General features: G+C 41.6%; 1 protein-coding gene across 1 annotated transcript; it reads left to right on the forward strand.

The window, feature by feature from the left end:
- Positions 1-5,993: 5,993 nt before the first annotated feature.
- tnpo3 (transportin 3) lies at positions 5,994-56,607 on the forward strand. The gene is made up of 23 exons (XM_078420124.1): positions 5,994-6,321; positions 11,858-12,058; positions 12,904-12,977; positions 13,491-13,647; positions 14,339-14,482; positions 15,079-15,254; positions 16,514-16,652; positions 18,096-18,242; positions 20,028-20,135; positions 21,381-21,472; positions 22,448-22,587; positions 25,270-25,461; positions 28,307-28,398; positions 28,664-28,740; positions 35,895-35,955; positions 41,195-41,335; positions 43,378-43,494; positions 45,843-45,937; positions 47,807-47,963; positions 49,384-49,551; positions 51,090-51,202; positions 54,134-54,232; positions 56,239-56,607. Exons 1-22 carry the CDS (start codon positions 6,202-6,204, stop codon positions 54,192-54,194), a joined length of 2,772 nt encoding a protein of 923 aa, XP_078276250.1. The 5' UTR covers positions 5,994-6,201; the 3' UTR covers positions 54,195-54,232; positions 56,239-56,607.
- Positions 56,608-56,914: the final 307 nt, after the last annotated feature.

A 56,914-nucleotide genomic window follows, 5' to 3' on the forward strand; every position in this document is an offset into this window, starting at 1 on the left:
TGGCAGGACTGTCTTATGTTGAAAGACTGGAGTGACTAGGCTTGTATATGCTGGAATTTAGAAGGATGAGAGGGGATCTTATTGAAACATATAGGATTATTAAGGGATTGGACATATTAGAGGCAGGAAACTCCCGATGTTGGGGGAGTCCAGAACCAGGGGCCACAGTTTAAGAATAAGGGGTAGGCCATTTAGAACTCAGGATTTGAACTCAGGACCTCCTAAACATTAGAATTACATTTCCCCCCAAGTGAAAATCATACCCCTAAGCCAATAAGTTAACTTCAATTAAAAAAAAGAGGATTTGTAATATCTCTTTCAAGACTGCCACGTCTCTGCTACTTCGCAGTGGAGAAAGGAGGTGGAGGCTTAGATTACACTGGCAATCCTCCAGAAGCAGACATGTTTCTCCTCATCTGGATTAGATATACCAGAGACTTTCAAATGAGGAAATAATATACTTTAATTGGAATGAATTGACTGATCAAAACCAGCTGATAGGTTCCTAAAATCCATATAAAGCAATTGGGTAAATTAACAAAGATTCTTGTTCCTGACGCCATCAGTCATCCCTGAGGAACAGTGTTCATATGTAGACCAGGTGAGAAGGCATCATGGGTAAGAGTGGAGCACTCCAGAGTCATGAAACATAAAGCTTTGATATTGATTTGATATTGATTGTCAGCTGTGATACTGTGGGTAATTGCTTGTAAGATAGAAACACCAGAAATCTTGCAATGTAAATAAACAGAAACACAAAGCTAATCTCTGGAGGAAGAATAGATAGAAACATTATTAACTAACACTGTCTCAAAGCATCGGAACAGTTAACTCAGGGAGTATAAATACAACTATAACTGGAAAAGGGTGGACCAGTTGGGTCCAAACCTCTCCTGAGGGAGCCACTCGCCCCGGCCCGCCATGGGACAAACCTCTCCTTCAAAGGTTCTTTTGTAGCTGAGCAGCAGGTAGGTCCCGCCTCTTCTGCTATCCTTCCCCCCCCCCTCATTGGCCGCCACTCCCGACACTCGGTCGGGTCCCGCCCCTGGCTGCCATCTTGGGCCCCCCCCACCCCTCATTGGCAGCCACTCCCATCACTCGGGCGGGTCCTGCCCCTGGTGGCCATCTTGGGCAGGGCAAGTGGAAAAGGGATTTTAAAACGTTTTTTTTAAGTGATTTTTAAAGTTTAAAAGGTAAATAACTTTTAAAATATCCCAACCATTTGAAGCGCAAGCAAATGGTGAGTAAGGTGGACCTAAAATTGTTGGGCTATCGTGTACCCTTTCGGCTGTATTTCGGGTACATACAAACTAACAAAGCGAAGGACATACAAACAAAATGAGAGTTTTAGTAATATACTAGACCAAGTGGACCCATTGGGCCCAAACCACTCCTGCATTGATGCAGCACCCTCTCCTCCCCCACTCCTCTCTCCTCCCTACTCCCCCATCCACTCCCCCATCCCCTCTCCACTGCTCCCTCCCCCTCCCTCTCCCCCCCCCCCCCCCCAGGGTTGCCTCTCCTGCATTGGTGCAGCACCCTCTCCCCCTCCCCTCTATCAAGTCTTAAAATACACGAGGTCCCGGGTTCAAATCCCAGACAAGCCCTGTTTTTTTTCTCTCTAACTGAATAGATAAAAAATTATAATTCTTGAAAGTTTGTGTCATGATGTTTTTGGAAGGAAATCAGAAGGATAAAAATGGGGCATGACGTAGATCTGGCAGGAGAATTCATAGAGATTTTATAAGTACGTTAAGGGGAAATGGGTACACAGCTCTTCAGTTTTGATATTTTTTGATCTTCAATGACCTCATCTTCAATGAACTTTTTCTATTGTAGGATGGGGATTGTGAACTTTCAGCCTCCACTATACTTTTGAAAAGTGGTGCTTCTTCTAAGGACCAGATCTCGGGCATTCAAGTCAGGTGATATGGAGCTATACAAGAAGTCCAGGGACTTCCACTCCAAACTGGAGGATGAGGCAGATGTTTGGCAGCTGTGGCAGGCCTTGCATGCTATCACTATCTACAAATCAGGGGACGGTTCAAGAATACCTGTTCAAATTCTTGAAACCTGTGCAGACAACTGGCTGGAGTTTTTGTGGACATCTTCAAACTCTCATTACTGAGGGTATAAGAAAATAACTGCAGATGCTGGTACAAATCGATTTATTCACAAAATGCTGGAGTAACTCAGCAGGTCAGGCAGCATCTCGGGAGAGAAGGAATGGGTGACGTTTCGGGTCGAGACCCTTCAGATCTCATTACTGAGGTCTGAGGTTCCCACCAGCTTTCAAAGGGCATCAATAATATTGGTGTCCAAGAAGTATATGGTGATGTGCCTCAATGACTACTGACTGGTGGTACTAAAATATGTGATGATGAAGTGCTTTGAGAGTTGGTTATGGCACCTATCAACTCGTTCCTCAACGATAACCAGGACTTGCTCCAAGTTCCCTGCCGCCACAACAGGTTAATAGAGGATGTGATCTCACTGGCTCTCCACTCTGCAATGGACCATTTGGACAATAAAAACACTTACGTCAAGCTGTTGTTTGTAGAGTAAAGTCTGGTGTTTACACCATCATCCCCTGCAAGCTGGTTACCAAGCTAACGGAACTGATTCTCTGTGCATCCCATTGCAACTGGAACCTCATCAACAAACGACAATCTGTATGTATTGGCAGCAACACTTCTTTCCTGATAACCATCTGCACAGGGGCACCTCGAGGCTGCGTGCTCAGCCCCCTGCTCTACTCTCTATACATAACTATGTAGCCAGACACAGTTCGAACTCCATCTTCAAGTTTGCCGACGACACCACCATTAGGACGAATTATAGATAACAATGAGTTGGCATATAGGAGGGAGATTGATCGACTGGTCAAATGGTGCCTTGCTCACAATGTTAGTAAGTCCAAGGAACTGATTGTGGAGTTTGGAAGAGGAAGAACGAGGTATACAAATCTGTCTTTATCGGTGGGATGGTGGTGGAGAGAGACAAAGGCTTCAAATTCCTGGGTGTGCATATCTCTTAAGATCAGTCCCAGCACATTGATGCAATGATAAAGAAAGCCCATCAACGTCTCTCTATTTCCTTAGAAGATTGAGGAGATTTGATATGTCAATGAATACTCTCTTGAACCTCTACAGGTGTCGAGTAGAGAGCATTTTGACTGGTTGCATCATGGCCTGGTTTGGCAACCTGAACACCCAGGAACAAAGAAGATTGCAAAATGTTTTGAACACTGCCCAGTCCATCACGGGTTTGTATCACGGGTTCACTGTCACTGCACTGAGTAGCTCCTTCAGTGACAGACTCTTTCACCCCAAGTGCGTGAAGGAGAGATATAGGAGGTCCTTCCTTCCCGCTGCTGTGAGACTGCACAACCAGCACTGCTCCCAGCAGACGAGTCAACAATAACAGCTAAGAACACACAGAAAACTCATGAGAATTTATGTATTTTTTATTTATAATGAATGATCTCTTGCTATCCACTTTGCTGCTGTAACACTGTAAATTTCCCCGGTGTGGGACGAATAAAGGAATATATAATTATTATTATTATGATTATTGTGATTATTATTATTATCCCCTAACATCGAAGGGATCTGCAAAATCAAAAAGACAACCAGCATCATCAAAGACTCACACCACCCTGGCCACTCTCATTTCACCCCTGCCATTGGGAAGAAGGTATAGGAGTCTGAAAACTGGAATGTCCAGGTTCAGGGACAGCTCTTCCCTACAACCATCAGGTTATTAAACAAATAGGCTCCGTACTATATAGCGTTGGGGACATTATTTTTGACTTTGCACTATTATTGTCTATTTATTTGTTGTTTTTCTTTATAGTCATACAGCGTGGAAACAGGCCCTTCATCCCAACTTGCCTACACCGACCAACTTCGACCCAACTTGCCTACACTCATCCAACCTGCCTGTATTTGGCCCATATCCATCTAAACCTGTCCTATACCTGTTTATACATGTCTAAATGTTTGTTAATGCGATAGTACCTGCCTCAACTATCTCCTCTGGCAGCTTGTTCCGTACACCTTTTGTATGAAAAAGTTATCCCTCAGGTTCCTATTAAAATATTCCCCTCTCAGCTTAAACCTATGTCCTCTGGTTCTCGATTTCCCCAATTCTGGGCAGGACACTGTGCGTCTACCCGATCTATTCCTCTCATGATTTTGTACACCTGTATAAGATCAACTCTGATCGTCCTGCACTCCAAGGAATAAAGTCCTAGCCTGCCCAACCTCTCCCTATTGCTCAGGCCTCAAGTCAAGGCAACATCCTTATAAATCTTCTCTACATCTTTTCCAGCTTGACAACATCTTTCCTATAACATAGTGCCCAGGACTGAACACAATATTCTATATGCGGCCTCACGAATGTCTTATATAACTGCAACATGATCTTCCAGCTTCTATGCTCATTTTCTATACTACTATACTATTACTATTAGTTTAGTTTAGAGATAGTGTGGAAACAGGCCCTTCGGCCCACCGAGTCCGCACCGACCAGCGATCCCCGCACACTTACACTATCCTACCCACACTAGGGACAATTTTAAATGTACACCAAGCCAATCAACCAACAAACCCGTACGTCCTTGGTGTATGGGAGGAAACCGAAGTTCTCGGAGAAAACCCATGCAGGTTACAAGGAGAACGTACAAACTCTGTTCAGACAGCACCCATAATCGGGATCGAACCCGAGTCTCCGGCGCTGCAAGCGCTGTAAAGCAGCAACTCTACTGCTGAGCCACCGTTACTCTTCTACTTCTATACTATTACATACTTTTATATATACATGTACTGAACAGTTTTCTGTTGTTCATTGTGGGTTTTACAGAGTACCCTGTTTACCTATCTGTTGTACTGCTGCATGTAAGAATTTCATTGTTCTGTTTCAGGTTCAGTTTAGGAGCAAGGAGGTCCTACTGCAGCTGTACAGGGCCCTGGCGAGACTGCACCTGGAGTATTGTGTGCCATTTTGGACTCCTAATTTGAGGAAGGACATTATTGCTATTGAGGGAGTGCAGTGTAATTCCCAGGACGGCGGGACTAAGATACGATGAAAGAGTGGGTTGTATTCACTGGCATTTAGGAGAGGGGATCTTATAGAAACATATTAAATTCTTTAAAGGATTGGACAGACCAAATGCTGGAAAAATGTTCCCGATGTTGGAAGAGTCCAGAACCAGGGGTCACAGTTTAAGAATAAGGGGTAGGCCATTTAGGACTGAGATGAGGAAAAACTTCTCCTCTGCCACAGAAGGCAGTGGAGGCCAATTCACTGTATTTTTTCAAGAGAGTTAGATGTAACTCTTAGGGCTAAAGGAATCAAGGGATATGGGGAAAAAGCAGGAACGGGGTACTGATTTTAGATGATCAGCCATGATCATATTGAATGGCGTTGCTGGCTTGAAGGGCCGAATGGCCTACTCCTGCACCTATTTTTCTGTTTCATGACTATAAAATGCTCGTGACTTGAAATCCTACAATATCGTGTTACATGAATGCGCTACACGAATGCAAGCTTTGCAGTTAAAATGGGGACCCATTCCTTCTCTCCAGAGATGCTGCCTGTCCCGCTGAGTTACTCCAGCATTTTGTGTCTATCTTCAGTGTAAACCAGCATATGTACTGCAGTTCCTTCCTACACCTTGCAGTTTAACAATGTTTTCTCTGCTTTTAGAGTTTATTATGTTGCTTTGTCATGCTTAGTATCTCCCATTGCATTATTTTCCATCAGATATTAAACATTTAATGTTAGTACCAAAATGAAATATCATCGTCAAATGGGAGGCCAATGACAAGTGTAGCCAGCGCCCACTCCCGGCCTGCATCCATGCCACGCCAACGTGGTCGGGGACAGGCTATTCCGGGAGCAGAGACTCCGGGTCCGTCATGCTCTTCCTTCCCCGGCCACTTCCTGTCTGCATGAAGTGACGGTCCGGTGTTCCAATCGGAGCGCTTGTTGTGTGAGGCCAAGTTCCGGTGTGGGCTCAATGGTGGCTCCGAGACTCTGTGAGGCGATTTAAAATTAAAGAACTGAATTTTTAGAAATAGCCGCAACTCCCGGAACGAACCAAGCGGCTCGCTGCGGGAGATCGAGCGTTTCCGGATCGAGAGTCTCACTTACTTCGCACCATTAGCCGCACGCAGCGGGGCGGCAGGCCCAGGCGCCATGGCCGTGGACAGGCCCTCGCTCACTGTCGTCTACCAGGCCGTCAAAGCGCTTTACCACGACCCCGACCCTGCCGGCAAGGAGCGCGCTTCCGTGTGGCTTGGCGAGTTCCAGAGATCGGTAAGGGAACGTCGTGGAAGGAAGGAAGGGAGTGAGTGAGCGCGGTGAAGGAGGCCCGCCCGATTTTAACTCGGGCCCGGCCTCCCAAAGAGGGAGGCAGAGCAGAGGCGGAAATAAACGTCGAGCTGGAGCTAGTTACTAAACTTTATTGTGTTCCAACAACTTCATTTTAACGTCAAAGAGTTGAGACCATTGAAAGGTGTCACCAATGGAAGGTACAAACTGATGATGAAGCCAGAGAGCTCCTCCATCATCTCAGTAACTTAACAATTATTATTACATTAGCCCTCAAATCAACTGAAAACTCTAATTTCATAGTTTAAAAGGGTAGGAAACTTAAAAAATAAAAAAATCACATTCAATTACTTTGAATTTAATGTCAATAGTTTAGTTTTATATTTCAGATATCCATCTGAAAATGTAATATTGCTGATTTGTTAAAATTAAAGAGGCAATATTCTTATTTTGGCTCCAACTGAATGAAGGCCACTAGATAAAGCTTTTAATGGCAGTAATTATATATCTGATAATAATTAGTCTAAAAGTCTCGAGTAAATGAAATAGAAAAATATTATTAGTATTAGTGAAAGAAAAAAATCTGTAACGTCTGTTTGAACATTTAATGAATGTTAGTTTAAGAGATTGAAAATAATCAAATAAAAATTGAGACAAGGTTTACCAATAGTGGAGCCAGAGGAAAATAAATCATATTTTAAGAACTGAACACATGAGAATGAGATGGGATCATTTTAAGCAGCATTGGTAGTTGGAAAGAAGATTAACCTTTCAGATTCTGATGATAGATTGACCTGATATATTAATGCTGTTTCTTATCTCACAGTTGCTGTAGGACCTGCTAAGTTCCTTTCCCCACAGATGCTGCTCAGCCCACAGTGTTCCTCCAGCAGATTTTGTTGCTTCAGATTGCAGCATCTGCAGTCAGCATTATTTTCTGTTAGGTTTTGTATGTCTTCATGTTTTTTATGGCTTGGGGATATTCTGAGGGGAGAAAATCAAAAATATCCAACTATTTTAAGAATGATTTTCGCAGCTACACTGTAAAATGCACACAAAATCACCTAGAAATATCTCAAGATGTTGGGATGAGTTAAATAAGTAGAAACCATAGAAATTGAAACCGTTTACAAATTTACTAAGGTACACTATCGATTGTTATCGAAGGTGCTTACAATTGTAACAAAATGTCGCTGGGGAGGAGCTGAGACTTTTCAGATAAGGGACATTTGTGAATTTGAAGTCAAAAACACAGTTCCATATGTTAGTCTGGCGTAATGATAAACTGTGTAGAAGGAAGGGAAAACGAATGGGAACAAATCAAAGAAATATGGCTTAAAAATCCACATGGTAGTAGGCAGAACATGCAAACTCCATATAGACAATAGCAGAGGTCAGATTTGAATTTGAACTGTGCCAGTATGCTATCACAAATGATCGATAAATAAGAATGAATATAAAATATAATTAATTGTTCTCAACAAGTATATCTCACACCAATAAATAAAGCTCCCATATAATGACCAATTTGAGGATGAATTTTTAAAAAACAATTGAAAGAGAGGCTTATAATGTTGAAGAATAATTGGCATAATTTTAGAAATCAGAAAGGGATGACTGACGAATTGAAAATGGGTGAAAGTAAAGCCAGTACAGATTAGCATGAAATACAATTGATTGGAAGAACTTTTGCAGGTACCGAGAAGGGAGAATAAATGTGGATCGCTCAGATTCTGAGGCAAGATAAATTATAATGGGGAATAAGGAAATTAATGACAACTTGAACTGCTACTCCACGTAGTAGCAGACTTAAATAGTGATCCAGAATTACAGGAAAACAGTCTATCAGTAAGTTAAACATAATCACTATTTGGAATTAGAAGAATACTGCAAAAGGTGTTGGCAGTTTCCCTGGACCCAATGGCCTATGATCTTGGAATAGAGATCATAGTTGAGAGATGATGGGGGCATTGATAAGTATCTTTTGCACTCTTCAAATTCTAGAAAGATGTAAATAGGTTAGTCAATAGATGTAACTGTTATTTAAGGAGGGAGGGAGAAAATGCAAGCCGTTTCACCAAATGATAATTAATAAAGAAAATACTTGGAACAATTTTAAAAACTGATAAAACAGCACTTTGAAAAATTGCTTCATATCATATCATATCATATATATACAGCCGGAAACAGGCCTTTTTCGGCCCTCCAAGTCCGTGCCGCCCAGTGATCCCCGTACATTAACACTATCCTACACCCACTAGGGACAATTTTTACATTTACCCAGCCAATTAACCTACATACCTGTACGTCTTTGGAGTGTGGGAGGAAACTGAAGATCTCGGAGAAAACCCACGCAGGTCACAGGGAGAACGTACAAACTCCTTACAGTGCAGCACCCGTAGTCAGGATCGAACCTGAGTCTCCGGCGCTGCATTCGCTGTAAAGCAGCAACTCTACCGCTGCGCTACCGTGCCGCCTCTGGGAGAACCATCACTGCTTTATGAATTGAAAAATGTTTTGGACTGTTTTTTTTTTGTGGATAATTTGTTAGGGAATAATGCTCTATAAAAGATGGCAAATGTTTACAAAGAGACGTTTATCCAAAAGAAGGTGGCGATAAAATAGAAGGTTACTTATTTTACTTGCAGGAGAAGAACCATTTTTGGTGAACCGTTAAATGTTTCAGGGAATTAGATGACCTTGTATTTAATAGACTAAAGTTAATATGTAACTACAACAATTAAGAAGCCAAATGAGCTGCTTGTCTTTATTACAGGAGAGTGAGTGGGTAAGTCTTACTGCATTCGTGCCGGGCTTTGGTAAGGCAAGTACAAGAGTACTGTGTTGAATTTTAATCCTTGTTCCAAGGGCAAGAATATTGTTCATTTTGAAGCAGAAAGGCTGTTGCTCCTAACTGGAAAATCTAAAATGAATGGATTACAGACTGGGGTGAGGGTGGTGGGGGGAGGGGGGGGGGGGGGGAGAGGAGAGCAAAAGGAACAACAATCACAGAATAATTACAGCCGAGAGGGGCCATTCAGCCTATCAAGCCTGTCATGGCTCAATGTAAAACCAATACCCGATGACCCACTCCCCTGGCTTGACCCTGTTTATTTCCTACCAGGGTACTTTTGAATGCTAGCATTAAATTTGCTGCTCCTGATACTACACTGTGCTGTGTGATGATCCTGAAAGGCATTGCAGGTAGCCTTGGGTTTGAGCCAGCGAGATAGAAATCAACTGGTTACACAAGACGGGTCTCGACCGAAACGGCACCCATTCCTTCCCTCCAGAGATGCTGTCTGTCCTGCTGAGTTACTCCAGCATTTTGTGTCTAACTGGTTACGCATGTTTGTAATCTGAAATAAAAGTGAAAGAGTTCAAGAAATGCTGAGCATGTTGGGCAGTAGCTCTAGAAAGAGAAATAGAGTTAATGTTTCTGGTCAAAGACCTTTCATCAGAACTAGAAGGAGAGAATACAAGTTGGAATCAAGCTGCTGGGAGGGAGGGCTAAGGCAAAGAAATATCTCCCAGCGGATAAAGGTTTTTAAAGGAGAGAAAAAAACGAAGGCAATATCAGAAGATGGATAACCGGGTCGATTCAGATGCAGACAGAGGAACTGAGTTAGCCAAAGTTGTGGAATACAAAATTGAGCAATGATGGCTGCAACTTTCACATTCAGAAGATAAGGTTGTTTCCTCAAATTTATATTGGACCTCATTAGAGGATTGCAAATATATCAGAATGGGAGCGGTTAGGTGACGTTATGTGGAAGATAACTGGGACCTCAGAGTCGCCCCTGTGGATTAATTGTAGTAGCTCCCCATAGCGGTCAATCAATCTGGGGAATAGGGGACCTTTGGTTACCTAGTCCAACTCCAGTACACCTTATTAACCATCTTTTCTGAATCTTCTGTGTAGAAAGCATCCCAGATGCTTTTTAAGCAGGAATTTAAAATAATGTTATTGGGATATGAATAATCTTCACAAGATGGTGACCAAGTTGCTTTGTAGATATTAAACTTCACACAGGATTAGTGTCACCTTGATTTCAGAATGCCTATTTGTTTCCTGACAGTAAAGGAAAAGAAATAAAACTGGAGATTGAAACCAAAAAAAAGAAATGAAACTGGATTTGAAACCAAATCTAAATGCTGGAAGAAGTCAGCTAGACAAGCAGCATCTGTGGAAAGAGAAACTAGTTAATAGCTCAATTGAAGGATCCTTCCTCGGAAAATAATGGATAGGGCATCATTTTTCAAGAGCTGGGGTAAGGCTCCTCCTCCCCCTTAATACTGCCTTGTTCACTATTGCGTTTGCTCTTGACCTGAAGCCAAAATGTTAACTAGTTTTGCTTTCTACAGATGCTGCTTGTCTTGCTGATTTCTTCCTGTTTCCTTAAAGTCACTTTACAAATAGTATTGTTTTCATAACCAGGCACTTAAGGATCTGAGGAGAGAAGGAATGGGTGACGTTTTGGGTCGAGACCCTTCTTCAGTCTGAAGAAGGGTCTTGACCCGAAACGTCACCCATTCCTTCTCTCCTGAGATGCTGCCTGACCTGCTGAGTTACTCCAGCATTTTGTGAAATAAATAGGGACCATATGATCTGTTTTCAGTTATTTTAATTGAAGGATACATTTCAGCCTGGAGAATAGAAAAAATCCCTTCCACATCCTCTTTGAAATAAAGTTGTGGGACATTTCATTCCACCTTGGAGGTTAGGAAACGACGAGTTTACGGTCTTATCTGCAACGGCTATTCAGCAGTGCAGTACTCTTTCACTGCTACACTGTAAACCTAGATTTTATGCTTCAATTTCTGGATTTTAGAAAGTTTGTGATATTTAATGGAAGAAACTGAGGTGTGTAATGAAGGTCAAAGGCTTGGTATTGTTTGAAAATCGTGAATACTCAGAAGAAATTAATTGGATCTTTACACAAACTATGTAATAATGATAGGGAACGCCAAGGTGACTGGGTGAGCCAATTTTTCCATGATTTGGAATTTAATCATTGTGCGTATTTGTAAAAGCTTGATTGTAAAGGTAGATTGGAAGAGTCTATTACAACATTTGTGATGGAATTAAATGTTCAGGTCAAGGGGCATGCCGGTGTAGTAACCAGCTGCCTTGTGCTCAAACCTTGAGTATGATAGGGAAAATGTGATGTACAGATAGTTATTCTTGTAATGCCTGCACAGTCGTGGGCATTGTACTCTTAAAATTGAATCCATACCAATGCAGCATTTGATATGTGCCATGATACCTATTAGTACAAAGCATGTTTATCTGGAGATAATTTCTGTAATATTTAGATATGGGAAAACAATCCATTTTTGTGATTACTTATCATACAATAAACAAAGTTTGTTATTTCCCCAAAACCCAATGTCTGAGATTTTTTCGAGTGAATTGTGCCTTAATGCTTGCATGGATTAACTGACTTGACATTTCTTCTGTTTTTATTTCCCTCTCCTCCTCTTCCCCCCCTCCCTCCTTTCCTCAACCCTCCCACTGCAGGTGTTTGCTTGGGAGATTGCAGATCAGCTGCTTCAGTTACAGCAAGAGGTGGAGCTCTGCTACTTTGCAGCTCAGACAATGAAGATGAAAATTCAGACCTCATTTAATGAACTTCCTCCTGAAACACATGTGTCTCTACGAGACTCACTACTCACCCATATTCAGAATTTGAAGGACGTGTCCCCTGTGATTGTTACACAGGTCAGTTTTAGATTGGAAGGATTACCTAACAATCTCTTCTCTGAGTGTTATTGTATGTTATTTGAGGGCTCTACTCAACTAATTCCTTTCAGTATTTATTTAAAAATAGCTATTTTGTTCTGTTTACTCAATGGTCTGAAGTCCCTACCTGTAGCAAGATGACACATTTCTCAATGAAGCATGTTTTTTCCTTGTATGTTGACTGGTAAGTAGTTACTCAACAAGGTTATTCAACTTGACTTTATTAACCAATTGTTTCCTTGCCCAGCAAGGCAGTTTTACAAAGCACTAAAATGTACCATGGGAAACTGCAATTGAACTACAATTGCATTTATATTCCCCTAAATTGAGTAAAGAGCCAGACATAGGGAGAAATAGATTGAACCAGATTTTGGAAGAAGATCATGGACAACAGGGAACATTACCATGCACTGTTGGAAATGGTTCTATGATTGCCAACTATGAATTGTTTCTTTCAAATTTTCCTTCCCCAGATTTGGCAACTACTGTCTTCTTCAGTATGCAAAGTGATATAAACATTAAAGAACTGTTGACCCTTATTAACCAAGCCTTTATTTCCCGTGGTTACCAAGAGAAGCATTTGCAGATTCCCTCAACTTCTCCCCATCCCTTTGGGGATGCATGTGGCCCAGATAAAACTGTTCCCTGCAGGCTTAATTGAGGCCTGTTGTCCGGACTCGATTGAAGAATTGCTGCTTTTTGAATTGTGGAATAGAAATTGAATTAGAGTAGTGACTTGAAGTTGGTTCAACCTTGGCATCTGAGTTTTGTTTGTAGAATGAGTAAGTTTTTAATGCAGGTACTGAGAATTTTTCTCTCTTCAGCTGGCTCTGGCGATTGCAGATCTTGCCCTGCAAATGGCTTCATGGAAAGGATGCGTGCAAATGCTAACTGAAAAGTAAGTGACTGGATTCGTTTGGTGCAATTTCATGGGAAAGCAGAAGGAGCTACTTCCTGGTCAGGGTGGGACAACAGTAACAAAGGATATTCCCTCCAGTTACTTCCCCTCTCCTTACATCATCCCACTTGGGGAAGGTGGTGGGTATGCAGTAGCCTGTTCATCCACCACATCGAATGAGTGAGGAAAAAAAATAGATACTTCACTTTGCATGTGCTTTTCCAAGTGTGAAGCAAACTTTGTGATTCTCTGAACGTGTGCTAATAACTAGGAAGGCCTCACTCTACAAAGAGATCTCTCCTAAACAAACTGCACAATTTTCATTGCATTAAATGCATAAGATATGCGTTTAAATCCTTTTATTTAGTTCTTGAAATGCACAGATGAAAACAAACAACAGACAAATTTGATGAAGGTGTCATGACATGTAATTGTCAATATACAAGCAAATTGGTTGGTTCTGTGTACTTTTAATTAAGAAATTGCATTGATTCATTGTTGCTTTAATTTCAGGTATGGCAATGACCCATCATCCCTATCCTTCTTGTTAGAAATCTTAACTGTGCTCCCAGAGGAAGTTCACAGTCGCTCTCTTCGAATTGGAGCTAACCGCCGCACTGAAATAATCGAGGACCTGGCATACTCCTCAAGCACAGTGGTATCCATGCTGGTATGTATGTAATGTTAATACCTGGACCATATAGAATGTTTAGAAAGAATTGTGTTGGAAGGAACTGCAGATGCTGGTTTAAACCGAAGATAGACACAAAATGCTGGAGTAACTCAGCGGGCAGGCCGCATCTCTGGAGAGAAAGAATGAGTGATGTTTTGGGTCACGGGAGAGGGAGATACATAGATAAGGAAGTGTAAGGTGTGAAAACAGGACTAAGTTAGATAGGTGCATGGATATGACAGGTTTAGAGGGATATGGACCAAGCTCTGGCACGTGGGACTAGTGAATTGTTGAGGTGAATTATATAAATGCACAGATGGAGGAGATTACGAATTACAAGTCAGTTTGAGTACGAGAGAACCAAGTGGAATTAAATTAAAAGTTAGATGAGGAAGAAATAGAGGAGGTTGTTATGGAGCCTAAACTTCCGCATGACCTGATAGCTTATTTAGGCCTGTCTTTGTATAGCATTTTAATATTTTTTGTTTCTGTAAGTTTTGGATGTGATTTAGTTGATCCACTCAGTGTTTGAACAGGTGGACCATATGAAATGTGAAGTGTGTATGTGAATTATAACCGGAGTGCAAGCAACCATTTGCAGTCCCCTGCATGCATTCTATCTTCATCAAATCAGGAAAATCTTTTGCATTGTCATGAAAATCCATAATGGCCACCTCTTATTCCCCAGACAGCCTGCACAGAGAGCTGTGGCAACGAGGAGAAGACTCTGATGAAAGTGTTCCGATGCTTGGGCAGCTGGTTTAACCTGGGTGTTTTGGATAGCAACTTCATGGCAAATAATCGACTACTGCTAATCCTTTTTCAGGTTTTGGTGAGTTCTTCAATGCGAACTACCTAGTTGCAATCTGTTCAGTTTACCAATGTAGAACAAGTATGAAGGATCCATGTTTATTGAACTGAAACTCCACTTCTAATATTAGAGTTGCTGAATTATAACAAACAATATACGACCAAGTTATTTAACATAGCTGGAATTGTTTAACATTGCAACCCGAATAAGGTTTAGTTGACAGAAGATCGTTGGTATTTTTTGTGATGCCCACGTTAAAAGAAAAAATATTCATGACATCACCCCATCTCAGGTTGACCTTTTTTGCTTGTTCTCTATTATATTTCCATTGCTTGGTTGACGCCACAAATGGTAGTCAAGCATTGCTTTACAGCCATTTAACAAATGTATGTCTATCTGTGTGGCAGGTTTTTAAAGTAGATGATTGGCGCACATAATTCTCCCTGTTCCTGTTCCACCAACATAGATTTTGTCTCCCTCGCGCATGCTCTGTTCAGACAGCTCCCAACTAAATCCGCTTTTCACACTTTTCAGTGATGGTCATTGTTTGTTGACCGGGGATGGGATCTCTGCTTGCTTGCTTCTCCCATACTAACTGAGGAATTCCTTTCTTCCAGCAACGTGATGATACATCGACAAACCTGCACGAGGCTGCATCAGACTGTATCTGTTCAGCGTTGTATGCCATTGAGAATGTGGAGACAACAATACCATTAGCTCTGCATCTGTTTCAGGGTGTCCTAACTCTAGAATCTGCATATCATATGGCTGTGGCACGTGAGGATCTTGATAAGTAAGAATTTTTAAAACTTGACTATCAGTAGATAATGCCATAATCTGACGTGTCATTGAGCACTGGTAGTTCTGATTTGAATTAGGAGAAGTTTATGATGGGTATTGTTGCAACATTGATATAGTTGTTGAATACCTGGGCAGGTAACTCAAAGTCGTGGACTGATGATATGAAATCGTGAGTTCAAATCCAATTTCAAGAGAAGGGGCTATTTAAATTGTTACTGCAACCTGCACGTGAAAAAATGGCGCTCATGAATAAACTTATTTTTTGTTAAATTGCGTTCATTCATTTTAGTCTTAGGAGGTGCTTTTTACATATTATTGGTAAAAATAGAAAGATTCAATCTTTAATTTTATGTGACTCTGAACCACGACATTGTAGTGGACTGTTAATCTGGAATCGCTAAACACATTGCTCAGAGGGCGGCACGGTTGCGCGGCGGTAGAGTTGCTACCTTACAGCGCATGCAGCGCTGGAGACTCGGGTTTGATCCCGACGACGGGTGCTGTCTGAACAGAGTTTGTACGTTCTCCCCGTGACCACGTGGGTTTTCTCAGAGATATTTGGCTTCTTCCCACACTCCAAAGACGTACAGGATTGTAGGTTAATTGACTTGGGTTTGTGTAAATTGTCCAGAGTGTGTGGTAGGATAGTGTTAATGTGCGGGGATCGCAAGTGTGGTGCGGAGTCAGTGGTCCGAAGGGCCTGTACCCTAAACTAAGACAGCTCAGTATCATCTTCTCAAGAGCATTTTGAAATGTACACTCTCCAGGTCTTGTCATAGGGTCACCAGAACTTTACAAAATAGTCTGCCTATGGTTTAACTAATTTATATACAACTTTCCTGCCTTTTATGCCATTATAATTTGATAATTCTGATTTGAGGGATGTGGGTACTCTTTAGACCCAGATTGTGAATCTGGAATTCTCTGCCACAGAAGGCAGTGGAGGCCAATTCACTGGATGTTTTCAGGAAAGAGTTTGATATAGCTCTTAGGGCTAACAGAATCAAGGGATATGGGGAGAAAGCAGGGACAGGGTACTGATTTAGGAATCAAGAACGATCATATTGAATGGCGGTGCTGGCTCGAAGGGCCGAATGGCCTACTCTTGCACCTATTTTCTATGTTTCTATGCAGACAATAATATATTTTTCATTTGCAATTCCCTGGTTGAATTTTTTTTAAAGAGGTATTTTGATGGAACAAATTTTACTTTGCAATTCATGCTGATTTCTAGCCATCCTCCCATTGCAGAGTTTTGAATTACTGTCGGATTTTTACTGAGTTATCTGAGACGTTTTTGGAGGTGATCGTGCAGACACCAGGGCAAGGGCTTGGAGACCTGCGGACACTGGAACTATTACTGATTTGTGCAGGGCATGCACAATATGAGGTAGGAGTTGCAGCATGGTGACGGGCACGGGCATTGATCTTATCTTTTTATTCATCCTGTTCTGAAGATGTGGCGTTGAGACAGAAACTGCTCCATTTTACCCCAGCCAAAGTGCGTTATCGTACGCATGTGTCTGATAGTGAAGTATTGAGGTTTCAATCCTAATTACAGCTACATTTTGCCCAACCTGCAGCTGATTATGTTGTAGGAGACCTCGTGAGTTTTTCTAATTCTTGGCAGTGTTGAATTGTTGTGGAATCCTTTCTATGGTGACTGCACTAACTTTTCTTTAACTGGGGTCGGCAGTCCAAATTCTCTGACCTTGAATGCAAAAAAAGCTCTGATCCTTTGAAAGATGAGCATATTAAGCTGGTGGGTGGAGGGGAAGAGTCAGTGAGGGGCAGGTTGGGAGCTTAGAAGTGCGCACCACCAGCCTCAGAATCTGCTTCTTCCCCTCTGTTATCAGGCTTCTGAAAGAACCACATATAAGCTGCTGTCCAATTCACCTCTATCCCATTGAGGACATTGGACTTTGTCTCTGGAACTATTGCGTTACAATGCTGAGAATTATATTTTGCGCTCTGTATCTTCACCTTTGCTCTACCTATTACGTTACGATAGAACTTTATGTATCCCAGGACGGAAATTGTACTCTAGTTTGGCTTGATTGTATTTATGTATACAGTAGTATTATATGATTTGATTGGATAGCATGCAAAATAAAGTTTTTCACTGTGTGCCTCAAAACACGTAACAATAATAAACTGTGCAACATTTGGGTTGTTGCACTGCTGAAAAAAGGTTTACACTGATATTGTGACTTTCATGAGCATGGAATATTGCAAATTTGTTGTGCAGTTTAAAAAAACACTTTTTGATAGTGCAATGATTGCTCTGTCAGATCCTGTAACCATTGTTTTGAGCACAGTGCTCTCTCCCAACCATGTAGGTCTTGACCCAATATATGCTGCTAAATGAGGTTGAAATGTTCACTAGTCAATAGTCAATAGGTCGCGTCTCCGACTAGGCTTTCTAATGAATCTTATAAATGGTTTGTTTGTAGAGAACTAAACAATGATCTAATGGTTCAGGTGACAAAAACAGATAAAGCTGTTCAATTTATGTTTTTGTCTCAGATTTATCTTGTTTTTGATTTTCATCTAAGTCTCCAATTTACTTCTCATTTCCAAAACATTTCTGATTCCTACAATATTGACAACGGTTGTGTAAAATAAATTGGTGTTAAAGGAGGCTATAAATGTTTCAGTGATAACCTCTGTATATTTTGGAAGTGGTGATCTAAGAATGCTTGGTATGAAGTGTATCCTTGTCAGTAACGTTCACTCCTTGACTTTGTTAAAATTGAATTATTGGATGAATAGTAAATTATTTTGAAGTGATTAGTGTCCTGTTTCTCTGGTTGCTGATTTCCATTTCACCCAGGTAGCAGAAATCAGCTTTAACTTCTGGTACAGATTGGGAGAGTATCTGTACAAAATGAGTGATCCATCACGCCATGCTGTCTTTCGTCCTTACATCCAGCGACTGCTTCATGCCTTAGCCCGACACTGCCAGCTAGAACCAGATCATGTAAGTTTTTAAAGAGTTTAAATGATTTTTAAAAATCTGAATAACCAGATTTGAGAGGAGAATATTTTGGAATCTGGGCGAAAGTTCATTGGAGGTTTTCCCTTATCAGGAGAAGATTAAAAAATATATATCCATTGGGGTTTCCAGATATATCTGCAGTCCTATCTTCTTCACAAAGTGCTTATTCATCCATGTGAATCTGGGCATAAGTGGGAGATTTTCGATTTGTGATGATGTAATTGCAAATAAAACCCTGTTCATGAACCGAACTTTCCAGCTGGTCTCATTAGGTTAAAAGACATGACATCTTTATTTTTTATCTCTTTTCTGAATTGTTACAATCAGTTGTGAAATCCCTATTGGCTCATTTGTTTGAAAGATCTGCCTTGCATCTGGGCTGTCCCCTTATCTATCTGAATGATTTATGTCTGCCTTTCACTCTCAATTCTGTTATATTCCCTCCAGGCTCACCAGTGTAAGGATATTTATATACATGCTGCCACCTAGCAATTAAGTCAAATAGCAACAGTTTTCATCTATCTATAAAGAGCCAAGTCAATTTGACTTAGCTCAAGGACTGAAATGTTATATTTGGAAAAGGTTGACATGACACTAATCTGAGGCATATAGTCACTAGCTGAATTCTAAAGTCCACATTGAGCTAAAGGAGATTAAGTGGGTAGGGATTCTCTGTGGCAGGACAGAGGAGTGTATATAAACCATGTCAAGTATGTAATCATATCATATATATACAGCCGGAAACAGGCCTTTTCGGCCCTCCAAGTCCGTGCCGCCCAGCGATCCCCGTACATTAACACTATCCTACACCCACTAGGGACATTTTTTACATTTACCCAGCCAATTAACCTACATACCTGTACGTCTTTGGAGTGTGGGAGGAAACCGAAGATCTCGGAGAAAACCCACGCAGGTCACGGGGAGAACGTACAAACTCCTTACAGTGCAGCACCCGTAGTCAGGATCGAACCTATGCCACACCTTTTTTTTCAAAGCTGGCATTTGAGCCCTTATCAACCGCTACCACTGGCTGCCAAAACTGCATTCATCGTAGTGGTCCATTATCCTGCAAGAATGAATTTTCTTCTTTTCTATACCTCCAATGAAAGTTTGTGGGTTTTATTCTTGTCTCTTCCAATCCTGCGACTATTGTCTATGTTATTAAGCTTGTTTATTTCTATTGCCGCACTGGTGGGTAAGGCAAGGCAGCGCCTTTACCACCTCAGACAGCTGAGGAAATTCAGAGTGTCTCTGAGGATCCTTCAATGCTTCTACTCTGGGGCTGTAGAGAGCATCTTGTCTGGCAACATCTCAATCTGGTTTGGGAACAGCTCTGCCCAGGACAGGAAGGCCCTGCAGAGAGTAGTGCGTTCGGCAGAACGCACCATGGGAACTACACTCGCCCCCTTGCAGGACCTATACATCAGGAGGTGCAGATCAAGAGCAAGCAAGATTATGGGGGACCCCTACCACCCCAGCAACGGACTGTTCCAGCTGCTATGGTCAGGCAAACGCCTCCGCTGTCATGCTATGAAAACGGAGAGGATGAGACGGAGTTTCTTCCCACAGGCCATCAGGACTGTTAACTATTATATCTCCAGGGACTACATTTTTTTTTCTGTATTAATTTAAATTTTAATGCTGTAATTGTATTTTTTTTGCACAATTCGCAGGCATTGCCACTTTCATTTCACTGCACATCTTGTATGTGTATGTGACAAATAAATTTGACTTGACTTGACTTGACTTGCCTTCTTTCATCTACAGGAAGGAATTCCAGAAGACTCGGATGACTTTGGAGAGTTCCGGATCAGGGTGTCAGATCTTGTGAAGGATGTGATATTTCTGGTTGGATCAATGGAGTGTTTCACACAGGTGATAAATCTGATTCCATAAATTCATGCTGAGATAAATTGTTGTGGTTTATGGGGAGTATTGTGGGTATAAAGGGATTTGAATCCTGAAAATGGTACTTTATGATTGATTTCTGAAGGTATAATGGTGATGCAGCAGTTAAGTTAATAGACTAATAACCCAGAGGTCTAAACTAACAATCCACACCAGTTCAAAGGCAGCTATGGGATTTTTCATAAAATGCTAGTCATTACTAACTGACCACAACTATTAGATTGTCATAATAACTCGTCTGATACACCAATGTATTAATGGGAGGAAATTTTCTATCCTCAATTGATTTGACTTGCATGTGAATTCATGATTGACTTGCATCCCCTGTTGGCCTTGCATGTCATTCCATTGCGAGATCTATTCTGAGTTCCCTCTATTTGACCCAATTTAGTGCTGCACAGCAAGTGGATAGGGTCTTCTGTTTGCGCAGGGTTTAAAATTGGATAGTATCCATGACAGTTGCAGTTGTACATTGATTGGTAAGGTGATTAAATGGCTGACCAGAGTACAAGTTGGAGTAACAACACTTGCAATTACCTAGCATATTGAATACAAAGAACAATCCTGGGATGCCTTAAAATAATGATCGGACAAAAACTGGTACCAAGCTAAATAAATAAACCTTAAGGCATGTGATCAGGAGATTTAAGGAATACCTTCAACATCAACAAAAAAAAATTGCATTTGAAGCACCATTAGTGCAGTAGAACATTTGGTGACATTTCACAGAAGGTATTACAGCAAAATTGATATCTAATCAAAGAGGGTGTTATTAAGACAGGAGTTCAAAAGCTTGGCTAAAGTGGGAAGCTTTAAGGAACTTGTTAATAGACCTAAGAAATATGAGAGTTTAAGAAGAAATTTCAGAACTATGAGCCTCTGTGGCTGCATGCGTGACTGGCAGTAGTGGAGTGATGAGAATCTACAGGTGCTCAAGAAGTTGAGAATTGAACGACTCGGATATCTTCAGCCGATGCTAATTGCAGTGAGATGGGTGAAATCACTTTGGCCTTGAATGGGATGTGGAAAGAGTGCTTTTGTGACCAAAATAGCCCTCTCTCTTTAAAATTAAAAAATCCGTGTTCTGGATCTGATGTGATCTAATTTAACTATGCAAATCTCTTGAGGGGTTAAAGAAATAATTCCTGTTTTTATATTACCAATAATTTGTGTAATGTTTAATGTAATTCAATGCTTCATTTATCTTCTAAGCTCTATTCTACATTGAAAGACAGTGGACCTTCTTGGGAGATCACAGAAGCTGTTCTCTTTATAATGGCTTCCATAGCAAAGAGCGTGGATCCGTAAGTAATTGAATGCAATGAATAAAGTTAAAGCATACTGGAAATGTTACTGCAAAAGTTGGTGATATTTTGGAGTATTGAGTTGCTCCCTGTTGAACTATCCTTCACTTTTTGCATTTACTTAATCGCTTTCAATATCTTTTATCTTTTTCATTTTTACCCCTACGTATACGATTGATATTTGGCGTGGTTCAGTAGGCTGAGGCCCTATTTTTGCACTCTTTATGCTCTACGACTGTTTCAAACCATTTGTAATATATTCCATTGGATGAATTGTCTCAATTCTTTGCGGAGAAAACATCTTTTCCCTCTAAGTAGTTGCACTAAAGATAAGTTTGTACCCATTAGCTTCAAAGTTCAGCTGAAATTAGTTATTTTTTAGTCAATTAATTGATTCAGATTGATTACAAGACCAATCACAATCTTTATTTTGTTGCCTTAAATTCTCCTCTTCAAAGATGGGTCCTTAAGACAGAGAGAACAAATGTTAAAAATATCCTTTTTAAAGTAGGGATACATTTAAGTTAACTTCATCAGGCTACTGAGTTGTCACTATTGGAAATTTGGGGAATTTTGTTTATTTACAAAAAAATTCTTAACCCATTTCCTTTCCCGATCAAAATGAATGGGTTCAAATCCCAGGGCGTAAGCACTACCACCATCGACAGTTTTTGGTGGTGTTTTACATTATCAACAATCTACCCCATAGTCATTATTTTCCACCTATCTGTTCTGGTAAACATTAAAGAATAATTGTGAGTTCTATCAATCATCCTTTCTCAACTTTGATGATAACTTATCAAACTAATCTCACTGCATTGTTGTTTGTGGAATTTTGCTGTGTGCAACAAAGCCATTTAATCCACTTCCTTAGTATCTGTTACTACATTTGCATGTAAGACTAAATGTAGTGAAAATAGCTAAGTATGCTAACCTGATTGATTTATTTTTTTTGTCCCTTTTTTGTTGTTGCAGTGACAATAACCCTACCTTAGGTGAAGTTCTTGAGGCTGTGGTCCAGCTCCCGGATACTGTGCACATTGCAGTCCGATTCACTAGCATTGAACTAGTTGGAGAACTGAACGAGGTTGTTGATAGAAATCCCAGATTCTTAGGTGTGTAAGCTCATTACTCAGTGTTACAACTAAGATGGGTCATATGCTTTTCATGGCTCTGGGCCTGTCTTGGTTCTAAACTGGCTGCAAAGCTATTTTCCTCCTTCCCAGTGGGGGAAGTTGCATGTTTGGAAGGTGCCTTTAAAGAGAAGGGAGTTCAGATATCATTGACAAGCACCAGCAACGATGCTGGTGGACAAGTATATGCTGGAAAAAAGAATTAAAAGATAGTTTGTAAATTTTCAATCAAGTTGAGTGGAATAAGTCTTGTGCAGACCGCGAGTACTGATTTCTGCATGGTCCTTGATTTCATTGCTCAGTGTAAGATGGTGGTGACTGCCATATTTGTCTCCTTTGGCTGCAGGGTAAATTCACTTTGCTTAATTGTGAATTATTATTGTGAATTTATAAATAGTATGTTTTATCTATTTTTTGTTGTGGGGTATTTTGCATGGTAATTTAGTGCAGACTGTTCCTTTTCCCACCATAGACCTGCATCATTGAAGCCACATTGTGGAAAGATGTCATGAGTCTCGTATAAAGAGACTTTTCAGATTATCCAGATGCCCTTTGTTTTTTCTTCCCCTTAACCCCAATTATTTCTGTTGTTTAAATATATAAAGGGGAAAAGGGTAACTAGAGAGAGAGTGGGACCTTGGGAATCAAAGCGGTCACCTCTGTGTGGAGCCACAGGAGATGGGCAAGGTGCTAAATGAGTATTTCACCTCTGTATTTACCGAGGAGAAAGGCAGTAGGCTGGAGGAAATTGGAGCAGTTACTGGAAGTGTCTTGAGAGCAGTCAGGGTTACCATCGAAGAAGTACTGAAGGTACTGTCGTGTTTGAAGGTAGACAAATCTCCAGGGCCTGATCAGATATATCTGAGGGCATTGCGGGAAACTAGAGTGGAAATTGCGGGAGCCCTGGTTGAAATTTACGAGTTGTCCTTAAATACAAGAGGTGCCGGAAGACTGGAGGGTGGCAAATGTTCTGCCTCTATTCAAGAAGGGCTGCAGGAAAAATGCTTGGAACTATAGGACAGTGAGCTTAACATCTGTAGTTGGTAAGTTACTGGAGAGTATTCTGAGGGATAGGTTATACAGGCATTTGGATGGGCAAGAGCTGATTTGGGATAATCAGCATGGTTTTGTACGTGGAAGGTCGTGCCTCACAAATCTGATTTATTTGATGACGTGACCAAAAAAGTTGATGAGGGCAGAGCTGTAGATGTTGTGTACATAGACTTCAGTAAGGCGTTCGACAAGGCTCCGCATGGTAGGCTGCTCTGGAAGGTTAGAGAGCATGGGATCAAAGGAGAGAGCTGAATGGATAGCAAATTGGCTCCACGGACGGAAGCAGAGGGTGATGGTGGAAGGTTGCTTTTTGGACTGGAGGCCTGTGTCTGGTGGTGTGCCTCAGGGTTTGGTGTTGGGCCTGTTACTATTTGTCATCTACATCAATGATTTGGATGAGAACATACAGGGCAAGATTAGCAAGTTTGCTGATGATACAAAAGTTAGTGGTTTTGCAGATAGTGAAGATGGTTGTGAAAGATTGCAGCAGGATCTGGATCGATTGGCCAGATGGGTGGAGGAATGTTTGATGGAATGTTTGATGGAATTTAATACAGAAAGGTGTGAGGAGTTGCATTTTGGGACCTCGAACAAGGGCAGGACGTACACAGCGAATGGCAGGCCTCTGGGTCGTGTTTTAGAGCAGAGGGATCTCGGAGTATAGAAGTTGGGAGGTCATGTTGCAGTTGTATAAGACGTTGGTGAGACCGCATTTAGAATTTTGTGTTCAGTTCTGGGCACTATGTTAGAGGAAAGATATTGTCAAGCTTGAAAGGGTTCAGAAAATATTTACAAGGTTGTTGCCAGGACTAGAGAGTGTGAGCTATAGAGAGAGGTTTAGTAGGCTGGGTCTCTCTATTCCATAAAGTGCAGGAGGATGAGGGGAGATCTTGTGAGAGGTATACCAAATCATGAGAGGAATAGATCGGGTAGACACATAGTCTTTTGTCCAGAGTAATAACTCATTACATAAAACATTTCTACATGTCCCATTTGATCTCTTGTCACAGACTTTTAATTGTGACCTTTAAGCTAGTAGCAGAACTCCCAGTTCTGCATGAATTGAGGAATCAAAGTCTGAATTTAGTCTAACCGGTCAGGGGGTATGAGGAGAAGGCAGGAACGGGGTACTGATTCTGAATGATCAGCCATGATCACATTGAATGGCAGTGCTGGCTCGAAGGGCCGAATGGCCTACTCCTGCACCTATTGTCTATTGTCAGATACTTGCTGGCTAAGCTCATGGAAGACATAGCTAATACTCCTAACAATTATATTTCCTCGATAAAAGACAAGGTTGAACTAATGGAGATCTGTTAAGATCATGAAAAGAATAGATGTTTTGGATATGGAGATCTTCAACATATAAGTAAGAGAGTCCAAACCTAATGTTAAAAATTATTAGATATTCTCTTATAATAAATTGATTTGGTAGGAGAATGTGAGTTGGTATATAGTAATCAGGGCAAATGATGTGGATGCCTTGAGCAGTGAAAATATTGGTATGGAGCATCATGGATCATTTGGCTCAATTGCTGTTTTTGTACATTATGCATTCAATAAGCAGCCCTGAAAATAATGTTTCTTCTGATCATAATCTTCCCCTTCCAGATCCGGTGTTGAATTATTTGATGAAAGGACTACGGGAGAAAACACTAGCTTCAGCAGCAGCCAAGGCCATTCAGAATATCTGCTCCTCCTGCCGTGATCACATGACCCACCACTTTGAGGGCCTCCTGGAGATTGTCCGTTCCCTTGACACCCTCAGCCTCTCCCATGAAGCTGCCATTGGCCTCCTAAAAGGTAACTTTAATTTTAATCTGGACTGACTCTCATTGGTATGCATCGGCCATCAAACTAGATGTCGGTCGGTATATTTCGATGCAATGAAAAGATACATCATAGTGTTTGTATGCTGCCAGATCTCTGTCCTTGCTTTCTATCGGTCCACTTATCTTGACAAATAGCAACTCGGTAAGATGAGTAAGTTTGAGTGGTACACTAAAAAGGTTACTGTAGAGCAACCGGTGGTAATTATTAATTGGAGAGGACTTGCCTCAATTAAAACAATTAACTGATTAACTTAGAAGTGGAAAGATTCATTTGAAAGCATTAATATAGTTAAAATGTTAGTTTAGTATATTAGCTAGTGTATGAAATATTGTACTAATAGCACAATAACCAGTAGAATAGGTTACAGATTTTGTGTTGTAAGGGCTATGTAAGGAGGTGATTCGAACCTGAGAATATTTGTTAAGAGTGAAGAATAAATTAAGTAAGCTTAGTGATAAGTGTGTCAGCATTTGCACAGTCTCCAGTTAAGCAGATACATTATACCTGCAAAACGGACATGTATCTGCCAACATTGAAAAATAGCCATATATGTTATGACTGTAAAGAACAGGATAAATCCAGTCTGCTCAAGTACAATATGTCAACATAGAATAGGAACAGGCCTTTCAGCCCACAATGTCCGTGGCAAACATGATAGCAAGTTAAACTAATGAATGGGATCAAAGAGGCTGAGTCATCCTCTACTTAGAGGGAAAGAGAAAAGCTCTCCATTGGCTGTAGTCATTCTTGCATACAGGAAGATGGATGGAGTTATTGGAGATGAATTAATTATATCAGTTCTTGCAGATATTCAAAATAATCACTGGATTCCACAATCTTCAGCTGCTTTATCAATGAAGGTCAGAAATGGGGACGCAGTTCCTCAGACAATAAAGCAGTCTATGCCCACATAAAGCAAGATCTGGACATAATTAAGTTTGGACTGATGAACAGCATTGAATCTTTGTGCCAAATGAATACCAGGTAATGATGCACAGTGAAATCTATCACTGTTGACAACTTGGGTCATCACCGACTGGGAATGTAATGGAGAGCGTTGGAGGCTTGGTATTCTAAGTTGGGTGATTCATTTTCTAATTTCCCCAAAGCCCATCAGCATCTACAGGCACAAATCAAGGGAATGGGATATTTGCCATTTACCTGGTTGGATAGGTGTGGCTCCAACAGCAGTTAAAGTTTTAACGCTTTCCAGCCCACTTGATTGACACTCCTATCTTTAACGCCCTCCACCAGAGTGGCTGCCATCTTCATCATCTACACATGCTAGAGAAATAAGTTCCCAACCAACTTAGAAACTTGGAAGTGTACCATAGTTCCTTTTGCATCACTGGGTCAAAGTTATAAACCACACTTTTTCAAGGCACCCTGGGAATATTTTCCAGCACAACGTTTTTAGTTTAGTTTAGATACAGCACGGAAACAGGCCCTTCAACTACCGGGTCCGCACTGACCAGCGATCCCTGCACGTTAACACTACCCTACATGCACTAGGGACAATTTTACATTCATACCAAGCCAATTAACCTACAAACCTGTACGTCTTTGGAATTTGGGTGGAAACCGAAGATCTCGGAGGAAACCCAAGTGGTCACGGGGAGAATGTACAAACTCCGTGCAGACAGCACCCCTAGTCGGGATTGAACCCGGGTCTCTGGCGCTGCAAGTGCTTTAAGGCAGAAACTCTACCGCTGCGTCACCGTGCTGCCTATATACATATACATCCCTAATCGGGGATGTCTTTTAAATGCTGGCTTTGTGATCAAAGTCCACATCATGTCAGCGAACTCAAAAAATAAGTTACTTCCATAAGTAACATTTATTCAGGGAATTTAAAGGATGCAACATGATGCAGCTCTATAGGACTTTGTTTAGACCACATTTGGAGAATTGTGTATAGTTTTGGTCGCCCCATTACAAGAAAGGTGTGGAAGATCTGGAGAGGGTGCAGAGGATGTTTACCAAAATGTTGCCTGGATTTTTGGCTACAGGGAGAGGTTGGATAGACTTGGGATGTTTTTTCTGGAAAGTTGGAGGTTGTGGGGAGACTTGTTAGAAGCATATAAAACTGAAAGGCATTAATAGGGTAGACAGTCAAAACCTCTTTCCCAGGGTGGAGTGTAACAGCAGAGGGCGTAGCTGTAAGGTGAGAGGGGGAACGTTTAATGATGATGTGCTGGGCAGTTTTTATACTCGGAGGGTGGTAGGGGCCTGGCACGCATTGGCAGCTGTGCGGTGGAAGCAGATACGATAGTGGCGATTTAAGAGGCTTTTAGATAGGCACATGCAAGTGCAGGGAATAGAGGGCTTTGGATCATGTGCAGGCATCTAGGCATCATGTTTGGCACAAACATTGTGGGTTGAAGGGCCCATTTCCTGTACTGTATTGTTCTATATGTTCCATGTTTAGGCAAAATATACCATACGTGGTAGCACAAAAGAAAAAATAAACAGTGCAGAACATAGTGCTATATTAACAGAAAAAGCAGAAAAACCTAATACCAGGGGGTATAGGTTTACAGTGAGAAGTTTAGCAGCGATTTGAGCAAGAGAAATGTTAACCAATGATGGTGGTTACAGTCTGGATGCACTGCCTCAAAAGCAGGTGAAGGCAAGTATTCTCAACATAAATAACTTTTTGGATAAGCACGTGAGTCACCAAGATAAGGTAAGCAATGGATCAAGTGCTGTTAAATGATACTAGTAGAAATAGAACTTGATGGTTAGCATAGATGTGATTGACTGAAGGGCCTATTTCTATACTATGTAACACTTATTTTTTGTTCTTTTACGATAGGTACAGCACTTGTTCTCTGCCGGCTTCCTCTGGAGAAGATCACTGAATGCCTTAGCGAGCTGTGTGCTGTGCAAGTCATAGCATTAAAAAAGGTAAGCTGGGTTGACTTGTTAGAGCACAGTGTCTTCACCAGGAGTCTAAAGCGCACTAGTGCATTAAACCTCTTCCCACCCCTACCTCCCTGACCCTAAGCTGCAGTTGTCTTGAATTAAGCCCTCCTGACTTCTGGTTGGCTTTGTATTTCTAATAACGCATGTGAAACTTTGTCTTAAGAGTTATTTACACATTATTTCTCCCATCCCCATCGCTGTTTATTCAAGCCAAGTTTTTAGATTGTAAGTACTATTTTTGTTCCAGCTCCTGGCACAAGAGCTCAGCAGTGACTTGGCTACAGACCCCACCATATGGTTGGATCGACTGGCTGTTATTTTTAGGTATGGTGGATTTTCGTTGGAAACATTTGTAGTTCTGTTGTATTGATGCAGTTACTTTGTGTTGCATGTTGTTATAATGGTTCATTTGTATATTTAGTACATGTATATGGTGCAATTTGCGTTTCATCGGTACTTGATGCTTCAGGAACTTGTTGCTTCAGGAAGTTTAGTAAAATCTAGAAATTTTAAATAAAACCAAAAGAATGAAGCTACAGGAAGGATATTGTTAATCTGGAAAGGGGGCAGAAAAGATTCACCAGAATGTTACCAGGCTTTAAGGGCTTCAGTTATAAGGAGAGGTTGAATCGACTGGGAGGTTATGAGGCTAAGATGTGACATTATAGAAGTATACAAAATCCTGAGAGGTATATAGAAGGCCACCGTTTTTTCCCCCCAGGGTGGAGTTTAGAACTCGAGGGAATAGGATGATGGTGATAGGGGAAAGATGTAAAAGAGACCTGCAGGCGGTACACGTGTGGAATAAGCAGACAGAGTATGTTGGCTACAATAGTGACATTCAGAAAACATTTAGACAAGTACATGGATCAGAAATGTTTAGAAGGATACAGGCCAAATGTAAGCAAATTATTCTAACACGGTTATAAAGCCTATGGTAGGCATGGATGGGGTCTGTTTCCATGGCATGCCTCTCTGACTATGACAATGAAGTTTAGCTACATTTCTTGAATCACTGTTCAGGTCTAAACATGGAGTATTGTACACATTTCAGGGCATTGCACTTTGCATAGTTTGGTCAAATCTTTGGGGAATAGTGCATCCAGATTGATCTGCTGAGCACTTCTATTCTCAGCTTTTGCTTTGGAAACCAGTAGTTGGGACAAGTGAACGGTTTAGTGGAGGGATTAGAGAAACTGGAGAGTTTGCAGAGAATGTAAAGGAGAAATACGAGGTCTTCATGATTATGAAGAATTTGAATAGAATAAATGAGAAGCTTCCCCAATGATGGGGAGAATTGGCTAAAATAAAAGATTGTATGAAACAGTAAATATTTTGGAGAGTAAACAAATGACCATTTTGACCGTAGATGACAAGCTCAGTGGTTTTGAAGAGCAGAGCCAGATCACACCCTACGTGTTAGTGTAGTGACACCCTTTCAGATTATTTGAAACAATCTTGTAGCCTTGGGACACTTTTGGGTGTGGGTATTTTTTCCCCAATTTATGTATTGAAGATTGCCAATAGGTTGCATTTTCTGGGATTTGGAAATTTGAGTCTGGACGATGTGCGGTTTGGAGGGGAAATGCAGATGATATTGCCATGTGCACACTGCCCTTGACCTAAAATGTATGGTTGAGAGTTTGAATGGTGCTGTCAAATAAGCCATGAAAACATGCTGCATTGTATCTTGCAGATGATATACTGCAGCACTGCAGCCACGCTGCACTGGTGGTGCAGACTGTGTACGGTGCTGTATGAGGTGTTTTGCTTTGGAAGAGGAATGGCTTGAATGTTGTTAGAACTGCACTCAAATGGAAATTGGAGAGCAGTCCATCACATTTCTGATATTTCATTGTACTTCAAATGTTGGAAAGGCTTTGGGTTGTCAGAGAGGCATTTTACCAAGGAATACATGTTGAGTCCTGAGCCTCAGTATTGTGGCTATAGTATTTATCGCAGTAACACTAAAGGCTGGTCAAAACAAATGATGGTGATTAATTTTATCCTCCTCAATTTGACCACCTTCCCCTCTCCTGTGGTGCTGCCAGTTTCAGGGATTCAGTTGTATATATGCTGATTAACTTGCTTGCCTAGTTCTTCATGTGTACAGCAATGTAAGGCGATATCTTTATTTGAACTTTACTTTCACGCAAACAAGCTTCCCCGCAGTGGTCAGGAACAGTGTGGTTTGATGTTGCAACCCTGCTGAAGTCAGATTAGTTAGCACAAAGTGGAACCTTCCTAACATGGACGATTCCGTTACCATTAGCTTAAGTCAGCACATCTATCAGAAATTACACAATGAAAATAATCTTTGTTAATGCTTGTGATCACAATTTGCACATGCTTTGGCACTGTTCCACATTTGCACAACTGCACTGCATGATTAATCTTTAAATTGATGCACTGGCATCCCAATCAACAATTGCTTTGCTGTAGGGATTTCACAAAGTACTTGCTCGACTGTGCAATTTATCTAACAGGACATCCCTGTGATTAATATTTACCCTGGAACTGTACAGTGATTAATCTGCCTCTTGCCACATGGAGTATGGAACTGTATTTTCTCTTCCCTAATTAATCCCCACCCTGCTGTAAAAAGTCTGTAACTTGACACTGACTTAACTCTTATAATTCCCTACGAACTGGAATTGCACATAGTGGGCTGGACTCGACCCAGCTTGGTCCTTGAAGTTGCTGCCTGGGCTAACCAAGTATCTGCACTTAGCTCTTCTATCCGTGTGCTCTTGCCAGTGGTCTCGTGGTCATGCAGCCTTTCTGTGAAGTGCTGTTGGTGGCAAGTAGGCACTGTTCTGAAAGTTCCTGGTGTCAGACCTTTTCACTGTATCCAAAAATCTGATGATTGGAGACCTCTGGTACCAGTGGGGAAAAAAATATTTCATTTAAAAACAATTTTAAAAAAAGAATAAATTGCTTAAATAATTACATTCATTTGAAAATGCAAAACTGCTCTTGTTTAATTAAATATAAAGTAAATCAAGAAAAATATACAATAAATCTACTTTAATCTGCCTTTTTTTTAATAAAAGTCATTGATCCCATTCAAATAAATGCAGGTGCACCAGATACTTCATGTGTTCAGGAGTACACCGAGAGTTCTGCTACTCTGGCATGTGCAGCTTAACTCTCCAGGTTTCTCCAGCTCTGAACAGAACCTATTTGCTCTTGTTCTTATGGCCATGAAGTCAAGAGCATCCATTATTACATATGAAGATTTATTATGCCAGCATAGCCTGTGATTGAGTTAATTGATATTGCTGTCTTTTGGTAAGGATTTTTTTTATTTTTCAAGAAGCAATTACAATTGTAAAATAAACCACCCAATGAAATTTGCGCAAGATTTCTTTCTAAATTTTGTCATGATATTTACTTCCTTCCCCCTACCTCACTTTTCCCTCCATTTTTGTACCTCCAGGTTTGTGACTTGATATGACATAGTGATTAAGATAACGTAATCATAGTCTACCGACCTAAACTTTACATAGGACAACCCTACCAAATTGCTGTCAGTATGTTTATGCATTAATTATAAGTTATGCATTAACTATTACATAACATAAGTTTATGCATTAACTATAACTATAAGTGGCTGTTCAAGTACTGATCCTGATACTTTTTTCTCGTCTATGTCTACAGTTGTAATTTTCCCTACGTATCGTTAATGTTGTTAATCATATTTAAATATAACCTGGGGATAATACCATCATATCCAGATTCACCAGTTGTATAAAATGAAGTATTAAATTAGAAATGAAATCAACAGATTGAGATAATGGGAAACGCAGAGGCAAAGTTCAATTTTACACAAGCAAATTGATTTCAACACAACCTGATACGATCCATTTTTAAGCTGAAGGGGATAGAATCTTGTCTCAATCATGAAACCTTTGAAATGTTAGTTAAAGAGGTCCGTGGTGAGGGGGTTGGAATAGTGATCAATGTATGTAGATTATTAAAACATGTACTAAAGACCCCCGAATAGTCAACGGGAATTAGAAAAACAAATATGCCAGGAGATTGCAGACAGCTGCAGGTCAAATAAGGTTGTTATAGTAGGGGATTTTAACTTTCCCAATATTGACTGGGAAAATCATAGTGTGAAGGGTTTAAATGGGGTGCAATTCCGCAAAAGTGTTCAGGAGAGTTTTCTCAAGCTATGTAGAGGCCCCCACACGTGAGAGGGCAACACTGGATCTAGTATTGGGAAGGGCAAGTTAGTGGTGTTTGTGGAGGAGCCTTTTGGGACTAGTGACCACGGTTTGATTAGATTTAAGATAGTTATCGATAGGGACAGAGGGGGCCCACATGTTAAAATGTTCAACTGGGGTAAGGCCAACTTTGAGGGTATGAGAGAAGGTCTTGCTCAAGCTGACTGGAGCAGGTTATGTGAGGGGAAAGGAACATCGAGCTAAGTGGGATGTTTTAAAAAGTGTGCTGACAAAAGCTCAGGATACATGCGTCCCCATTAGAGTGAAGGGCAAAGCAGACAAACGTAAGGAAGCTTGGCTGAAGAGAGAAATTGAGGCATTGGTCAAAAACAAGAAGGATGCATGGGACAGGTATAGGCAGCTGGGATCAAATGCATCCCTGGAGGAGTTTCGGGAACTAAGGAGTAAACTGAAAAAGGAGATCAGAAGGGCTAAAAGGGGCCAGGAGATAGCTCTGGCGGGGAGCATTAAGGACAATCCCAAAAGATTTTATAAATACATAAGGGGAAAAAGGATAACTAGAGAGAGAGTGGAACCTCTCAGGAATCAAAGTGGTTACCTCTGTGTGGAGGAGATGGGCAAGGTCCTCAATGAGTATTTCTCCTCTGTATTTACCGAGGACAAAGACAGTAAGTAGGATGGCGGAACTTGGGGCAGTCAATGGAAATGTCTTCAGAGCAGTCAGTGTTACCGTCGAGGTACTGAAGGTACTGTCGTGTATGAAGGTAGACAAATCTCCAGGGCCTGATCAAATATATCCGAGGGCATTGTGGGAAACCAGAGAGGAAATTGCGGGAGCCCTGGTTGAAATTTACAAGTAGTCCTTAAATACAGGAGAAGTGCCGGAAGACTGGAGGGTCTTCTCACAATTATGTGCCTATTTTCAAGAAGGGCTGCATGGAAAATGCTGGGAACTATAGGCCGGTGAGCTTAACATCTGTCGTTGGAAAGTTACTAGAGAATATTCTGAGGGATAGGTAATACAGGCATTTGGACAGTCAGCATGGTTTTGTACATGTAAGGTTGTGTCTCACAAATCTGAGTTCATTGAAGACGTGACCAAAAAGGTCGATGAGGGCAGAGCTGTAGATGTTGTATACATGGATTTCAGTAAGGCATTTGACAAGGTTCTACAGAATACAGAATAATACAGAGCTTTATTTGTCATTCGGTACCGAGGTACCGAACGAAATTACGTTACCAGCAGTCACACAAAAAAAAGAAACACAAGACACATAACCCCAACACAAACATCCCAACACAAACATGGGTAGCTGCATGGTAGGCTGCTCTGGAAGGTTAGATTGCATTAGGTTGGCTTATTTTCAGGTCATATAGAGTGATACAGTGTGGAAACAGGCCGGTGGAACTAGTGTAGCTTGGACATGTTGGCCGGTGTGGGCAAGTTGGGCCGAAGGGCCTGTTTCCACACTGTATCACTCTATGACCTGAAAATAAGCCAAAAGGCTAAAGAAAAACGAATTTTTATATATTCTTTGCTGCAGTGCAGATGCTGGAATTTGGAGCAACAAACAGTCGCCTATTGTCCCAATGATCTCATCTCCTCATACCTTGTCTCTATCCTGCCTCTCCTTGTCCAGTCCCTTTCAGATTACAACTGGGGCACTTTGCATGCTCTCCAACTTTGATCCAATTTCCCGTCCTCATCTTCACCGTGATATCCACTTACATCTCCCAATTAGGAATGTCTTCACGCTCTCTGCTTCCAACCTGTCTGCTGTAATAGCTCTTTTACATCTCAATTCTAAACGCAGAGTAGGTGAACTGTTTTGCAGAGCACCTGTGCTCTCCACAATGGGCATCCTGAGCTCCCAGTTGCATGTCATTTTAATTTCTTCTCCTGCTCCCCATACCCTTTTTGCACCCCTTCCCTCCCCCACGGATATCCTCCTTCCCCATTATTTGCCATCTCCTGGTCTCCTTTTGGACGGGTGTCAGAGCTTATGGGGAGAAGGCAGAAGAATGAATTTAGGAGGGAGAGATAGATTAGCCATGAGTGAATGGCGGAGGAGACTTGATGGGCCGAATGGCCTAATTCTACTCCTATCACCTATGATCTTATGATTATCCCTTTTCACCCCCTTCTCCTCCTGATTCCATCCACCCACAATCCACACATTTCACCTGGCAGTTCTGGTTCTCTCTGCCCTTTTACCTCTTCCCCCAAAAGTTCCCATTATCACCTTCCTTATCAGGTTCCAGCGCTTAGTCTTTGTATTCCTGCTTATCATCTACCTAGCTGTCTCGACCTATACCCCCCTCTTCCACCAACCTGGTTCCAACCGTCTTTTTTTAGTGTGCCTCCATTTATTGTTCATGGTTTATGCCTCCCAATTGTACCCCTTTCCTTCCCCTACTTCTGCCCATCTTTCTTCATCCCTATTTGGTCCACCAATCACCCATTAACATCTGTCTCCTCTCCTCTTGCTTCATACGGGTTATCTTCCGTCACGACTCAGGCACGATGCAAGATTTTGAACTAAAAGGAGGAACTGTCGACATTTTAGTTTAAAACCTTGCAGTTCCTCCAGCAGATTGTTTGCTGCCTTATGAAACTATGCCGGGAGGGAGTGCAATGTAAATGTAATGATACCTGCACTCCAAATAATGGCTTTGGAAATGTGTGTCGTATTGCATGGAACTTTAAGGTTTAAGGGTCACCGAAGATTTAATTGCATTTATTTAAGATACTTTTGGGAGCTAGTATATTAAGTAGAGAAAAACTATTTTTGTTAGCTGTGGAGTCTCAGATCGGTGTGTGTGCTTTAAAAAATTACAGGCCGGTCGTTAAAGAATGAAGTTGGGAAACGTCTATCTATATATAAATAGAATCTGGTAGATTTTCGGAGCTATATTTTGGAATGGCAGCTGATGGTAGGCCGTTTGCTAGACTTGATATCTAAGATTATAAGAAAATAACTGCAGATGCTGGTACAAATTGAAGGTATTTATTCACAAAATGCTGGAGTAACTCAGCAGGTCAGGCAGCATCTCAGGAGAGAAGGAATGGGTGACGTTTCGGGTCGAGACCCTTCTTCAGATATCTGAGATTGATCAGTTGTTTACCAAATATATTGAGGGAGCTGGGACAGAGCCAGCTACTCGTAGATGAACCATGCATTAACTTATCTCATTAAATGGTGGAACAAGCTTGAGTTACTTTGCGTACATGTGTTTTTATGAAAAAGTTATGTTAATAATGATTTAACTCATTTGCATTTTCAGGCACACAAATCCTATTGTTGAAAACGGACAGACGCATCCATGTCAGAAGGTGATACATGAAGTAAGTGCATGTGTCAGAACAGCACAGTCAGTGCTACTGATGGGTGAGTCGTTTGTTGGGGTATGGATATGTTTTTGGGTTGTTTGACATTTCATTCTAACCCCACACATCCACCACCACCATGTCAAACCTCACATTGAAATTTACTTCATCAATTGGCAGGAGAGCCTGTCGTTCGACATGCCCATTTTGTGTTTTTTTTGTCTTCCTCCCTTCATTGAATTGTGGTTGTATCAACATTGTGGTTGTATCAACATCACAGAGCCAGGTGCCTTTAACTTGAGCCTGTCTTGCAGGTGCTGTAGGAGCACAGACAGATAAAGTTGAAGGGCTTCAGTTTAATCCATTTAATCCATTCTCTCCACTACCAGTGCACCATGTCTCTGTATGTGCCCATCAGCAACTTTTCAACAACACCTCTCAAACCAACAACTCCTCCATATGGAATAGACAATAGGTGCAGGAGTAGGCCATTCGGCCCTTCGAGCCAGCACCACCATTCAATGTGATCATGGCTGATCATTCTCAATCAGTACCCCGTTCCTGCCTTCTCCCCATACCCCCTGACTCCGCTATCCAGCTCTCTCTTGAATGCATTCAGAGAATTGGCCTCCACTGCCTTCTGAGGCAGAGAATTCCGCCTCAGATTTACAACTCTCTGACTGAAAAAGTTTTTCCTCATCTCAGTTCTAAATGGCCTACCCCTTATTCCTAAACTGTGGCCGTGGTTCTGGACTCCCCCAACATTGGGAACATGTTTCCTGCCTCTGATGTGTCCAACCGCTTAATAATCTTATATGTTTCGATAAGATCCCCTCTCATCCTTCTAGATTCCAGTGTATACAAGCCTAGTCACTCCAGTCTTTCAACATATGACAGTCCCACCATTCCAGGAATTAACCTAGTAAACCTACGCTGCACACCCTCAATTGCAAGAATATCCTTCCTCAAATTTGGAGACCAAAACTGCACACAGTACTCCAGATGCAGTTTCACTAGGGGCCTGTACAACTGCAAAAGGACCTCTTTGCTTCTATACTCAACTCCTCTTGTTATGAAGGCCAACATTCCATTGGCTTCCTTCACTGCTTGCTGTACCTGCATGCTTCCTTTCAGTGACTGATGCTCTAGGATACCCAGATCTCATTGTACGTCCCTTTTTCCTAACTTGACACCATTCAGATAATAATCTGCCTTCCTGTTCTTGCCACCAAAATGGATAACCTCACACATCCACATTAAACTGCATCTGCCATGCACCCGCCCACTCACACAACCTGTCCAAGTCACCCTGCAACCTCATAGCTTCTTCCTCACAGTTCACACTGCCACCCAGCTTTGTATCATCTGCAAATTTGCTAATGGTACTTTTAATCCCTTCATCCAAATCATTAATGTATATAGTAAATAGCTGCGGTCCCAGCACCGAGCCTTGCGGCACCCCACTAGTCACTGCCTGCCATTCTGGAATGGAAAAAGTAGCAAGGAAAACTCTTCACCTTTGAGATAAACCATGCCAACTTGGAACATAATTTGGCTGTTCCATCATCCTCATCATTACCATATTTCACTTCCTATCTAACATTATTTGGTAACATCTCATAACTTGGACTGCAGTAGTTCAAGAAGAAAAGACTGTCACAATGTTGAGGGCAGGGAGGGGCAGACCTCATCTAGACTGCGATGTTCTTAACCTGAGAATAATTTGAATAGATGCATCTTGCTCTAATTACATTGAGTCCTTGGAAGACTGTATGTGAAATACAGTGTCGAGGTCTAGTCTCCCCAGGGAAGGAGTGCTATACCAGATTGGTTCACCAGATTGATATCTTGGGTGTTGAGTTTGGGATTAAGGAGACCAGGTCTCTAATCTTTTGAATTTAGTTGGATGAGAGGTGATCTCATTGAAACATATAGCATGCTGTTAATGCTGAGTTGATATTTCCTTTGGCTGAGATGTAAAGAACCATTGCTCTCTTCAAAATAAAGGGTCATCCATTAGGAAGGGAGGTAAGAAATGCCTTCACCTGTGGGAACGAACCTTTGGATGTCTCTTCTCAATAAGGTTGTCTGCATTTAGCCACTAATATTAGGTACAAAAAAAAAGGTGATAGGGATTAGTCTAAGAAAGTGATGTCTAGATAAAAGATCATCCAGAATAGTAGAGGGATATAGAATCATTCATGTTTTTAACAGATTTTACAAACTCTTTAAATAGGCTGTTACTTAGATGGATGTTCATTCTGAGCTTGTACCACTGCTACCGCACGGGTCCTTCACAGCTATTTGACACCTGGGGATCTAAGAGAAAAAGCAAAGGATCAGACTTTCCTAGGTGGACAATGAGCTGAGGTGGCTCAGTCAGGCAGGACATTTTGTTGGCATTATTTTCTTGAATGGTTTTGTTGGATTTGATTTGTACATCTGAATTAATGCTGCACAGTTCAAGCAGAATCAAAATGTCATCCATCCTTTTTCTCCAGAGATGCTGCCTGACCCACTGATTTACACCAGCACGTCGTCTATCATGTAAATAGTTCACTCGAATATTATGTATCTCTGGGTTCTACCATTTGGTGTTGGACCAGGAAAAGTTTTATGCATTGCATAAGGACAGGAAAATACTGTTCAGTTCCAACTGCCTTTTCTGCTATTCATTTATATTATGGCTGGCCTGGATTTTAACTCCATCCCTCGCTGGGTTCCACAAACCTTAGTATTCTTGCCCAGACCAAGTTTTCATTTGTCTCTAGTCTTGGTAGTTTTTTTGAGGGAATTTCTTCCAGAATTTTATTACCAGGTCCCAGTATAAAATTGAATTTTGCATAACCTGGATTCCTTAAACATTATTCAGGAAAATGGGATAGCGTTGCCCCATTCACTTTTCCTGAAGCCGGCTCTGGTGATGGCCAGATCAGTGTTACTGATGCATTTATCTGCAGGCAGAATGCCATTTAAAGTCGTGAGCCTCGCCTGATTTCCCAGTTGAGAACATCAGTGCCACCGGACTGCACTAATTGAGATTGAGCAAGCTCAGCACGTCCACGTATCCTATTTCACAACCTTCCTATTTGAACGACTCAGCATTTTGTGAATAACGTCAGCTGTCAAGAAGGGCCTCGCTTGTCGTTTTCAAGAAGGACACAGTTAATGTAGCCTCTTAATTTGATTTTTATTCTTGGGATATAGGTAATGGTGTCAAGATCAGATTTATTGTTAGATTCTATATTTCTTGTTTAAACATGCAATATGGCATTAGAGTTTTGGAACGTGGAACAGTGCAGGAACAGACCATGTCTGCGCTGACCATAATACCAATCTAAATTAATCCCATCTACCTGCAGGTGGTCGATATCCCTCTATTCCCTGCCTGTTTATTGTCTGTCTGAATGCCAATAATTAATTGCTATCATAGTTCCTTCTACCACCTCTCTGTACCTGGCACCTACCTCTCGAGGTTTTGGGGGAAAAAAGCCACCATATCTCAATTCCCCCTCTCATCTTAATCAATGCACTCTAGTTATATGATATTTCCACTCTGCAAAAAAGACTCTGACCATCAACCCTATCTATGCCCTTCATAATTTTATATACCTATCAGGTCACCACTCATCCTCTGATGCTCCGTCAAAAACAATCTCATTTTCCCAATCTCTCCTTGTGTCGAATATACTCCAATTTGGGCAACAAACCGATAAAACCTCATCTACATTTCTCTAATGCCTCCACACCCTCCAAATGTGGCTATTCTGACGTTTTATACTCGGTGCCCCAACTAAAAGCAAGATGCTGTTATATAAATACAAGGAACTGCAGATGCAGATTTATCAACAAGGACATACAGTGCTAGAGTAACTCAGTGAGTCGGGCACCATCTGTGGAGATTAAATTGCCCCTCATGTAGGATGCAAAACTGGACTTGGGACCGAAGGGCCTGTTTCCTTGGTGTATTTCCAACCTAAACTATAGGTGATGTTTTAGGTTGAGTCTCTTCTGTTATACTTGGTTTGGACAATTGCAAGGAATTTATATGCCTGATAAACACAAGTCATCCAATTTTTGCAACAACCTCGCAGTTTTTTGATAATTTATCTGGATATCAGGCCAGTAAGGAGGCAGAGTGAAAGGAACAATCCTAAGCATGAACATGTATTTTGAGGGAATGTGCACTGGCTTTGTGCAATATTTGTAATTTCCCATTTGACTTTGTGGTCTTTGAGAAAGGTCCCTCCTGACAGCTCTGTTTATTCACAAGAAGTGAAGCATTTCAGATAGGAAGGTGGCTAAATATGCTTACTGATAGTTCCAGGTCAGCTAGACATTTGTTAGTACATCACTTACCTTAGTCCTTGCTCATGGGGACAGCACCTGATGTTGGTGTTCCTTGGCTACGGACTGGAGTGAGTGAACTGCATCAATTTTATTAAATCCACTTTAGCTGCACTTTCACAGCTGCATTTTCTCAACTTCTCTCTCGACCCACCCATTCAAACTTTTCATTATATCCCTCAGCTCAACTTTAACACAGTCATTTAATCTACCTTTTGTTGTACCCAAGCTTTCTCCATCGTTTAAATCATTCACCCACTTATGATAATTCTTTGTCCCTCTGGACCCCAGCTTATAGGAAGGAGTAAGAGAGTCTGTGGCAAGGTCTGACTTTATTGCCCATTAGCATGAAAATAAAATGACAGTTTCTTATACAACATTCATAGTCTGGTTGCAGGGGCCATATGAGTCAATTGGTACTGTATTCATGAGTGCAGAAAAATGTAAGCAGAAGTCATTAAAATTCACAAACTTAAAGTACTCAAAACTAGCTGCAGGGTAAAAATATTTCCATTGGCTGAGGAATCCAAGCAGAAGGCAGTTTCAAAGTCAGAGCTAAGCCATTTAGGACAAAGATGAGGAGAAATGTCTTCACTCAGATGTTGATAAACTTCTGGAATCCATAACTCCATAGGGTTGTAGAAGTTCAGGCATGGTGTTTATTCAAAACGCATTCAGTTGATTTTCGAATGTTAAAGGACTCAAAGGTAATGGAATAGTGTTGGATATGTGCTGAGGAGATTATCAGCTGTGATGTTAAAGGATGGCATATCAGACTGTAGAGCCTAGTTCTTCTCTTTATGCTTTTGAGGTTATCTGATGTTGATCAACAAGTTCCTTGTACTTGGTTTCTTTTGTTTATTCTATAAATACAGTTTATATCCCACCCCTCCTTTTTGTTTTGTAAAAGATCTGGCCCGTCTTATCTGAAACCTTGAACAAACACCAAGCGGACAATCGAATCGTGGAGCGTTGCTGTCGATGTTTACGATTTGCTGTGCGTTGTGTGGGGAAAGGCTCTGCAGCATTACTGCAGCCCCTAGTCACTCAGGTAAGGTGGGCTTTCGCACTTCTAATGTGATGTGGGTGGGCAGAGGAAGAAGAATACACCGATCCATCGATGCTCTCTGACGTCTAGAAATATGGTTCTTTTGCAGTATTTTAAGCCTACCACCAGAGGATATTAGTGGACCATAAAACAATTCTGTTCAAAACTCAGTGGTATTTTCCAGATGTTGGAGAGGCAACATTCTGCAGCAGTCAGACAATGGAACATAACCTGGCATGGCAGGAACATAATTAATAATGCACTCTTTTTTATTTTTGTTTATATGATTTGTTTTAATAATATAATATATCAGTCTATTTGAGTTACTAACTGATAGGGGAGGACCAGACCCTGAACATTCTCTGCCGCAGATACTCTTAATCAGCTGAGCATAGATTGTGGGTTAGTTATGCTCCCTTATTTTTAAACTATAAATGATCTGTCAGATGAGACCTCTGATGCCATGAGCCACAGGTCTCTTGTTAGGCCACAAGTCGTATCACTATCTTTTAATCACATCAGAGCTACATTGCCCATCACCCTCATCCTATCTGTATGTAGCATCAAGATTGAGAGCTCAATTGTGAAGTTTACTGAACATTATTGCTGTGTCCCCTCTGTAATACCATATGATACTGACATTTTTGGATGTCTGAGGGATCTGGACAGCCAAATGAAGAACATTATATGTAGGAGGCATGTTCTTTGCAAGTCCACATATTATTTCAGGACTGCCATGTGATGCTGCGAATCTCCTTGAAGATGAGTGGAGTTTCTGAATGCCTACACATTGAGAAAACTCGCAATGCAGGCAAATGTCTCTGCCCACTTTGCCTGCTCCTGTTGGGTGACGGTAAAAGTGATTAAAACATTCTGTCCTGTCCTTAAAATTAGTTTGAACGACTCCATAATCCAACAGGTTACGGCAAACTGAGTTATGACAAAAATTAATCTGGATTCATCCTAAAGCTAGAAAGTTGACGGTGAAGTTGACGCAACTATGATGGAAAATGTTTCAGCTGATGTACAAGGCTGTATGTTAAGTTACATGTCTTATAAGTGCAAAGAATGCAATCTGAATGTTGGCCTTTGAAATAAGAGTTTTCTAGGAAACAGAATTAGTCAAACTTGGTTGTTCTGAATTCTCATTTATTTAAACGTGAGTTTGGAAATCCCGCTGCAGGGACATTTTGTGCAGCGTGTTACTGTTGAACTTGGAAAAGGCAGTCGCTCAAACGAAAAACGGCATGAGTTATATTTTGTGATATTCAGGAATGAGTGCAGTTTTCAACTGCACACTTTTAGAAATTGCAAGAATGCTTTTTCTCAGTCATTTATGTTAGGTGTTGTAAATTAAATCATGTGTTGTTCAGAAAATGCTCATAATAGTTGCAATCTAGGTTATTGTTTGAACTGTTAGATCACTCATCCATAAAAAATCTTAAACCTATCCTATCCACTTCCTAAACTCTTCCTATCCACATCACAGTATATTTCTAAATTTGTTTACACTAACCAGATGGAGCCACTGCCAACAAGGTTATCGTTTGTTCTCTATTCCTATCTGCCCTGAAGATAGAGTATCTTGTTAAGAGTATTTAAGAGGAATTCCAAGGGTCAGTGACACTGCCACTGGACTGATGTCTCGTGCTTTGGAGTAAGTTAGGATGACAGATTCCTTCTCCTAATGACAATCTTAAAAATTACATTGCCATGTGTATCAGTACAAGTGGCAATATCATTTTTTATTTTCAGATTTTGTTTTGAAAACTCAATTCATTCTTCTGTTTGTTTTAAAAAAAAAACTATGACCTATTTTGAAAGGTAGCAGAGAGCTTTTGCAGATACATCACGGTGGGACGTTGCTCTATTGTGGTTGTTTAGTTTCTCAGTAAAATGATTTTTTAATTAAAATATTTACAACTGATTGTGACACTTGGGGTAAGAAATAGTAATCTGATATTGCTCATTATTCCAGGCGCTACGCGAATGGTGCGGGGATAGTAGTGTTTGTTCCCATCTCATTCTCCCATCTCTTTCTGTAGATGGTGAATGTGTATCGCGTGCACCCACATTCCTGCTTTCTCTACCTTGGCAGTATTCTGGTTGATGAGTATGGAATGGAAGACGGATGCCGGCAGGGACTACTAGACATGGTGCAGGTAAGAAGCAACAGTCTCGTGCCAAGATAGGACTCAATCCAATGTACCTAAGGAATTGTTTGAGAACATCAGGATGCAGTGCATTAATTGCTTTTGATACATGCTTGATCTGGGTACTATGCACTTATTGTGAATTCCTGTAATTGCACCATTGGCACTGAACTTTTAACTGCACTGGGGCTAACCTCTATAAATTCCATTAAGCATACCCCCTCCCCTCCTCTCCTGTCCCCACCCTGCCTTGCACCATTATGTGAAATTTACCTTTTCAACCTGTTACCTGTTTCCTTTATTCAGTGTGGATTTTTCTTTGGTCATGATGCCCTTTGGGACATTATGCTATGTTAAAATCACGATGGATGTTGTTAAGTCTAATGTAAGTGAGCTTAGGGTTGTTTACAGGAGTGGGTGTTTAATATTTTGTTGGCGTGGGCTCCTGATAATCAAGCTTTAAGCACTGCCTCTGCCGGGCTGCAGAATTACAAAGCTGTAAAACACTTCTTGAAGTTGGTGTCACCTTATTGTTAATTTTTGATTTGATCCCCTTCATTTTCTTTTCTAACTTCAGTAATGTGTTGCACCACAATCTTTGTTCCCTGCTAGATTTCACCCAGTAAAAATATCTTCCTGGCATAAGGTTTCATGTGAGCAGTTCACCATAGCTGATTGAATTGTGCTGTGGTCAGAAAAATCCCTGTTCAATTTGACTGACAACTTACTGGGAAGCTTCTGGCAGAACACTTCGTCTCTTACCGAGCATACAGTTTCTCCCATGTCAACAAATTCTAGAATGGATGGAATCGTTATTTGATAGCGAAAGTGGTTAAAGGTTATTGGTGATGCAGCATGTGGTGCTGTTTAAACATTACAGTCAGCCCTGGTAATGTAAGGAAGGAAATCCATTATAAACACTCAATGTTTAAACAAAATATATATCGCACAAAGCACAAGATGACCTTCTAATAGGTAAGTACTCGACGCTGGGTTTCATAGTTAACATTATTAACATAAAGGCATAATGCCAGGAGTTGTATTGAGACAACAGTCCAGAAGGTACCAAGTTCAATTCTGGGTTGTGCCAAGTTAGCTGATCTTTCATGGATGGGCCATTCCTTAGGTGATACATCCTAGTTGGACCATGGGTGATGCATCCTAGTTGGCTGCTTGCTCCACACCTCAGCTAGAGCAGCGTCGCTTGTGGCTGAAGAGACCAATGCGGGAGTGACAGTCTCTGGCGCAGAGGTCACATTTGTGTGTAGTCTCTGGTTTGTTGAAGTTGCTGTGCTCCTTTCTGCATGCATGGAGGAGTCAGAAAAGCTGATTTTTGATTTGAAGTGAAAGGAAAATTGTGTCTAGCATTCCAACTTGCAATTACAGTCCAGGGTTCTTTGCAGGGAGATGGACAATAGACAATAGGTGCAGGAGTAGGCCATTCGGCCCTATGAGCCAGCACCGCCATTCAATGTGATCATGGCTGCTCATTCACAATCAGTACCCTGTTCCTGCCTTCTCCCCATACCACCTGACTCCGCTATCATTAAGAACTCTATCTAACTCTTGAAAGCATCCAGAGAATTGGCCTCCACTGCCTTCTGAGGCAGAGAATTCCACAGATTTTCAACTCTCTGAGTGAAAACGTTTTTCATCATCTCCATTCTAAATGGCCTACCCCTTATTCTTAAACTGTGGCCCCTGGTTCTGGACTCCCCCAACATTGGGAACATGTTTCCTGCCTCTAGCGTGTCCAATCCCTTAATAATCTTATATGTTTCAATAAGATCCCCTCTCTTCCTTCTAAATTCCAGTGTATACAAGCCCAATCGCTCTAGTCTTTCAACATACGATTGTCCCGCCATTCCGGGAATTAATCTAGTGAACCTACGCTCCACTCCCTCAATAGCAAGAATGTCCTTCCACAAATTTGGAGACCAAAACTGCACCCAGCACTCCAGGTGTGGTCTCACTAGGGCCCTGTACAACTGCAGAAGGACCTCTTTGCTTCTATACTCGACTCCTCTTGTCATGAAGGCCAACATGCCATTAGCTTTCTTCACTGCCTGCTGTACCTGCATGCTAGCATGCTAACTTTAAGTGACTGATGAACAAGGACACCCAGATGCAGCAGCAAAGGGCAGAATGGACTCTGTTGCCACTTCACCGGTCAGGTAGCCTGTCCATGCTTGCGGATTACATGTGGGTTTAAGGATGAATGGACAGGGTGGCATGCTGAAATGGTATCCTTTGGTTTCTCTAAGTTGAAAAAGATAACGCAGATGACAATGCTGGTGCCAGGCCACCCTCTGGGGCAGGCATCAAGCAGTTAGCTTTATGTGGGGTTTTTTTTGCAGGCCTTGTGTATGCCAACCTTCCAGCTGCTTGAACAACCAAATGGCCTTCGGGATCATCCGGACACAGTGGACGATCTTTTCCGCCTGGCAACCAGGTACATAGAGGGCTTGTGTGGAAGTGAATGTGATGGTTTTCATGGAACAATGGCCTTCTTTCAGTATTTGCTTGCTGCATGTTCACTGACCTGCTGTAGGAAGGTATCTTAGTTACAATGTCAACCCCAGTAAGTCCTTTGCGATCTTCCTTTCTTTAACAGCATGTACTACTATGGACTATAAAACTGCTGTTCTGTAAGTATTTAAATAGTTTAAGTAAATACAAATTCATATCTCTTTTGCAATTTTCCTCTTAAATGCATCTGTGCCGTTCATCCTGACTGCTGCGAACTCTAATGACTGTCGACAGGAGAATGACATCTACTCCGGAGAATTTCTCCTGCGATTTTTTTTAGTGACTTCCTTATTTGTTTCTCCTAGTGTTAGTCTGCCCCACAACTAACAATACAATCTCCATTTCATCTGCACTTCATCCTTCAGCACCTAGACCACAAGGGGACCTATGCCAGGATTCTGTTTGTGGACTTTAGCTCTGCTTTTAACACCATTGTGCCAGAGCTACTACACTCCAAACTCTCCCAGCTGACTGTGCCTGAACCCCTCTGTCAGTGGATCATCAACTTCCTGACGGACAGGAAGCAGCATGTGAGGCTGGGAAAGCACATCTCGGACCCGCAGACCCTCAGCATTGGAGCACCGCAAGGCTGCGTACTCTCCCCTCTCCTTTACTCTCTCTACACCCACGACTGCACCTCCACAGACTCCTCTGTCAAGCTCCTCACGTTTGCGGATGACACTACCCTGATTGGACTGATCCAGGATGGGGAGGAATCTGCCTACAGATGGGAAGTGATACAGCTGGCGTCCTGGTGCCATCGCATCAACCTGGAGCTCAATGCTCTCAAGACAGTGGAACTAATTGTAGACTTTGGAAGAGATCCCCCTCCCCTCCCCCACTCACCATCACCAACAACACAGTCACATCTGTGGAGTCATTTAAGTTCCTTGGAACCATCATCTCCAGGGACCTTAAATCGGGGGCCACCATCGACTCCACAGTCAAAAAGGCCCAGCAGAGGATGTACTTCCAGCGGCAGCTGAGGAAACACAATCTGCCACAGGCAATGATGGTCCAATTCTATACTGCTATCATTGAGTCCGTCCTCACCTTCTCCATCATGGTCTGGTTTGGCTCAGCCACCAAGCACGACATCCGGAGGCTGCAACGGATCGTTCGCACAGCTGAGAAGGTTGTTGGCTGCAACCTTCCCCCCATTGACGAACTGGACACTGCAAGGGCCAGGAAGCGAGCGGGCAAGATCATCTCTGACCCCTCTCACCCTGGCCGCAAACTCTTCGAAGCACTTCCCTCTGGAAGGCGACTCCGGACTGTCAAAGCAGCCACAGCCAGACATAAAAACAGCTTTTTTCCACGAGTGATAGTTCTACTCAATAACCAAAGTCTGTAGTTTCTTTTTTGCTCTGGTTTATTTTCACCCACATGTTTAGACCGTAATGGTGTATCCTTATTGATTTGATGTGTTTATGCTTTATTCTTAATTGTTAACTGTATGTTTGTGTTGTCATTTGTGAGCGGAGCACCAAGGCACATTCCTTGTATCTGCATACTTGGCCAGTAAACCTATTCATTCAATCAATCATGTCTGCCCAAGTAAATTATTTTCGTTATTTACTCCCAATCGGAATAAATCTGTGCATTCCCATTAGGTCATCTGTTTGGTAATTAAAATGCCCCAACTTCAGTATTTTCTGATGAGGAAAACTTCATCCTTGTAAAGGTTTTTTATTAGTAACGTCTCCAATGTCTGTACACCACCTTATATTCTGATGTCCAAAATACTTCACTTCCAATACCACTCGATTTCACTTTTTCTCTTCCTATGTAGGTTTATTCAGCGGAGCCCAACTACACTCCTCCAAAGTCAGATCATCATTCATATCTTAAACTGTGCTATTGCAGCTGTCATCCTCGACCACCGGGACGCTAACTGCAGTATCATGAAATTCCTGCGGGATCTTATCCACACAGGGGTTGCTAAAGATGTAAGTTGGAACCATAATTGATTTGAGTTCTCAAACTGTGGATTACTGAAACATGCTGGGGATGCTCGTTGGATTTAGCAGCATACATCAGGTTATGGATTCAACACCTTCTCCAGGGCTATACCATGCAATCGGCGGTGAAAAGAAAACTGCTACCTTGAGCAAAGTAATGTCTGATTGGCTATTCAGATGAAAGACCCCATGATATTGTTGGAAAAAATTATTTTTCTAATGTCCAGACAGTGCCCCCTCATTGCCTGAAGTATTCACATCTTCCATACCCTGTGGGGCGGCACGGTGGCGCAGCGGTAGAGCTACTGCCTTACAGCGCCAGAGACCCGGGTTTGATCCTGACTATGGGTGCTGTCTACAGAGTTTGTACGTTCTCGCCATGATCTGCGTGGGTTTTCTCCGGGACCTTCGGTTTCCTCCCACACTCCAAAGACGTACAGGTTTGTAGGTTAATTGGCGTAAATGTAAAAATTGTCCCTAGTGTGTGTAGGGTAGTGTTAATGTGCGGGGATCGTTGGTCTGCACGGACTCGGTAGGCCGAAGGGCCTGTTTCCGCCCTTTATCTCTAAACTAAACTGAACTACCATCTATACCATCTACAAAATGCACAGCGTTTTTTCTTCAAGGCTACTGGGCTATTGCACTCACAAATATATAATCCCTATCACCAAGAAGGGTCAGAATAGCAGGCACATCTTCATCCCGTCTTAACTACCATCTGCAGCTTTCCTACAAGTTGCACATTGTCTTGACTCAGCAACATATGGCTTTCTTTGTTGTCGCTGAGGACATATCTTGAATTGCTCAGTTCGACAACACCATGGAAATGCCTACACTGAAGGACTTCATAGGTTCAGAAAGGTGTCTGACTGCTACCTTCTCAAGGACAAGAAAGATGAAAAATATATGCTGGCTTTGCCAGTAGTGCCCTCATGCAGAAAAATAAGTTTAAAAAAACTGTACTTCCATTATTCATAATCATGCAGCACACAAACAGGCCCTTAGGCCTAGCTGGTCCATGCTGACCAAGTTGTGTTATCGAGCTAGTCACACTTGCCTCTTCCTGGCCCATATCCCTCCAATCCTTTCCTATCCTTGAACCTTTTCAAAGTGCCTTTTAAATTGTAATTGTACCCTCCTTTAAAAGTTCCTTAGGCAGCTCATTCCACACACCCACCTCCACACACCCATTCATCTTTTATAAAACTGAGCTTGGTGTACTCGGATCCAATTCCTCATGAAGTGACCTGCTCTCAAGCCTTGTTTACTACTTTGTAATGTGGGAATTAGGCCCAAAAGTATATTTCTCAATTTAAAAATAGCTTTTGGGTGTGTGCATAGCTATAAGATAACCTCAATTCAGACTGAGGGTCTGAACAAACTAAAATAATCAATCTTGTTTCCACAGCATGAGGATGACTTTGAACTGCGAGAGGGTCTGATCAAGCAGGTGATGACCCAACACGGACAGCAATTAGTCAACCAGCTGCTCCAAGCTGTGTGCTTCTGCCTTCCCCCATATACTTTGCCTGATCTAGCTGAAGTTATATGGGAAATAATGCAAATTGACAGAGTGGTAAGGTTTCAATTGAATCTAATAAACTTACTAACTGACACTGGAATGGGGGTGAGGATTGCGGTTGCGCAGGGTAGCTATGGGTGATGGTGGGTAACTTTGTTCTTTTCACTTTCTAGCCTTCAGGGTAACCATCAAGTAAAATTGAATAAAACACAGTATTGGAATAGCTCAGTGGGACAGGCAGCATCAGTGGAGTGAATGGATAGGTGACGTTTTGGGTCGGGGACATTCTTCAGTATCCATTCCCTCCACAGATGTTGCCTTACCAGCTGAGGTACTCCAGCACTTTGTTTTTACTCAATATTCGAGCATCTTCAGTTCCTTGTGTCTCCTTCAAGTAAGATTGAATTATTGCAAAATATTGCACAGCACAGGACAATGCTATTTGACACTTCAAACTCATTTTGGCTCTTCCCTATATTCCGGCAATTTTTTTTCTCCTGATATATATCCAGTTCCCTTTTCCAAGTTACAATAGACAATAGGTGCAGGAGTAGGCTATTCGGCCCTTCGAGCCAGCACCACCATTCAATGTGATCATGGCTGATCATTCTCAATCAGTACCCCGTTCTTGCCTTCTCCCCATACCCCCTGACTCCGCTATCCTTAAGAGCTCTATCTAGCTCTCTCTTGAATGCATTCAGAGAATTGACCTCCACTGCCTTCTGAGACAGAGAATTCCACAGATTTACAACTCTCTGACTGAAAAAGGTTTTTCCTCATCTCCGTTCTAATTGGCCTACCCCTTATTCTTAAACTGTGGCCCCTGGTTCTGGACTCCCCCAACATTGGGAACATGTTTCCTGCCTCTAACGTGTCCAACCCCTTAATAATCTTATATGTTTCGATAAGTTCCCCTCTCACCCTTCTTGCATCTATGTCCAATAACTATGCAGGCTGTGCATTCTGATCAGAACAGTCAACTACATTTAAAAACATTCTCCCAATTACCTTAAACCTGTCTCTCTGGATGCTGATCTTCCTTGCTGCATATATCTTCCTCCTCCCTCCAACGCTTCAGAGGATGATCTTGACTCCTCTGGCCTCTTCACATAAGTAGATGCTTGTTCAATTGGGGTAATTTTGCATAATTGTTCCATTTTTAATGTGCAGTTCGTCTTTTCAGGCGGGGGTCCCTATGGTTTACTAAAGAATTTTCCTTTCTCTCGCACCTGGTAATGGATGAGGCTTTGCTGGTCTCTGGGTTTGGTTTTTCAAATGGTTTTGGGAGCAAATTTGTCGTTTCAGCTTTTAAGAGGACCTAGAATCCAAATCCCAGCAAAGGTGTCTGAAACACAGCCCAGCAGCCTGGGTTCAATCCTGACTTGGTTGCTGTCCTATGGAGTTTGTACATTCTCCTGGGCCTCCTCCCATTGTGCTGGTTGTTAACTAGCTGCTAGTGTAAATTACCCCTCATATAGGTGGGCAGAAGAAGACTTGATGTATATATGAAAGAGAATAGGTTGAAGGCCATAGATTTGTTGCCTTTTTGTTTGTTTCTGTAAACTTTTGGTCATTGCTTTTGTTCTCTCCAGACATTTTGCAGATGGTTGGAAATTTCACTCAAGTCATTGCCTAAGGAAACGGCAGGTGGTGCCGTCACGGTGACACACAAACAGTTGACAGACTTCCATAAGCAAGTCACCAGGTGAGGAAGTGTAGGCATAGCTGCTCAATGGGTCGCTAAGCCTGAAATATTGTCACAGGACACTTTCATTCACATTCACAAACTAATTGGTCACATTCTCAAGGACCAATTAGATCTTATTTGGATGATGGATTAAAGCTCAATGGTTCTTCTGATTCCTGCATTCCTCTTTGACGTCTAGTATCTGCTGCCAGTGCTACCTAAAAAATGGCAACCCTCTCAGTAATTCATTTCAACATTGGCCTTCAGGCATCTCATCTATCTATTTGCTTTTCATGTGGTACACTTGCAGGACTGGTCACAATGTACCCTTTCGGAGCCTTCCTATCAGCGTAAAGTAGACAAACTTGTTTTCCTGGAACATTTGGGGGAGGGTGAGAGGAAAGAAAACCTAGCTACAGGAAGGAAATCTTTCAATATCAGACCTATTGAAAGGCTGAATATTTGGAGTGGAGGTTGGTTCTGAAGTGTGCATATAACGAGAAGTGTTGCTGGTGTGTGCAAGTTATGACTCCAATTATATCATGTTACAACTACTTTAGCTTTCACAATATGCAGTCAGGAAAGGTTTGGCTTGAAACCTGCATTCTCTGAGTGTCACATTTTTAAAAAAATGATGAGATCATGATCCCAGTCAGAGTTCTTGGAATTTTGTTTTGGTTATCTAATCCAACTGGAGCATTGCCATGGATAAGTCCTAGTGTGAGCCCACAACATTCACCAACTGTAGTTTATGCCATCAACTAATAAAACTTTGACTCCATGTAATACACTTGATTGCAGTTGCATTTCTTCTCCCTCTCTTCTTCAGCCAAGTTCACTGGCTCTTTGTCATATTGTGTGTTTGAGTCCCATTTCCTGTACCTTTCAACAGCAGGTTCTCTGGTAGTGACTGGAAAGACCATAAGTAGTAGCAGTACTCCCTAAGGATTCACCTTACCGTGGCAGGGTAGCTTTGGTGCCAAACCCACCCACACTGGCTCGGGCAATGTATAGCAGAGCAAAGCGTTCAGATAATTGACAGCCTTTGTTTTAAGGCAAAGTTGGAAGTTAAACAATGACACATCTAGAGATAAAATCAGAAAATGCTGGAAATATATAGCAGGTCAGCAGGTTCTCTGTAGAGAAACAAATTCTTGCACGTCGTTTGCAGGTTAAGTATTTTTAGCATTTTCTATTTTTATTTCTGCACTTTTATAGTTAGAAGCATATGTAAACATCATTAAAACACTTATAAATAAGAGGCAAGGATCGCCAGTCCAACATGACCTGAGTGCCTATACTTTTTTTTCCCAAGTTAACATATCTGAAGGTCCTACGGGCCTGGGTCAGATAACCTGCGTCTATTTCAACTTCCATGCTCAACTCAACTGGCAATCTTTTTAAAAATCAGAAAGTTCACTGGAGCTAAGTTTTAAGCAAAGTGGATGTATCTAACATGGTCCTTACTGGAACCTCTTTTTGTTATCTAGTATCTTACTATGACTAGATTTTGCCATGGCCCAAAGATTGGGGTGGAGGAAAGGAAGTGTGATTGGTTGTGGCCCAAAGTCTTGGCTGTGAGGCACACTGACCAGGAGTATGGATCCTGGCTGATTTTATTTTTCCCTCCTCCATGTCATAGTTGGTGGTGAAATGCCCACTGCAGCTTGGGAACGAGGCAGTTAACTTTCTGATGCAATGCTGCCTCATCCCAAAGCATATTGGCACCACATTGTAAGAGATTAAAAATGTGAATTCTTTCTTCTAGATTTGTTTTTCTTTCTATTTGGCTATCAATATTTTACTGAATAGTAACTGTTGTTTGATTTTACCTCACTTGTGCGGTTTCATGTTGAAACATAATTTGCATCTTTGTCATGCTTATGCACTCACCAGAAAAAGGCTTCACCTTTTGTGCTATAGGATCTCTTGCAACAAGCTGAATTCTTGGACGGCACATTGAGATTTTTTTCGTTTTGTGTTACTTTGTTTAGTGATTGTGTTATTTTTAATAAAGTCCAAAAGACTTGTGGTTAGATACATTATCCTCGTTCACTGAACTGCAAGAAAATTAGACCCCAAGGTTTGATCTCCCACTTGTCGAGTTTCACATATTTTCTTGCGGTGTTGATTTGGCCCATTGAGTGGATGCTGGTTCATAGTCATCCCATCTTACTCCCCCCACCTTTCATCCTGCAACTTATTCTCTTGTAATCCAGCAACATACTCCCAATTCCACACAGCACCAGAGGTCAGGATGGAACCCAGGTCGCTGGAGCTGTGAGACAGCTGAACTACCATAGTGGTAGCGCCACTATGCTGCCCATTTAGTTAACACAGTCTGTTAGTCGCTGGAGTATGTCTTTCACATAAGGAGGCCTGAAATAGCCAGTGTTCTTTATCAATATTAGTTCATGCTGAAGAGTGGAGGTGTGTGCACACAATCAGGCCATATTGGTTAAAATCTCTCGTATGTGAAGAATGGCTGCAAGTATCTGTAAAATCCCTGTATACCACCAAGATTCAACACACACACAAATAATTGGGAGATTTAGGGGAAAGGTATTACAAAGAGCAACTCCAACATGTTTTTTTATGGTTAATTCTGATTATGAGTTACCCTCTGACATTTGTTCACCTGATAAAACATACCTGATACATTTTCTGCCAGTTTTTAAAGGGGTTTTTATGTTCCTTTACTGGCTGTTATTCTTGGTGGAAGAATACTTTTGACATGGTTTCAAACAACTTCCTCTGTGTATTTGTCACAAAGTTCATGTTTTGCCTGTCTTCACAGTTTCTGAAGCATATTCTTTTATTGAGTGAGGCGGGATAAAGACAGCATTAATTTAATCCAATGGACCATGTTGATCTGATCAGGGTGGGAAAGTTTGTGTTGATTTGACTCAGTTCAGTTGTTTTTTAATGCATTTCTTGTACCTTTTGCAGTGCTGATGAATGTAAAAAGGTTTGCTGGGCTTTGAGAGACTTCACGCGCCTCTTCCGATAGCTGTATTCACAAATCCATGACTTGCATCAGTCTCCCAGGTAAGGAAGCAACTCGAGGAGGTAATAATGTGTCCTGTAAAACCTCCTAATTGAGCAACCGCAACCAAGATGTGTTTCTGGTTCAGGTACATCTTGTTACAATTTTTTAATTTGGCTCTGTGCTCCACACTAAATTAAACCAGTCCATGCATTCAATTTATTGAGTCTAATGTGGACACTGAATTGGAGTTGGGTATGGTGACATTGAAATGGGGAGTGGAGGTAGAGGGAACACATTAGAGGGCAAATGGGATTATGCAACATTCCTTTCCTCTGCTATTTTTCACTATTCTGCCTTTCTCACATATTCTGCTGTGTTCATTCTCCCTTCCCCTTTGAACAGTTGAAAGTATTGCATTCTGTTCATGTTCAACATCCAAGTGACACCATTTCCTGTAGAAATTCACTGGATAATATTTCTCTTTAGACTTTGTCAGCATGTAGACTTGTAGCAGCACTTAGGCTGGCATCTTCAATGAGGCTTTTGACAAGGTTCTGCCTGGCAGGTGATCGGGACCCAAGACATGTTTATAAAATAACGAGGGGCAAAGAGAGGATAGTCAGAGGAGCGGAGCGGAGTCTAGAACTAGAGGTAACAGGCAGAACTAGAGGGAACAGGTGAGAGGAAGATATATGAGGGGTAGGTTTGTCGTACTGAGGGTGAGGAATATCTGGAATGGTGGAGTTAGATACTTTCACAACATTTAAAAGGTTTTGGGAGAGGGTAGTTCAATAGGAAGTGCATATTGAAAACAAGCCTAATGTGGGCAAATAGGATTAACTTGGATAGGCATCATGAGCTGCATGGCCGAGAAGGCTAAAAATGTCAGTTTTGGTGCTGTGCATTGGCAGGATGCGATGATCTTTGTATTCAGCACGAAGGTATTTATTCACAAAATGTTGGAGTAATTCAGCAGGTCAGGCAGCATCTCAGGAGAGATGGAATGGGTGACTTTTCGGCTCGAGACCCTTCTTCAGACTGAAAGAAGGCATTCTTTCAGCACATTCGGTATGGAGCGTGGAACATGCCAGTTTCATTTTGACAGGAAAAGTGTCAGTTTACCCCAGTGGTAGTGAAATTGGGAGAAAAAAATCTGAACTATTATTAAATGTAATTTGGAAAACTGAGCGACACGGCTTTGTGATAAAGATGTGAATATTCCCAAACGACAGATGAGATTTTTGAAGAGATAACAAGGAACTTATGTTTGTGACAAGAATTTGCATGAAAGAATCATCAGAAAATTAAACGTCATGAAATCCAAAGAAAGTAATGTTGGGTCTAAAGTTGATTCAAAGGCAGTAAGCAAAGGGTAATGTATGGTGGGGTTTACATTGGTAGACAGTTTATATTAGTGTTCTGTGGAAGTAGCCTGGGATTTGGCTGATTGTCTCCTCACTAAAATGGTGTAGATGCAGGAATTCAACAACTCTGCCAGATAGAGAGAATTTTAGTTAGTGAAATGCAAGGAATGCACTCTGGCCTGCTCAATCATTAGAGGAACAACACTTCTTGCATTTTCTAATCCAGAAGTTCTGAGTATGGTGATAAACCACCTTGTTCTGCTGTTGCCCTTTCTCCTCTTAGATTAGCCTCCAACCATGACGTCAACCTGAAGAAACATTTCAACTTTGGCACTTTGACTGAAACCTTTTGAGCCCCTGGTGATCCCTTCTCCCTCACCATGCCACTCAAGGCCAAACCTCTGCTTTCTCTGTATTTGGTACTTCCCATTTCCTTTTCCTCTATATTCTGGTGTTCTGAGGAGTGGTTTGCAAATACTGATGCTGCTGAATATGCTGTTTTGCAGTGGGAACCAAGTTGGGTTTAATTTTGGTGTCTCTGTAACTACAATAGACGAGGCATCTTCATCGCCTGTAAACGCGTGGGGGTTAAACTTGAAAGGTCAATCCATGAACAAGCATTATCAATGCTTTCCTTACATTTATGTCCTGAGCTGCTTTAAAGACATTCCTAAATTGTTCAAAACGTATTCTTTCCACAGAGGACCGTATCTCAAACAAACAGACTGGAAATGCAAATATAAACTAAACAAAACGCCACGGCTGGGTACCAGCAAGAGCAAATGGGGCAAACAATCACAAGCAGAGGTCTGGAGCCTGCGCGAGAAGTGCCAAACACCCTATTGCATAACGCCATATGGCTGGAGCTTCCCTGGCATTGTGCATCAGGGCATGCAAGGGGTTGGGGGAAGTCCAGGATTTTATTTCCCCTTCCCAGCTTCAAGATGGCTTCAACAGAGGAACAACAGCATGAATGAACAGCTGCCAAAATGACTGGCAGTGGAAATTCAGTTGCCTTGAGCTTGTATGTAAAGGGGAGGATCTGGAATAAACCAGCTTTTAATCCGCCAGAGTTCCTTCAGGGAGGAGTTTGTTTTGGGTTTTTTTTTTTGGTGGGGTGGGAGGAGGGCAGGGGAGGTTATTGTGCACAGCGCAAGAGACTTTCTTAATGACTTTTAAAATGAAAATCATATTTAGGGTTCATGATTAACAAAGGGCGGCATTGGCTGGGTAACCTCAGCTGTGTCACTCCTTTAAAAAAAATCTAGGAAGAGTGTTAGTTTTAAAAGAAAACATAAAATCCAAAATTCCTAAAATGGAGCCATGGATCTCTGGGATGTGGAGTTGTGGATCTGAGCCCAACCTTTAGCAAAATGT

This window comes from Rhinoraja longicauda, chromosome 23 (assembly GCF_053455715.1).
Source record: "Rhinoraja longicauda isolate Sanriku21f chromosome 23, sRhiLon1.1, whole genome shotgun sequence".
Taxonomy (NCBI): domain Eukaryota; kingdom Metazoa; phylum Chordata; class Chondrichthyes; order Rajiformes; family Arhynchobatidae; genus Rhinoraja; species Rhinoraja longicauda.

Excerpts from the sequence above, each read along its gene's own strand:
- tnpo3 (XM_078420124.1), top strand. The coding sequence starts at position 6,202 with ATGGCCGTGGACAGGCCCTCGCTCACTGTCGTCTACCAGGCCGTCAAA. Across the intron at positions 12,059-12,903 it reads CCCCTGTGATTGTTACACAG|CTGGCTCTGGCGATTGCAGA; the intron begins GTCAGTTTTAGA and ends TTCTCTCTTCAG. Across the intron at positions 15,255-16,513 it reads GCACGTGAGGATCTTGATAA|AGTTTTGAATTACTGTCGGA; the intron begins GTAAGAATTTTT and ends CTCCCATTGCAG.